At 43.6% G+C, this 60,948-nt stretch overlaps 2 protein-coding genes and 1 pseudogene across 2 annotated transcripts in view; 1 reads left to right on the top strand and 2 right to left on the bottom strand.

Moving 5' to 3' along the window:
* Positions 1–5,496: 5,496 nt before the first annotated feature.
* On the bottom strand, positions 5,497–37,219 carry AGO2 (argonaute RISC catalytic component 2). The gene is made up of 18 exons (XM_056854183.1): positions 37,026–37,219; positions 35,730–35,850; positions 34,049–34,230; positions 32,139–32,275; positions 31,882–32,016; positions 27,609–27,696; positions 25,203–25,350; positions 24,076–24,195; positions 23,487–23,609; positions 21,961–22,094; positions 20,946–21,130; positions 19,202–19,361; positions 17,799–17,889; positions 16,115–16,309; positions 11,795–11,929; positions 9,151–9,252; positions 7,286–7,485; positions 5,497–5,881 (listed from the first exon to the last, which is right to left on the bottom strand). The coding sequence occupies exons 1-18, from the start codon at positions 37,100–37,102 to the stop codon at positions 5,773–5,775; spliced, it is 2,442 nt and encodes an 813-aa protein (XP_056710161.1). The 5' UTR covers positions 37,103–37,219; the 3' UTR covers positions 5,497–5,772.
* LOC130482204 (U6 spliceosomal RNA) lies at positions 30,498–30,564 on the bottom strand (annotated as a pseudogene).
* A 20,401-nt stretch (positions 37,220–57,620) lies between the features above and the next one.
* The window catches only part of RPLP1 (ribosomal protein lateral stalk subunit P1), a 5,520-nt gene continuing 2,192 nt past the window's right edge, over positions 57,621–60,948 (top strand). The window contains exons 1-2 of the mRNA XM_056854185.1: positions 57,621–57,795; positions 60,913–60,948. The exon at positions 60,913–60,948 is cut by the window's right edge and continues 39 nt beyond it. Coding sequence (XP_056710163.1) covers positions 57,724–57,795; positions 60,913–60,948 — 108 coding nt within the window. The 5' untranslated portion in view covers positions 57,621–57,723. The remainder of the gene's footprint in view (positions 57,796–60,912) is intronic.

Below are 60,948 nucleotides of genomic sequence, written 5' to 3'. Positions count from 1 at the left end.
AAGGGGGGGATAAAATATAAACAAATGTAATAATCCAAATGTTTAAAAAGTCAAGTTATGAATTCACTTAATTGGCTGTGCAGGTCAAGAACGCACCCACAGCATATTGTGCACAATTCTTCAGATGTACTAAAATTAGTGTTTCAATGACTTTCAGCACCTTTAAAGGAGTTTTTCTTTAATTTTAACAATGAGTGCATGCTATGTTGTCATTAAATGTTGACAAGTATTATTCCAACAAAAAACAATTCCCACCCTAAAGTTTTGCAGTTGTTTGAATGTAACATCTGAACCACAATTTGTTTTTCCTAACATCTGAACCACAATTTGTTTTTCCTAATCAAATATTTCAGTTCAAGAATTGCTATTGGGACATAAAATTATCATGGAGTACAATTTACTACGTACAAGTCAGGAGAAATATGCTAAATCAGATCACACTCTACTTGGGGCATTGAAAATTTCTGATTCTTTCTCCCCCCTCCCCACTTATTTATTTGTATCCTGCCCCTCCCTGACCAAGGTCAGGAAAACCTACATCACTGAGAGCTACTCCCAGTCCAATCCTTCCTCCCTTCTATGGTTCCCTCCCCCAATTTTATTGTTTTCAACATGCTCTGTGAACAGAGACTGGCTTATATCCAGGAGTAGGAAGAGCCAAGACACACACAAAACCACACATATACGTCTCCCCCTAAAGACTTGGCACTATTAAGACACTTCAACAGCCTAGGCCTAGCTTGGTGCCTTTCACAGCATTGTATTAACAGAATTTAAGACACAGGCACAGGCGCAAGCTTGTAGGAACCTCCCTATACCATGGGAATCCTCCTCCTGCATAATATGGGATGGATGTGCAAAGCAGAACAGAAACACAGCATGCCGCTCGTCAGCATCTTAGTTTCTCCCCTGTTCAAACGCCCCACCCCCCTATTTGCACAATACATCCTTACAAGCCGAACAACACAGAGAAACGTATTGGCAAGTTTGCAGAAGTGCCCCCCTCCCAAAGAAACACCCTCCAGTGATCGGGGATCATCAGGACCATATTGCTCCCATCTCGGCCCACCTATGCTAGCTCCCAATTTGCTCCTGGGCACAATTCAAGGTGCTGGTGTTAACCTTAAAAGCCCTGCGATGTTTGGGATTAACATACCTGAAGGATCCTGCCCAACCCCTAGTTATATTTGCGGGTTCTGCTTGAGAAGCCCCCAACTTCTGAGATTAGGCAGAGGCTACCCAAGAGAGCCTTCTCCATAGTGGCACCTAAACTCCGGAACTCTCCTCAGGGAGACTTGCCGGTCCCTGTTGCCATCTTCCCCCAGCGGGTGAAGCCCACTGTATTTCGTTTGGTGTTCCAACAGTGATCTCTCCTTCCCACCCTATATTTTGTTTGTATGTTTTTCTATGGATTTTAGCCCTGGTTCTAACTGTTTTAATGGTGTTGTTTTTGGTGAGTTTTAAGATGCGATTACCTATGTTTTAATTTGTTATCTGCCTTGGTGGTCCTTACGAAGGCAGAAAGGCGGGGTATACATTTTGTAAAATCAATTTTTAAAAAATCCCAAGGTCTAGGATTTTATTATAAAAATATTCAGCGGGGAATAAAATGTGTGGGCAAATCCCAAACTGAGTCAGCATGGGAACAGCAATGAAATTAACCGGCCTGGTTGTGTCTGTGCTTACGAGAGGTGGCGTAAGGATGAGATCCGACTCGGACAACAGCCGCTGGGGAGCAAATTCAGTCATGGCTGCCTCCCCCCCACCCCAATTCCTAGCATCCCCTCTTGGGCCGGCTCTGAGGAAAGGATAGTCATTGCCTTCCCCTCTGTTCCAGAAGGCAACAGTCCCATCTGCATCAAGAACGTGTGTTTAAAAGGCACAAGAGACCAATTAATAGTACTTTCTGCTTCTTTAGAAAAATAAATGGCTTCAGTGGCATCAGAGTTACCATTGCTGGTTTATCAGTCTGCGCTTTGGAACAGCAACCCACCTATTGGCGGCTGCACTTTTCTTACATCTCAATATTAAAAAAAAAATTGGCCAAATTAACCAGGAAATTAAAATTTAAGCCTGGCATACTTGAATCTTGCACGTGTTCGTTTCTACAGCCAAACTTGCTACATTATGAGGCTCTCTCACTTGGCAATGTGTAACCAAAGGCAAAGCAATTGGGGTTTGTTTTTTTTACAGGGGTGGGATGTCAGCCCCTTTGGGGTTTTTTTTTTTTACACTATGAGACATTACACGGATTTAAGCACCAAGCAAAACTGCCTGAGCAATGGCATAAATAAGCATCCAGCAGTTTTACCCTTGAAGTGAAATATGAAAGAGAGGAGTGCAGCAATTACGGCCCTTGCAAATCCTGCAACACCTATTTGGCTACAACTGAACGTTGGCGCCCATTTTTCGCCAACTATGGCAAAGAGAAGAAGACCGTGATGGTGAAAAATCTATAGTGGTACTCCATAAGCTACACAAATGATCAGACCCAGAGACCTACAAATGACAGAGAAGCAGTTTAAGAAAGGGGGGAGCGCCAAATTACCAACAGAACCAATTTAATCATTTGACTTGCCAGATAAAAGGGGCCAGATTTCATAGTATCTCCAGGTATATAATGCCGGATGCTACCTCAGTTCTGTAAACTATTCCCCTTGGTTCTCAAGGAGGGTGTTTTGAATATGTGTATGGAATCATTCACCTGAGATATCGCTGTGCTTACAAGAGCCACTGTGGTAAACAGCTATTTAGAAAGGTCTGTTCTTTGTTTTAATTCAAAGTTTTGGTTTATGCATATGTTATAAAAAGCAGTTCCTGTGCATATTCAGAGTGCCCTACTTTTTTTCAAAGTGCATTGTCAGCTGTTGCAAAACAAAAAAATTACAACCCACCCCCTCCAAAAGATGCTGAAATATGCTAGACACTAGGTTTGCCATGAGTGTAACAAGGGGGGAAAGCAAAAGCCGTTCTAAGAGCACATGAGAGAGAAAACCATACTCGGTTTTCTTTCTGCCCCAAATAATCATGTCAAACCTGCAGAAAAACCCGTGGTCTTCCTTTCCGCAGAAAGATATGCGAACAAAATTGCCAGTGATAAGACATTAATTCTTTGGAGAAGGACCTTACAGGAGTCAGAAATACCAGATCTTAATAAAAAGGAAGAGGTACTCAGCTGCATATTGGTTATGGGGGGGGGGGGAATTAAGTGGCTAGCAACTGCCAACCAGCACCTAGAAGAGAGCAGCCACTATTTTAGCTCATTGCTAATTAACAGCAGCCACATAACAGGGTCTTGGCTGTGACCTGACAACCCGGTTCTAAATAGGAAGACAAGGCAGATTTCCATCCATCCCCTTCTGCCCGATTTAGGTTCAAAGTGATGCAAGCAGCTACGGAAGGAAAAAAAAAAAAAAGGCAACGTCACCTTAAGTGCCCAACACAGACAGAAAGCTAATCAGGGCATAACTTCAAAAGCAGGAGATTAGCTTTGGGGGAGGGGGATTACTTGTTTGTCAACTGAACAAGGAACAGAATCGAACATGACTTTGCATTTCAATATCTTGCCTTACGCTCTCTGGAAAGTGCAATGAATCCACACAGAAAGAACTACACCGCACCACACGGGAGACGCCGCACTCTACTTCCCACAGCAGAATGGCAGAGGCCGTGGCTGGATCTGTGTTTTCCTAAATTTATCAAGCTGTTGGGAGCCGCGAGGTACAGAATTTTTTTTTAAAAGGACAGACCCCCTCCACACACACACACAGTCTTGCCTCAAAAGCCACATGTATTTGGCAATATGAGGCACTGCTTGCTAAAGTACCACAGCAGGATAGATCCCTAAACCTCCGCAGGCAACAAACTTTGAGCATTTTCCTCCTCGGGCATCATTAAAGCTACCTAGCTCAGCCTGAACCCATTTTCCCATTTCTCGGAACAGAAAAAATGGGTTGCAGCTGTTGTTTTGTGTGTATGTGGGGGAGGGGGAAGAATCCTAATAAATTAAAAAGTTTTTTTTTAATAAAAAGTACTTTTTTAAAAGTCTGATAAGATCAGATTAGCAGGAAAACTCCCCGCCTTTTCTTCTCCAGTATCTTCGTAGCATTCCTGCTGGTATCATTAGTGCAATGGTGTATGTGAATCACCATTTATATGAACCCTGTGCAAATATACTGAAGTTCATCTAGTTGTTGTTGTTTTTAAAAAAATTGTCTCAGTTTGAATGAATGGCAACCCTCCCTTCCCCCCTTTCTAGTCACCTGATGCCTAAAGACAGACACTGCTTTCCTCAAGTAAACATCAGATCTTTCTCTCCTTCCATTCTTATGCCCCAGATGATTGAACTGATAAATTAATTTTGTGCTTGAACAAATCAAGAACTCTGCTTTTGTGTCCACATCTAAACTATAGAAATGTTAGCTCTACCGAGTTGAAAAAACTCTTTAAAGTCCTTCCAGATACAAGCTAAATGATATCTCTCTATATATATATATCATGTGAATCTCTTAGTTCTGTCACGTCAGTTGCATATTCCGGTTTCTGAAGGGTGCAACACACCAAGTACTGCTCTGGCGCATCCTTCGTCCATTTCAATGGCGTGTGGGGCAAAGCGCCCACTGCTCACACCCTGATGAAACAAACAGAGAACTTGCCAGTTGCGGTTGGTGAATTGGGCCCCCCAAATCACTAGTGTCTCCAAGAGAAGCTTCTCATTTCTAAAATCTAAAGCATTCTTGATATGTTAACAGAAATATGTCGAGCACTCCTTAGTAAATAAAAATAAATAGCATCTAGTCTATCATGTTAATACTGTGAAACACATATACATTTTACATTAATTCAAACATAACAGTGAAAAAGATTGTACTGTATCACCACAGACCCGTATTTTTTTTCTTTTCTTTTTTAAGGAAAAAAAAACTTTGGAAAATTAAGTGTCACAGTCCTGCAGGACAAATTCTGTGATTAATCATCAAATGGATTTTTTTTTAAAAAAACATGATTTTAATGGCACGCTTTGCTAATCTTTCAATGGACCTAAAAGACAGATAAGCTCCTCCTCCTTCCTGAAATAATTCCATAATTCAGCCTATGAAAAACAATGAACATAACAATGAAAGACATTCAAGAACAGACTTCAGAAAATACTTTTGCCCTTAGACCCACACACGGACTTGTTCACTGAAAAGACCGCTAAGGACAAACCAGGTTTTTCTCTTTTTTTGCATTTTGATAATAAAAAAATATTTGTGAATGCATCCAGGACAATGAAGGTTTTCAATGACACCCCACACTAGTGCTTTGTTCTCTTTTCAGCCATAAAAGTAAATTCATTAAACTTTTGCCAGCCCATTAATTAATCCTAATCTTGGCTGGGTATTCACAGATTAGAAACGAACAAGAATATAGTGAGAACAGTGTAACTAAATGAAAAGTTTTGTCTTTAGCCCTGAGATCATAGCTCTTAATTTAGTTAGAAAACATGGGTTTTGATTTTTGTTCTCCTGACAAGCAGCTTTAGATTTGGCAAATCCACACTTCTAATAGCTGTGGGATTTTGGACAGGTCTGCAATTCTCAATTGAGTCTGAAATTTCTGGACGGAAGGCTTTCTTGCAAATGGAAAAAAAAATACTTTAAAACCTAATAAAATAAAGATGCATCACTCATTGCTGGCTGTCGCTGTAGCTTGGGCAACTGTTGGTCTAAGTGCAGCTGGTCTCCTGTGAATCCAACTCTGAACCGAGTTAACTTAAATCACCGCAACATGTCAAGCAAAGTACATGGTGCGTAAAGTATCCTGATGAACCTGAACAGCTTTTGCAAGTGCTTGATGATCTCTGCCGTTGCTCTGACCAGAAGTGTGGCTCCCTTCGGCACTAGAAGATGCAGAGGAGAAACAGTACCTTGAAGCACATTTTGTATACTAGGCAATTCTGAAGTGTCATTATATTTCTAGTTAGCCCACACATTCAAAATCACCAGTTGGTTCCCCACCCCCAAATCTACACACACTTCAGATCTATTCACAAAACTATGGATGTTACGTTATGTATTCCCAGCGATGTATTAAGAGTTTGAAAATGTTATAAAAAACATTGCTTTAAAAGGGTTTTTGGATGCCATGGCTAAAAAATGGTTGGAAGACGTCTTCACAGCTAAAGGGGCCAAACAAAGTGTGAACAGTATTTTTTTATAACGTTTTCAAACTCTTAATACATCGGTGGGAATACATAGAAAGTGCGAACAGTATTTTTTATAACATTTTCAAACTCTTAATACATCGGTGGGAATACATAATGCGGTAAACCCCTATAAGGCAGGCGTCCCAACCTTTTTGATCACGTGGGCACCTTTAGAATTACAAGAGCAACGGTTCCCAAACTGTGCTCCAAAGAGCACTTTGCAGTGCCCCACAAAACATCTCCTAGTGCTCCGTGAAGAGACTGGAAAGAAAAATCAATAAAATAAATGTGAAAAGATCTCAAAAATTGTGAATTTTTGCAGCCATGAACTGTGTGTAGGTAAGTAAAAATGGTTTTAAATATCAGATCTATGTGGGTAAAATATTGTGGGTTTACAATACTTGCTTTGAATTTGTTCTCAAATGTGTTGCCTTACTTTATGTTTTTTGTTGGTTTTTGTGTATGTAGTGAAATTGGTGGAGAAAATAATTTTTTTGGATGAAATAAAACTTGATGATAACATGCCCAAATGCTTAAACTACCTTCCATCATCAATACTACTGTCATCCGGATTAGTATATAGGTGCTAGGTGAAAATTAGTGCTCCGTGACAAATTTCTCTCCTGGCAAGTGCTCCATGACTCAAAATGTTTGGGAACCGCTGTTCTAGAGCGTCGACTGAGATCATATCCAGATTTTCACCTAGATGTCATATCGCCATTTAGCACAATGTCATTTCAAACCCCACCCCCAATGCTCTCCTGCTGGCCCCAGAGAAGAAAGTGGGTGAAGGGGCTCAGATGCGGGAGAATGCCCGCCCAAAGAGGGCAGCTGGCATCCCCTTTTTTGTGCTGTCAAGCCACAGCTGACTTATGGCGACCCTGTAGGGTTTTCAAGGTAAGAGACGTTCTGAGTTGGTTTGCCATTGCCTGCCTCTGCAGCACACCCCTGGTAGTCATTGGTGGTCTCCCATCCAAATACTAACCAGGGCTGACCCTGCTTAGCTTCAGAGATCTGGCGAGATCAGGCTAGCCTGGGCTGTCCAGGTCAGGGCAGCGGGCATCCCTAAATACCAACAATTGAAAATATGCTACTCACCTATCGTGTTCTTTATCTACCAGATGATACCTGGCTCGGAAGGCAACCAGGTGCGCATAGTATGCTGGTGCAGGAATTGAAACAGAACGAGTACAGCGCACATAGGTATGACACAATTGGTAGGTGAGTATTTGAAGCTCATCTGAAGAGAAACGATTGTCATCCCAGAGAACGTGGTAATGAGAAGGTCTGCTTGTTCCCTGAAAACAGGCCACACAGCACCATTAATATATATTCACAAAAGCTTTGACTTCCTCGACAGCCTCTCCAAAGGAAACGGCAAGACTTGACTGAGCTATTTCTGAAAAATGGGAGAGATGCAGTCGTCTCAACCCCAAACTTGCAGGTAACCATAAAAAAAAATTATGGGGTAGATAACTATTTATTCGGCTAAGGGACTCAGGCTGGTTTTGTTATAGTTCCTTTCCCTAGATTTAAAAGCCACTGGCTATCCATCAACCACTTCACACTTTAAAAAGGGGAGATGAAATTTAATTTTTCCTTGACACTATAAAGAGAAAAGTTTCCATATCTCTCATGCAATTGACCGATCTATTTGACAGCGAATAACACAGTATCCGCTTTTCAGGAAGCGTCTTTAGCTGTTTTATCCAGGGAGTGATGTATTTATTTCATACAATATTATTTTGTGCACATGCTAGAACAACGTAGGCTAGGGAGTTCATTTGACCCGGACAAAATGGGCATTTTCGTTCTGCAATAATTTTATTGTATTGCCCTTGTGTCTCGGCTGAGTCCAGGGCACTAAAAAAAATCATGGGGGAGGTAACTATTTACTTTTCTAAGGGACTTGGGCTGGTTTTTTATACACTCTTGCTGACAAAACGAAACCGCCAAAAAACACCATTTAAAATGGCTGCATCTGAATCTGAAGCAGAAGATATTTTAACTATTCTGGCCCTATTTGGGGAAGAGTAAAAAGAAGCAAAACAACTTGGAGTAGCAGGACTCTAAGATCTGAGGTGGCCAATTTAAAATCCTACGCTAGGAAGTCTCAGACACAGCTGAGCTGCACAACTCAATCCTAGGCAGATCACGAGAGGGAGGGCAGGAAGGGTTGTCAGTGCTTGGCTCTCGTGGCCCTTTGTTACATGCCCAGGGAAATGCTGATCGCCACTTTGGGGTCAGGAAGCAATTTTCCTCCAGGCCAAATTGGCCCAAGAGTCCTGGAGAGTTTTTGTTGCCATCTTCTGGGCATGGAGTTGGGGAGGGAAGTAGTTGTGAATTTCCTGCATTGTGGAGGGAGTTCAACTAGATAACCTTGGTGGTCCCTTCCAACTCTGGGATTCTATGATTCAATCATGGAAGAGTGGCTGCTGAAACTAGCAAGACAGGTGAAAAACTCCAGCATCTAAGATGTCAAAATGCCATTGCAGTGGCAACATTTGTGTTTCCCCGCCCCCTTTTATCCTCCCCCAAACCCCTGCAAGATCGTTTTATAATGCTTATTTGTATGCCTCCCAAAGATTTCATAAATCTACCTATATAAGAGAAGGTATCAGTTCTTCAGGAATAATTTGAAGGATATTACATTATGATGCAAGATACAGACAAGATTAAACGATCAATGAACTTTATGTAATTGAGACGAGCCTCACAGGCACCCCACAAAAGGGAATTACACATAATGTAATCCTACCTAGAATTCCCAGTGGTGTGCAGGTGGGGAATTTATCTCTCCCCAAGAGACCTATCCCCCCAAGTATTCCTGGGAGTCCCCCATCTTCCAAGTAAAGTGAGGGGAGGGGGCTGAGGCTGCCAAAGGAGGGGGTAATTCTTTAAAAATCACCCCCCCTCCATTTGCCCATGGAAATTTTAGGTGGGATCCAAGCTTAAATGCTTACCTGAATACCAGCATGACTGCACAGGTAGAAGTCAAATTCTGAAGGATGGGTTATTTTTGTGTCCACTGTAGTACCTGCAGGAATGTTTCCACTTTTCCCAACCTGTTGGGAGTAAAATAAAGAGACTTAAATGTTTACATTGCATTCTCCTCCTTTTTCTGCCACCACCATACAGAAGACAGAGGGGAAAAACATGCAAAGCAGCAGAGGTTACAAGGCATTTATCTAATCACTTCTAGTTTCTCCAAAATATTACAGAATAATAGTAACATCGAAGATTACTATTTGATGTTACTATTATTTTGTAATACTTTGAAGTAGCTAGAAGTGACTAGATAAAAGCCTTGTAACCTCTGGTGCTTTGCATGTTTTTTTCTCTTTCTCCTATCAGAGGTTTCTCCCCCCTCTTTTTCACCACCATACAGAAGACCATACAAAAGCTAATGAACGTATCATTTGCTCAAACATCCTTTTTCAGGTAAGGGGATTCACCAGGTGGGCAGCAGAATAGCTGCAGGCATATATAGACAACAGATGTGCCCTTGACACATTTTGGGTGAACAAACAAGCAAAAACTCTTGTGCTGCAAATCAACTTAGGCAACAGAAATAAACAGCAACAATGACCAAATGAGTAATAAAGACCAGTAAAGACTAAATTGGTATGTGCATTATATAACTGTGTAGACTCAATTACTTAGTGCCAAACAGTAAGAAATTCTAAACAATCCTATAGGAAAATAGTAATACAACAGTAAATATACTACAGTATGTTTACTGCATGTCCATGGTACATGTAGAGTAACTAAGTTCATGTGCTCAGTTGGCAACCAAACATGAAAGTAACGAAATGGAAGCAGACCGTTGCCGCGAAGCTGGTCATAAACAGAAGCCAGATTTTTTAAACTATAAAATCAATTGTAGTGTCTGGCTGTTGTAGGGCTCCTGCCCTTTTAGTTATTGTTTTTTTTCCCCCTATTGCTGTAGGCTTAGTTTTCCATTGTTATTTGATTTTGTTGTTTACTGTTTTATAGTACTTTGAAATTAAGCCTGCTTGCCCTTTGTTCAACCATATATTGGTAAATAAACAGCTAATTAAAAAATAATAATAAACAGAAGCCAGACACCGCAAGATAAGGGTCCAGTAACACCTTATTTCATATAAACTTCCTCAATTGTTGATTTATGAGTTTGTAGGGTGTGTTCCAAGGACACAAATAGTTTACAAGCATTCCCGGAGACGCACTCTGGCAGACTTCCAGGAGACGGCACGTAAACTAGTATCATCATCATGATGAAACGCCAGCTCACCTAGAGTTCCGGGAGCTGTTGTGACCACCATGGGCTGGTATATTGAGACCGTGATCAGGTGACTGACAGTAAACATGCAGAAACTGAAACCAGAGGCGGTGCTGGTTTAGGAAGTCAGAGGTTTTTGACTAGGATTGATTTACTAGTGATAGTTGGCGTTAAAGTTTCATTATCAGATCAGGCCAACTGGTACGAATTTACATTGCTGGTGGTCATGTGGTATAATTAGGAATTTTTGGTCGGAAATATTTGGACATGTAGAAAAAATGATGAATTGTAAGATCCCAAATAACCAGCTTTTTTGGCAGAAAAAATAGGCGAGTGTTGCTAAAAACGCTTTCTTTCAATTGTACCTTGCTCATAAGTTAGCACCCTCTTTCTGACTCTGCTAACCTAGCCACGCTGAACTGTGCCGCCAGAACCCCCAAACGGGACTACTGTAACTTCGGGCTGTCCCTGAAGAGACTTCCTAAACTTCCAGTGACACAAAGTGCATCTGTTGTCTACACAGAACGTACAACTCATGTGCCTCAACATTGGCACCAGTTACTTACTTGCTTCCAGGCCCAATTCAAGGTGCAGGTTTTTAGCTTTAAAGGTCTTAACGGCCAGAGAACCCCTATAACCCATCACACCACATCTCCAAATATAATCCCACACACACCTCTTGGCAAACTTCTCATTGAACTCTCATATATCTATTCTATGTTCCAGCCTAGCCAAAGGCATTTTCAGTTATAGGACTGGTGCTGTGGAACAGTCGTGCCTGCACTGGTGTGAAATGTATGGTTCTTATATGCTGACTTTCTCTACCACTTAAGGGAGACTCAAACTGGCTTACAATCACCTTCCCTTCCCCTCCCCACAACAGACACCTTGTGAGGTAGGTGGGCTTAGAGAACTCTTAATAGAACTGTAACTTGCCCAAGGTCACTCAGCTGGCTTCATGTGTAGGAGTGGAGAATCAAACCCGGTTCTCCAGATCAGAGTCCACCGCTCTTAACCACACCACCACATGAAACTGCCTTATATGGAATCAGATCAGGGGTCCACCAAAATCAGTATTGTCTACTCAGATTGGCAGTGGCTCTGAGTTGTCAGGCAGAGGACTTTCCCATCACGTACTACCTTATCCTTTCAACTGGAGATGCCAGGGATTGAACCTGGGACTTTCTGCACGCCGAGCAGAGGCTCTGCCACTGAGCCATGGCCCCTCACATTCATGGTTAATGAACACAGTTCTCCTTTTTCTTTGACAGATCTCTGGCTAGAGCTTTCACCTTTTCCAGGCCTCTCCCTCATTGTCGACCTGCCTTCAGAAAATGTGGACGTACCCTTTCGTTTTTATCTGTACAAAAGAGTCTGGTGTGATGCCTTTTCTGCACAACGATGAATGTAATTCCAGGTTGGTAGTCCTTTTCTAGCTTAATGCATGCTTCTCTGATAGCCAGTAATTCATGATGGAGAACCTGGACCAAGAAGAGGGCGAGAACAACATCCTGAAATGCTTCAAACACACGCAACAATTAGAAGACAACATTTTTAAACATCAGAGGGCTTGCAGAGTTAAAGTTTTTTTCAGGTATTTCCCCAGCAGCAAAACAGGTGATCTTCAACATACAAGAATGCAGGACCTGCCCTACATTCTTTACTTAATGGGATTAAGACTACTGAGCACCTGGAAGAAGATCAAGATTATAACAAAAGCTTGTATGGGCCCAGGCATGTTGGCTGGGCTTGGTAGACCGTCTTTATCATTCCTGTACTATTAACATACTGTGTACAATGCCACTCTAAGGCCTGGCTCAGATTAATGCTGAAACCAAGATTTAGGGATAAGGAGTGGGGGGGGGGAGAGACATGATCATGTGTGCTTTTGCCGTGCCCCGCTTTTCCTTAGCACAAATTCTCACCACTGCCAGCTAGCCAATCTCAGTGCTGCAACCCCTTGAAAGCTTGGGTTAAAATGAAACTGGGTGCAGTCCAGAGCTCGCTTTGAGAACCCAGGTTTACATACAGACAGAAAACATTTACGCCCTTATATCCTGCCTTTCCATTCAACAAGGAAGCTCACAATTAAAACTCTAAAGTAAAATGTCTTTACCAGACAGCTAAAACACTAACAAATCCAGGAATCATCTGAACACAGTGAAAATCAGAATGCAAGCACAAAAAAACTAATCCTCCCAAGTTTTTTAATATACTTTTTATACTACACCTTTTTCCCCACTGGGGAAGGACCCTCCATGGGGCCCTCACAACAACCCTGTGAGGCAGGTTAGGCTAAGAGAGTGACTGGCCTACGGTTATACAGCTAACTTCCATGGCAGAGCGGGGATTCAAACCTGGGTCTACACCATGCTGAATAATCGTTTTGACCAAGGGTATGCCACAAATCTGGGTGTCATCACTAAGAAGGCTTTACCAATGGTCACCTATTTTCAAAAGGGGGAAGAATTATTTTCAGAGTAGTCCCGCAGAAAACATCACATTCATTCACAAGGCCAAGGGCGATCGTTACAATACCCTGGTCCCAATCCATTCAAGAGTTGTGAAGGCCAGCATTATAATTTATTCAGGGTTTTAAAAGACTATTTAAAACAGAGAACCCCATTCAAATTGTTTGGTAAAGAGCTGATTCTGCTATAATGTGCAGATTTCAACTGTGGGCAAAGTGAAAATACATGCATTTCTCCTTTTCAGAGACTTTAAACTCTGTCTGAGCTCAGGGCTTCACAAGAATTGCCTGTCTTAGTAACTGCTAGTTATTATTAATTGACCCTACCAATTTCCCTTCTGTTTCCTCCAAGTCTCTTGCTCTTGCCAGAGAATTCAGAAGGGGAGAATTTAAAAAGGGTAAAATATACTTCTGCTGCTTCAATTTCCTGCAAAAAGCCCCATGTAAAGTGAGATAAAAACTCTTCCTATCCAGAGATTCATCCAGCAATAACAGGAGAACACTCAACAGAAGGAGGGTGGGTCACTTATATTGCTTTGCACCAGCACTTAGAGAACAGCAAACAACAGAGGGGAGACTTCAGCCGTCTCCTTCCTTATTCAAAACACAGCCAAACACACACAAACAGAAGAGAACCCTACACCATGTCCCCCTAATCTTGTCAGAGGCCTCAGATGAGGGAAGGCATGTTACTTTACTATGCTGGAGCGGCACCCTGTTACGCCAGCACCCCCACAGTCATCTAGGGTCTAAGCCCATCCCAGAAAATAGAAAAAAGTGGGCAACTCAAAGCACCCCCACCCTGCTTTCATACCAGAGAAGAGGAAGAATCATAGAGTTGGAAGGGACCACCAGGGTCATCTAGTCCAACCCCCAGCACAATGCAGGGAATTCTGAACTACCTGCCCCCTACACCTCCAGGGACCCATACTCCATGCCCAGAAGATGGCCACGGTGCCCTCCCTCTCATGATCTGCCTAAGGTCATAGAATCAGCATTGCTGGCAGATGGCCATCTAGCCTCTTCTAAAAAACCCCAGGGAAGAAGAGCTTACCACCTCCCGAGGAAGCCTGTTCCACTGAGGAAAAGCTCTAACTTTAGAAAATTCTTCCTACCGTCTAGACGGAAACTCTTTTGATTTAATTTTAACCCGTTGGTTCTGGTCTGACCTTCTGGAGCAAAAGAAACAACTCAGCACCCTCCTCTATAGGACAGCCCTTCAAGTACTTGAAGTTGGTTATCATATCCCCTCTCAGTCTTCTCCTCTTCAGGCTAAACATACCCAGCTCCTTCAACCTTTCCTCATAGGACTTGGTCTCCAGACCCCTCACCATCTTTGTTGCCCTTCTCTGGACACGTTCCAGCTTGTCTACATCTTTCTTAAATCAGCTTGTTCTGACTCAGAGAAAATAATTGGCAAAAGTATTAAAATGCAAAATGGGGTTTCCGGGTACCCTTTGTAAGAAAGCTCACCCTAAAAGCAAACAATCCTCACTTGCTAAGATCATTTCAGATTCCAGCCACAAGCAGTGGTCAGTGTTTGTGACAAAGGACATATGTGGCAAAGGAATAAAAGGATTTTTCTTAAACACCTACTACATCCAAGAGAGCCACCTAATCTCCTTCCTGAGTTAATTATGAGGGCAGAAATTCAAGGGTAGAGGCCTAACACATCTGCAAGCAAATATCCAATCATTGCTTTTGAGTCAACACAATATCATTGCTTTTGATATCAACACAATCTCAAGTTGCTGTTAGCTTTGTCCCACACCAACTCAGGAAAAGGAAACTAGTTTCTCGAATCCCAAAATTAACAAGACAGTGTAATTTGACTCCACTATCAACAGACACACACACCCTCAAAAGGTAGCAGACAAAGTATATAAGGGCTGGGATTCAGCCAGGCCAGGTTTTTCCATCTCACCTACCTCCGCCACTAAGGAGGTATCACTCATTCTTCAAGATTGGTAGCTATGATCTAATTTCTCCCACTCTCTCACTACGGCCCATGGCCCTCTCAGTCTCTCTCAACATTGCTCCAACACTGCTGTTCTTGGCCCTGCCATGGAGTCTCCTTTTGTCTCTTCCAAAGCCCCTCTCTCCAAATCCCTGGATCTCTGGCTCCTCTCCACCCCCACCCCCCATTTGTCCTTGTCTCCATCATCTGTCCCTCTCAGATTCTTGCATTAGCTTTCATTCTTTCTTTATCTTATTTAACCTTCCTTCTCTTGCGTTCTTTAGAGACATGCATGCACACATACATACAACTCGCTCACAGATGAGCTATCAGTGAGACATAATTGTGTACCTCAATTATCAAAGATTTTTAGGAACTGTTGAACTGGGATTTACCAAAGTATATATTTCCCCTGACCTGGATAGCCCAATCTTGTCAGATCTTGGAAGCTAAGCAGGGTCAGCCCTGGTCAATATTTGGATGGGGGACCACCAAGGAATACGTGGGTCACAATGCAGAGGGAGACAAAAGGTAAATTACCTCTGAATGTCTCCTGCCTTGAAAACCATACGGGGTCGCCATAAGTCAGCTGAGACTTGATGGCAGAAAAAACAGTAGCTCTTTAAAGGGTTTTATTTTGACTTGCCAACTGTTTTGATTGCCAACAGCCTTATAAATTTCCTTTCTGCCTTGTCTTCTCAACCCTTTTAAAACCATGCTCTCATTATTTTATGGGGAAATACAACACCAATCTACAGTCTGTATATACAAAGGCTAAGAGGCCCAGAGTTGGGAGTGCCTGTGTGAATGTGCTCCCCCAGGGTCTCAGGGTAACCCCACCCCATAATGCAGAATGGGGATACTGCTGGAAAGAAAAACAGTCTCCATGTCTCAGTGCAGATGAAAACGCTTGGCACAGCCACACCAGCTTTTCTGGAACCAAACAATACTGTACAGCTCTCTCAACACTTCTCTTCATACTGAAGTACTTTCAATCTATGTATACTTTAAAAAAATACTAAAAGTTTAAAAAAGGAACATAAATTTGCAATATTTCAGCAAATTAAAAATATAAAATCGGAAGAATGCTCACAAGCTGAATAGCACTTGCTCTAAAAAATGTGGTTAACGTCCAAGGTCAACCAGACAAAATAACGTAGAGTCCTTCCCCAAAATAATATTGTACAAAAGAAGCAACACAGTGTATCAAGGTGGGGAGAGAAAGAGAAGTTGTGTAACCTGCTGGAACTGCCCCTCAGAAACACCATCTCTGTAGAAAATGATCCGCGTGGGTTTGAATCGGGTGGACTTGTAGAACTGAATCAGCAGCTCCCTGACCATGGCTGCCAAGTCTTGGATGATTTCTTGGCGGTGTTGCTGGACTCTCACAGTGGCGCAGTATCGATTGGGGTGGGCATCCATGCTGCCTACAACCTGTTGGGGGGAAAGTGTGCTTCAACCAACACATTTTTAAAAAACACGGGCTTAGGCTTTAACTGGCACGAGCCGTCGTTGTAGAGAAAGGCAACTTCCCTTCCTCCTCCTCCCCCCGCCTTCTGTGCTATCTGAAGTTGTGCTCATGCGAGTCAGTGGACTCCCAGGAACAACAGGTCAGATTCCACACAAAATCTTCACTGATGGAAGGGATTTCTGTCACTGAAGTGAGACGTCTCTGCCTCCGCTAGCCCTCAGCAGACCAAAATGCCCCCCAATGCCGTTTCTGGAGACCCCTGGGAACAGTATTAGCGGAGAGTCGGAGGTCTGGTTTGTTTTTGTTTGGTTTTTTTTTGGGGGGGGGGGAGTCCATGAAGTTCACATCCACTCCCTTCCATCAGCAACACTGTCCGATGTATCCAACCCAGTACTGGGACAAAGACGGTGTGTATAGCAAGAGGAGGAATCAGCGGAAGCCACCATTCTCTCCTCCAACAGAACAATGACTTAAGGTTCTCATATGTGGTGCCCCCTTCTCATCATCCCATCACCTGTCATAAGCCCACTAATCCGGTACTCCATGAGGTCTGACCAGAAAGAAATATTATCCCCTACTGATGCATTTTCTGCTTGTGCAACGTGGCGAGGTCCCGATCTCATCCAATATATGAAGCTGGCAAACACTGGTATCTATGCCAAGCTTTGTGTGTGTTAAGTGCCGTCAAGTTGCTTCCGACTCATGTCAACCCTATGAATCAATGTCCTCCAAAACGTCCTATCTTTGACAGCCTTGCTCAGGTCTTGCAAACTGAGGTCTGTGGCTTCCTTTATTGAGTTAATTCATCTCTTGTTGGGTCTTCCTCTTTTCCTGCTGCCCTCAACTTTTCCTAGCATGCCTGCTTTTCCAGGGACTCTTGTCTTCTCATAATGTGACCAAAATACGATAGCCTCAGTTTAGTCATTTTAGCTTCTAGGGTCAGTTCAGGCTTGATTTGATCTATGACCCACTGATTTGTTTTTGTTTTTTGGGCAGTCCACGGTATCCGTAACACTCTCCTCCAACGCCACTTTTCAAAGGAATATACTTTTTTCCTATCAGCATTCTCCAATGTCCAGCTTTCACACTCATACATAGTAATAGGGAATATGATGGCACTTCATAAGGCCCAAAAAGGTGACAGGAAACCATACATTCCACTAATAGCCTGTCAGAAATAACAATTCCATCACACAAAGAGCCAAACCTGTGCAAGGCATTTCCCCCCACACAGCAGCCTCACACTTTTCCCAAGGGTCCCCCGATCCTTAAAAATGGGTTCAGGGAGGCAAGGCGTGAGGCTGCAGTTGGAAGGAGGCGGTGGCAAGGATCTGTTCTGTAAGCAGGGGGTGATTGGTAGACCTTTGAATCTAACCCAATACAAATATTGCCGAGACACTCTATATCTGTCAGAAATATACTGTTAATGCAGGCAGTGCACCATTTACTCACAGCAGCAATCGAAGGCTTTTTTCCATCTCCAGCTGGTGGATGAGTGACATCCGCACCGAGGAAAATAACAGGCTGCTGAAATACTGGAGGCCTATTAAGAAAAATACAGTAAGACAATTTTTATATATATTTGTTTTTTAGTTTACGCAGTAGTATGTTCATTCAGCATATCTTCTATGAACTATACGGAATAAACAAAACTATTTTTTCCTTTCTTTTTCCCTTCAAGAAACTCAAGATCTGCAAATCCAAGCTGAAAGGGCCGGATAATATTCTCGCCAGGGGCAACCATAGCTTAAAGGCTGGCATAGGTTACAAACCTAGTCAAAATTTGCGGACTTCTGCCAAGCGCTATGGGTGAAAGCAATTCAGTTCTAAAAACATTACATTTACAGTTTCCATATAACACATCTTGAAACAGCGCACAATTGTATTTACTTCACTGATAACCCACTTCTCTTCCCAATGGAGAGACAAAGTAGCTTGCAGCATTTTCCCCTCCACCATTTTATCTTCGCAACCACCCCTCTGTAAGACAGGTTAAGCTGAGTCATAGAATCATAGAGTTGGAAGGGACTACCAGGGTTATCTAGTCCAACCCCCTGCACAACACAGGAAATTCACAACTACCTCCCCCACACACTCCCAGTGACCCCTAATCCATGCCCAGAAGATGGCCAAGTCACCCAGCAAACGTCTGCGGCAGAGCGAGGATTTGAACCTGGGTCTCCCAGATTGTAGCCTGATACTCTTCCCACTATGTCATGCTGGCTCCTGACTTCAACAGTTGAGTGTGTGTTAAGTGCCGTCAAGTCGCTTCCGACTCATGGCGACCCTATGAATTAAAGTCCTCCAAAATGTCCTAATTTGACAGCCTTTCTCAGATCTTGCAAATTGAAGGCTATGGCTTCCTTTATTGAGTCAATCCATCTCTTGTGGATCTTCCTCTTTTCCTGCTGCCCTCAACTTTCCCTAGCATGACTGTCTTTTCCAGTGACTCTTGTCGTCTCATGATGTGACCAAAATACGATAGCCTCAGTTTAGTCATTTTAGCTTCTAGTAACTTAAACAATTACTCCCTGCTAAACCGAAATTTTGTTTTTCTGCTTAGGAAACATCAGCTTTGTTTTGGAAGCAGAAGACCAAAATCTTGGCACTCTCAAGTGACAGACTACTATCACTGTAGTATTTATTAATAGCATTTATAATTCTGGAGGAGTCAAAAGACCAGCCACTGAGACTGCCCGCTGAACACAAGAACAGAAGTTCTCTCTCATTTGAAAGTAATAGTTTCTCAGGAACTTAGGAGAACCAGATCTTCCACTGCACATTTATTTCTTGTCATATTTATGAAGAGCCTGCTTTGATATCGAAGCACACTGAATAGTTTACACAAAACTTACCTTCCCTGGGGCAGCAAAATGTTATTTACTCCTCCCAGTTTGACGTTGATCTTCAAGCACAGATTGGAAAGCGTCTGCGGTGTCGTCCTCTGCACATTTTTCATCTGCACGCACTGCGTGGCCATGCCCAGCACAGTGTCACCAACACGCTTTACCTCCGCTGCCAGGTCGGAAAAGAAAATCAAGAGTCAACTCTATTACCCAATCACAGCTGTTTCTCCCTGCCTCAACACTGGATAAATGTATTGGTTTACCCTAGCATATAAAAAAAATTCAATGTTATACATTTCCTCTGGAAACGAGGGAATATGTTTAAATTCCAGTGTAGCATTTGACCTTTCTCCTCTTGGAATTCAAGCAATTCTCTGTTTTTATAGACAGTATTGGCACAACAGTGGTTCCCAACCTTTTTGGTGCAGTGACCCATCCAGGGCTGGCCCAAAGTCTTTTTCGGATGCTCTAGGCAAACTATGACCTTAGCACCCATCTATTCCAGCATTCCATTTTCCATAGTGCCCAACCAGATGTTACTGAGAAACCAACAAGCATCACACAAAGGTTGCCGCTGCCCCCGCCAAGAACATAAGAAAGGCCATACTGAATCAGAACAAGGTCCATCAAGTCCAGCAGTCTGTTCACACAGCGGCCAACCAGGTGCCTCTAGGAAGCCAACAAACAAGACAACTGCAGCAGCATTCTCCTGCCTGCGTTCCAAAGCACCTAATAGGTATGCTCCTCTGATACTGGCAGACCTCTGAGCATGGAGTAGGGGTCACTGGGGGTGTGGGGGGAGGTAGATGTGAATTTCCTGCATTGTGCAGGGAGTTGGACTAGATGACCCTGGTGGGCCCTTCCAACTCTATGAATCTATGATGTAAAGGGCAGCAGCCGCCATTAGGGACGGCTGGCCCCAGGACCCACTTTCAAAGGCTTCGCGACCCACTTTTGGATCCCGATCCACAGGTTGAGAAACACGGCTGGTCTAAGACTCTTGGCCATTTTGGTGGTGTTGTTGTTGTTTTAAAAAAATTATTTAGGCCATTTATATGCTGCTTTTCCATTTTAAGAAAACAAGCTTTGGACTATTCACTGTGAAAGCTCCGCCTGCTCTGAGGTATGGAAGGCAAATTCAGAGTGGGTGATTTCCTTCACTTGCTCAAGGAGGCAGGAACAAGATCTGTCACTTCCTGTCTCCTGGGGGAATCAACCCCTTCCTCCTCAGTTCATTTCCTGCCTTGCAAAGGGAGACCAGCTCTCTGCTGTCTAAGGGCCTTTTAAAAGGAAATTTACCCTTTATTTCTTCCTATTTCTAGTTCTATGCCTCTTTTCCATTTTAAGAAAAGTGCTGAATTCCACGCCTGTATTCTGAATTAACTTATGATGTTTTTTGTGAGCAGCATCTTACTACAGGCTCAGAACCAACATATGCACAGAAGGGTAGATGCACAAAGTTTACCTTCCCAGCTACAAGCATAAGTTAGCTAGGCAAGCAGTCAAAACTGCCACAGCTGACCCACATCAGACCTGTGTTTGCCACTTTTGCTAAAGAACAGTGTGCTGACGCTTTAAAGAAATTCTATACACAAACATCAAGACCAGATACCATGCAATGTAAAAGGGAGATGAACTGAGGAAAAAACAAAAACACAAGGCCCAGATTTATTTCAAGAGCTCAAAGGTAATTGACAGGGGGGTTATTTTTGTTTTTTAAACAAACATTCAAACATAGACAGCAGAGACTGACCATAAACTGGAGTTTTTCCTGGCAGAATGACCACCACAAGCTGCAACCCAGCATAGGTGTTTTTTAGATGTCGGAACATTGGCTCCACACTATCTGCTCCTTGGGCATATTTACAGAAACATGGCTGACCCTGGATGGGCATTCCTGCATCCCTTGATATCTTCCTCAATTGCTCTGTGAAGGACCTAACAAAGAAAAATGGGGGGAAACCATGTTTAAGAGAATAAAACCTCTATTTAACATTCAAATTAAACCAACACAGAATTTCAGATTCCAGGGCTAACCTGTTTCAATTCTAAGGGCTCCTCCCAAAGCACATTAAAGTCTATTCAGCGAATAACTACTTTCAACCTAAATTTTCTTCACTTAAAAAAAGCTAAGGTATTACATTCCTACGTCAGCCTCTTCAAAGGAAAGAAGAATTCACGAAGTCCACATTTTGAGCTAGTCAAAGACAAGATATAAAGGCACGTCACAAAGACTGTATACTATGCTCAAAACACGTATGTTTCAGTTTGCAAGGCAATATGCATCAATTTTAAAGTGCTTAAAAAAAATCTTTAGTTAGCTGCCATCCTCAATTTTTTTGAGTAGTATGTAATTTTGCGATTTGAAAACACATGGCAAGATTGTAAGGTCCTTCATGCACACTAATGTTGTCAACAGTGACATGGATGGAAAATGTTCCAATGCTATATTTTTCTGTGGAAAACGTTCTGCCCCACATATGTAAATAACAGCCTTTTTATCTATAGCTGTCAGAGCTGCAAATCAGTAAAGTTAGACGGACAAAATGTGGGATACGAAGCCTGGACCAGCCCCTGTTTTGTACACGCTTCAGGCTTGTGCACAGTGTATCTGCTTTATTTTGCTAACGTTATTTAAAGATTTTCTGGAAATATTTTTTTCCAATTTTCCTATAAAATCCACAGCACTGTTTATAAACAAGAACACATTCAAAATCATGCGAGTGAACAAAATGTTGGGTTTTTTTTTAAAAAAAGAACAAGCTTACTTAAGATGGACTTCAGTGCACTGGCGTTGTGGAGCAAAGCAAGCAATTGCCCAGACCTTTATTTCAATTCCAGTGTGAAACTGTTTGTTCCTCATGTCCCACACCCCTTGAACCGGTGTAGCAATTGCTTTGTTCTAGAAACAGGGGGGAAAGTAACAAATGATTTATTACATACAGCAAGGGAACTCTGCACTGTGCTCTTATATGAAAGTACTTTTTCTCTTAAAAACCAATTAACTTGCAGAATTCACTGCCACAACATGTGGTGTTGGCCACTAGTTTAATTGGCCTTGAAGGGGAAACAGGTCCATCAATAGCTGTCAGACACAACGGCTGACAGAAACTTCAATGTTCAGAGGCGGACTCTCTGAATAACAGTGCTGGCCAGGAGCAAAAGAGGAAGGTTTGGGCCTCACGTTGTGCTCGGGGCATCTGGTTGGACACTATACCAAACAGACTGCTGAGACTAGATGAACCATCAGCCTGATCCAGGGTGGTTGCTTTTATGTTCTCGCTACAGATTACCTAAGAATGTCTCAGTAGGCTAATACGAAATGTCTACACACTAGGGAGACAGTTTAAAAAATAAAGTCATCTTGCTTATGTGAGATCAACACAAGCTATGAGGAGACTGATATGGATAAGATTAAAAATATGTTATTAATATGTATTTTTGTTTAAGCTTTACAGAAACACAGAAATATAGAAATAAAGAACAAATATATTATACTCTAGAACCGTGTTGGTGAACCTATGGCACGAGTGCCGGACTTGGCACGCCGAGCCCTCTCTGTGGGCATGCGCGGGTAAGTTGAGCAGCCGTCGCGTCTGCCTTCCCTGGACTCCCCGCCGCCCAGCTTAGGGGCTTTGAACAAACATTAATTGTTCAAAAGCATGCCAAATGCAAACTTTTACCTTTCAATAAAAAGTTGTTTGTATAATTGAAAGCTCTGTTATTGTGTTTTTCTTTTAAGGCAAAAAGATGTTAATGTATGTGTTGTTTTTTCTAAACTAAATCCTCAGTATTCAAGTTAAATTGCCGTGTTGGCACTTTGCGATAAATAAGTGGGTTTTGGGTTGCAATTTGGGCACTCAGTCTCTAAAAGGTTTGCCATCACTGCTCTAGAATGTTAGAGATTGAACTGGGACATAAGGTATATTCATACCCAGGGTACATGTATAATTTTTAATTGTTTTTTATATATAATTGAACAGTAGATATAAGATTTGATGCATTATTGTAATCCCCCATCCCCCTACCCCCCTTTTTATGTTTAATTCTTTATTCTTCTGGAAAAATAAGTTATTTCTAAAATAAAAAATAAAGTCATCCATGTATTACAAGTCTGCAGAAAAATCTACATTCTCTCACTGGGCCCCAACTGTGGATTTAGGTATCCACAGATCTGCCCACCCATGAGAAATAGATTCTGACAGATTATCTGCAACTTTATTTATTTAAGACAATCAAGATGGGAAAAAAAAGAGAAATCTCTACAGCTCCTACAGGATCTCTGCTCACATACCCTGCCTCCGTAGAGGATTGAAGGAGGCTGCAAGACCCGGCCAGTCACGTCAGTCATTTCATCTTTGACCATTATTCCAAATTCACGAACAAAAGGATCAGTATTGAAACTTGCACTTCGCATCTAGAAGCAGAAACAAACAAAAAAATCAATGAGGACCAAAGCTTTCATGGCCGTTTGACTCAAAAACTCAATCCACAGTACTTGTTAGTTTAGAATGAATTGGGGGGGTGGGGTGAAAAAAAACTTTGGAACACTTGAGCAGCATTTGGTTAAGACTCTGAAACCAGTATGAAACTGAGAAAAAGTTTTAAGAACTGAGGAAGTGAGATTCCCAGCATAAATACAGGCTGTTTCCTTCTATTCTTTCTTCCTACTCTTTGGCCCCTCCCACCTCTACCTTTCTTTTCACAATCTCTGTCCTTGCCAAAACATATACCAGTTATCTGAAGGGCCAAATCTTGGAAGCAGAATTGTGCAAAGTAAACCCATGCAGGTGTTCATTACTTATTCTGAAAGATGAAATGGGAGTTTCCTTCACACACACAGAAAAAATTCTAGCCATACCTCCCCATGATAAAGGACTCACCAGTTTGCTGATCTCCTCTTGACGGTCAGGTGCCGATCGGGCAGTCGCCCTTATCATAGTAGAAGTTTGATTGTCTGTCAGCTTCTTTATACACCTCTGTCCTGCCACTATGTTGCATACCTAAAGCAACACAATATGCAAATTATAATTTTCAGGATACCCAAACAGAGCATGCAAGGCTCATTTCAGTCCACCACTGGTGCAGCACTGACGTGTCAAGTGCTGCACACATGAAGCTGCCTTATACTGAATCAGGCCACTGGTCCATCAAGATCAGTAGTGTCTGCTAAGACTGGAAGTGGCACCCTACAGCTCCAGCAGAAGTCACCAGTTGCCTTGTCCTTTTAACTGGTGGTGCTGGGGATTGAACCTGGGACCTTCTGCATGCCGAGCAGATGCTCTGCCACTGAGCCACAGCCCCTCCCCTGTTCCCTACAGGGCATAACTGAGCCCTGCTTTCGCTTCTCCTCCCACAGTGGGCAAACACAGTGACCACAGAAGCCCATCATGGTGAACGGGAGGCTGAGGCACACCTCCCATTTGCCATCCAGCCCTTTTAACACTGTCCATTGGTTTGGATAAACAAGGTTCAGAAGCACACTGAACATAAGAACATAAGAAAAGCCATGCTAGATCAGACCAAGACCCATCAAGTCCAGCAGTCCTAGGAAGCCCACAAACAAGACAACTGCAGCAGTATTCTCCTGGTGTGTTCCGCAGCACCTGATATAATTGGCATGCTCCTCTGATCCTGGAGAGAATAGGTATGCATCATGACCAGTATTCATTTTGACTAGTAGCCATGAATAGCCCTCTCCTCCATGAACATGTCCACTCCTCTCTTCAAGCCTTCCAAGTTGGCAGCCATCACCACATCCTGGGGCAGAGAGTTCCAGTATTTAACTGTGCGTTGTATAAAAAAATACTTCCGTTTATCACTGGTGACTTTTCAATCGAGAATTTCTTCACAGCGCCTTGGATACAAGCGCCAGTTTTCCCCTATAATGGAGGGGGGGGAGGAACCAGGGTCTCTTTGCAGGCCAATGGGAAGCATTATACAATTTTGGCAAGCACATCAGAGAGAGAAGGATATTTACTGAAGGACATTTGCCGAAGAGATTTCTTACCTCTAGAGGAAGGTATGTGTGTTTCTGCTCCTGTCCAACTTGTAAACATGGAAGATGAGGGTAGCGTAAAACCAACTTGTGCCTATCCTTAAAATATTGAGCTACAGTGCATTCAACTGTCTGTCCACTCTCCTGCTGAAGTGGGAATCTACAAAGAATCAACAGTGGGGGGGGGGAGAAGAAACAATTCAACTATATAGTACAATCACAAATTCAACATTACTCATTTTAAAAAATATTCAAAGGAACTATGAAAGTTGTAAGTATGTTCACGTGGTCCTGAAAACAACCATCGAAATGATCATGCCACGGATCATCACTACAATGAACTTATTTTGTGGTAATTGAAGGGTCTTTTTTTTCCCCTTAAGGGGATATTAGCTATTTGCCCAGGCAGTCATAGCTCAAGCTCCACCCTGTACCATGTAGCACACAATGCAACAGGCCTTTGCCAAGAAAGTGAATCATGCCAGACCTGCTGCCATTACGTGGACCATCACCAGAGCCATCTCCTCATGCTACATATGCTGGAATTCCATAACAGGCTGCACAAGAAACAGAGGTCTGCCTATCCTCTCAGAGGCAGAGAGTGATTCAAAATGGTCTGGTTTGAATCAAGCTCTCATCTGTCAGGATGGCTGAATGGAGGCACCTGGGGAAACTGGAGCCTGGCTCCCTCCCTCAAACTGGGATTCTAAACCCCTATTTAACCCCAGTTTTGAGTCCCAAATTTGTGGACAGAGCGGAGTAAGCTCCAATTTATCCAGGTGCTTGCATTCAGACATCACAGCAAATCAGAGCTTGATGTAAAGCTTTCCCAACATGAAACCTTTTAATCATGCTCTATATGTGGTGGAAAGAGGGTGCATAAGCCCTGTTTTCTCGATATACTTTTTGCTTCCTTATTGCCATTGCTTCAATAGATCCCATACAAACCTACCTGCTCATTCTGCTCATCCTCGGAGGCCCTGCTTTGGTGGCACTCACCATCTGAGGCTAGACAGGTGGCAACCCGAGAAAGGGCCTTCTCCGTCGTGGCACCAAAACTTGGGAACTCCCTCCCCAGGGAGATTTGTCTGCCTTCCCCTATCAGTGTCTTTTGCCAGCAGATGAAGACCTTTTTGTTTCACCTAGCATACCCCAGTAACAGTATGAGCCCTCCTTCTGGTGTTGTGGCTGTACATTCTCATAATTGTTGAAACATTTTAAGGTTTGCTGCCTTGTGGACCCCGACTCGGTGGAAAGGCAGCATAAAAATGTTTTCAATAAAATAAATAGATACACAAGCTTACCACAGGCCAGCTTGTCCTTGTTCACTCTCCTCTTCTTTGATTCACTAGCTCCCATACTTAGAACATGGGAACACCCCCCAGCCAATTCTGCCAATGAAGCTCAAACCTATTTCCTATCTTAGAAAGACCCGCCACAACACTACTGCCTGATTCTAACAGGTGCCACAAAAAGTCAATTTCTCAGACTTAATGTAAAATTCTGCCAAAATTTTTTTATCCAAGCCATTTTCAACCTCTTACCAATAATCATTTTAGATGTTTAGAAGCTAGGTGCTTTTGTCGGTCCCCAGAAACAGGCAGACAGACACTTCATAGCCATATAAATGCTCAGCACCACATTGTCTAAGGCACTTCCAGCTCCCCAAAAGCTAGGAGTTAAGAGCAAGCCCAAGAAGCTAGGTTTTTACAAGCTGCATCAACAACAACTCTTGGGAGCAGTTCACAGGCCAGAGGTAAATCATGAATCCTACAGTAGAAAAGGGCAAGATTCCAGTAGCACCTTAAAAATTAATAAAATTTCTGGCAAGGTATGAGCTTTCAAGAGTCACAACTCACTTCTTAAGATATCTGAAGAAGATACCTGCCAGAAATTTTGTTAGTCTTTAAGGTGCTTTAAGGGAATCTTGCTCCTTTCTACTGCTACAGACAAACATGGCTACCCATCGTGATCTATTTCCACAAACCCCTCAGACTTTCTATTCCTCTTCCCAAAAAAAACAAACTGAAACATTTCCAGTGCCAGCTTCCTGAGATAATGAGTTTCAACTATGTAAAATAAGGAGAGATCTGAACCTCCACCAATTATTGACTAGCCATTTGAATAAAGAGATTACATAGGTTTTCATCAACCAGAGGAAGCAAAATTAATTCAGCGTGGTGGGCTCCAAGACAAAGGGGCATGTGAAATTTTTAAAAAAAAAAAAAAAGCACCACCCCAAATCTCCCGACACCAGAAGGCACTTTAACTGGGAGCTGTGACCTACCTAAACTGCCTTCTGTAATGTTAAGTTCTTTATCTGGTTATATTTAAGAACACGAGAAACAAAGTGACAACTTAGGAGGAAGAGAGAAAATACAAGGTAACTGTGAGAAAAGAAAAAAAAACAAATATTACGTTTGGTGGCTTGCTGGTCGTCGTGTAACATTGCATACTCTGTATTTTCTCTTCATTTGCCCACAATGAGTGATCTCCACCTTCAAACCTAATAATTTACAAACATAAGCAATCAATGCCCTTTCCATCTCAGTTAAATCAGATTCTCGAAATTCAGCTGCTGCAGCAGTTCTCTCTGTAGTGTTCATGTCTATTTCAAATTGTGAACAGAAGAGACTGGATGGGTGAGCAGACGGAGGAGGAGGAAGAGGAGGAAGAAGAAGAGTTGGTTTTTATATGCCGACTTTCTCTACCACTTAAGGGAGACTCAAACCAGTTTACAAACACCTTCCCTTCCCCTCCCCACAACAGACGCCCTGTGAGGTAGGTGGGCGTGAGAGAGCTCTAAGAGAGCTGTAACTTGCCCAAGGTCACCCAGCTGGCTTCATGTGTAGGAGTGGGGAAACAAATCCAGATTAGCCTCCACCGTTCATGTGGAGGAGATGGGAATCAAACCCGGTTTTCCAGATCTGAGTCCACTGCTCCAAATCACCGCTCTTAACCACTACACCATGCTGGCTCAAGTGGCTCTTCTCCCCGCGTAAGAAAATAAGAACAGCCATGCTGGATCATACCAAGGCCCAGTAAGCCCCGCAGTCTGTTCACAAAGTGGCCAACCAGGTGCTTCTATGAAGCTGGACAAGCATCGCACCTTCCCAAAAGTTAACCACTGGGAACGGAGAATTGGGGGGGCTGTCCTTCGTGGACAAAGTTTCAAACGGGCGCAGGGGGGCTGCCACAAGAAAGGAGAATCAGGCCACTCCCCCTCCTCCACGCACACTCCCACTCCTCCACGCACACATAATTGGTGAAATATTTTTACAAGTAACTTAAAGGAGGATCATAGAATCACAGAGTTGGAAGGGACCACCAGGGACATCCATGTCAGGGAATCAAGGGAAATGAGGCTGGAGGAACAACAATCTACGGGCATCCCTTGGTTTTATTACAATAAGGAGCATTATATAACATCACGTGCCTATAAAACAGGATCTTGCTCTCTAGAATCGGTATCCTATCTATTAGTTATCAGGCACAGGCTGCATTCAGGCATCACAATGTTCATAAACCACAGTTTAATCATGTCATGGTTTGCCATGACCTCCAACAAACTGGGTGCTCAGCCAGGATTGTTGGCTGGGTGCTCAGCCAGGATTCTAAGCCATGTTCTTCACCTGGTTTGTTAACAGCTGCTGGCACTCACTTTGGTTTCTCATTATGTCCACATAAAGAGCCATTAATTTGTTCAGTAGCACCACCCCTGCCAGCCTCCTGGATACAGGTTTGACTGCACAGGGTGCAGAACAATTGACAGCCCATTCCTGAAAATCCGTCCGAAACTCCATAGGAGGCGGCGCAACCTCGCCACCGGCGTAAATGCGTGTAATCACGCGATTACATGCATTCACGCCGGCGGCAAGGCCAGTCCCGCCGGCAGCCAAGCGCCGAGGGACTGCGCCTCCCCGCTCCGCCGGCAAGGCCACTCTGTTGCGCCGGCAAGGGCGTGGAGAAGCCACGCCAGCGCAGGGGGGCGGGCCGAGGGCAGGCCAGGGGAAGGAGCTGGCAGCTAGACAGCTTTCAATCCCCTTTCGGCCACTTGTGCCGGCGGCTGGAACAGCGTTGCTGCGCCTGTTATTTAGCAGGCGCAGCCTCGCTTTTTTCAATGGGGCAAGAAGCCCCAGTTAAACAAAAAAAAAAGCCCCTAAAGGCTTTTTTTTGGTCTAACAGCGTAGGCGAAACAGCTTAGGAAGAGGCGCTGCTGCACCTCTTCCCCGCCATTCCCCTACGCCGTCATTTCAGGAATGGGCTCTTAGCCACCTAAGCAGCATTCTGCTATCCATGAGACCTTCTCAGGACATGCTCTTCCTCCTCTCCATGCCCCTTACCCCACTAGTGATGACTTGTCAAGCAGGACTGTGCTTTGGTTCTCGTAGGTTATCCGGGCTGTGTAACCGTGGTCTTGGTATTTTCTTTCCTGACGTTTCGCCAGCAGCTGTGGCCAGCATCTTCAGAGGAATAACACTGAAGGACAGTGTCTCTCAGTGTCAAGTGTGTAGGAAGAGTAATATATAGTCAGAAAGGGGTTGGGTTTGAGCTGAATCATTGTCCTGCAAAAAGTAACAAAGGTAATGTGCTAACCATTGTCCTGTAAGTATCAAGATAATGTGCTAATGAGGGTGTGGTATGTTAATATGGAAGTATTGTATCCTGAAGTGATCTTGATACTTACAGGACAATGGTTAGCACATTACCTTTGTTACTTTTTGCAGGACAATGATTCAGCTCAAACCCAACCCCTTTCTGACTATATATTACTCTTCCTACACACTTGACACTGAGAGACACTGTCCTTCAGTGTTATTCCTCTGAAGATGCCGGCCACAGCTGCTGGCGAAACGTCAGGAAAGAAAATACCAAGACCACGGTTACACAGCCCGGATAACCTACGAGAACCAATGAACTCTGACCGTGAAAGCCTTCGACAATATTCAGGACTGTGCTGTTTCAGTTCGTCCCACAGCTTAATCACATTGCCTTTATGCAACTTTTCACCATAAACAACAGAAAGTGCTCCACACAAAACACTGCTATAGTCAAAATCACTTTACGGGCCATCTGCTCCCATACCTTCATCCCCATAATGTCCATGGGCTCCAAAGTACATTATAGCTCAGGCCAGAACGAGTGACCCAGCCATGAGCAATTATTTCTTCTCAATTTTTAAAATTTAATTTCTGACTGAAAACAAGTTTAGGGAAATGTGACAAAATTACAAGGAAAAAGTGGGAGATGTAAAGAACGAGTTTAGGAAATGTAGTGAAACGGCTGGACAGAAAGGGGAAGGCTTGTCTTGCCCAGGGACCATGCCAATCTTCTCTGTATTGTTCTAATTTTAGTAGATGTGCTTCCAAAGCGATGCAAATTAGTTTTTGAAAATTAACAAGGAAACTGGATTAAGAGGTGTGCTTTGAGACATTTTTTATGAATTGGATAAGTATTAACAATATGATTACCCTATTAACCAGGAACTGAACTGGCTTAATGAAAATTTAACAAGAGTTAATCACTAAATTACAATGCTATTCAAAAACAACAAAAACCTGCAATTGTGCTTAGCAGGGGTGAGGATTGCATTTATATAAGTATGACTGGGATAAAATAGCACTTAGAAAAGCTCAGTGGTATTAGAAGCCTCCAAAAAATTGAAATCCATTTTTAAATGCATCATTCAAAAACAGTTTAACTGTCAGAAAATGTTTTGATCTTATTATAGGTCTGGTTTTAATTCCTTCAAGTGTGAATTAGAGGTAAGATGCTATGGGGGGTGATGGCCAACCTTGGAACGAATTCCACAGTGCTCATTCCCTTACTGAAAATCCCAGATGTCAATGGGAAAGGTGTGTCCGATCCTTTTGTCTTGGCTGCAGTGGGGGCAGATATGAGATTTTCTGGAACCGCAGGGATACCTTAGCAGATCAGAGCTGGATAAAGTGGCCAACAAAAGCACGCTGAACAAGAACTAAGGCCAATTTTCCTACCTTTGAGTAAATGCAGAAGCTGAGCTGGCTGGTTGCTGCAGCTTCCTCTTGTCCACTACACATAGCATAGAGCCGCGGCAACATGAAGATGGAGATGACTGCCAGTTGTGGAAGGCCACCACATGGTTTTGGGTAAACCACACACCACTCAGCAGTGTGCATAACTTTAATTTTAATTTGGATTTTAAAATTTAAATTAGATTTGTTAAGTTTCAACTACATTAAGTATCTTTTTGTAAAAAATAAAATAAAAAAAATAGGCTGCTTTAAAGTAGACCTGAAATAATGCAAGTATATCATAACTTAAAGTGTAGTCATTAGATAGTCAAACCAGAATCTGGGAGAACCAGGTTTGAACTGTCCTCTGCCAGACAGACAGAAAACAGAACCTTTATTGGCATTAACATTAACAAAGCAACTGTCCTCTGCCATGGAAGCCTGCTTGGTGACTTGGATTAGTCATTCTCTCTCAGTCTAACCTACCTCACAGGATGGTTGTTGTGAAGATTAATAGGAGGGAGGGGGCAGAATGATGCTGTGAGCTGGGTGATAGCCCCCATTAGACAGAAAAGCGGGGAATGATAAAGAAAGAAAGAAATCCAGCTGATCAAAAGCCAGTTTGCCACAAGTCAGTCTTTTACAGCTCCCCAATTCTGTTTCACACAGAAGCCTTGTTAGACTTTTTTTCGACTTACCTTTAATTTCTTTGGTAAACTTAACCCTTTGGGAATCTGTCAGAGGTTTCTGTTGTTCTTCAATACTTTTGAAATCCAAAACTTCACATACAAACTCAATTACTGGCTGTGCCTTATAAAATGCTGTTGCAGATACTAGAACCAAACCAGGAAAAATCAATTAGATTTTAAGGATCAAAGAACCTTCTCAGAAATTTTACTTATCAGCATTTTGTCAATCAATTTAAACACAACATAAAAGAAAATGCAAAACATACCATCGATGTTAAGCATCATTTTCCACAGTGAAGGCCTAACTGACTGGTGGAATCCAAACCATACTTCTCTACCCCCACCCAAGGGATTTGAGCACCCTTCTGATGCAGTAAAAAAGGACCGGCCCACAGGAGTATACCTGTAATAGAAACGAGACAATTTATCACACCTCAGTAGAAAAAGGAACAAAAAAAATTACATCTACGCTATTCTAGAGATACTCCTTAATCAACTCTCTTATAACATAGCAGGAAACATATTGCTCAATATCCAGCATATACCATCTCATTGTCCCAATATTTTGAGTAACTAGCAGAGACAACAGAAAAAAGAAGTTGCAGAAAGAAAAACGAGGCAAATTGTATGCTGTAGGGAGTGCTTCGGAAGCATGGTGTGGAAGGGAACGGAGATGACAATAGGTCATACAGGGCAAGCATTGGCCTGCCCCTGAATCATGAACTTTTTATTTTTTATTTTTTTAAAGTAACAAGGAGGGAGGGGAAAACAGAAAAAAAGTAATGTAAAATCACATACATTTCTTCCTTGGCACCCAGATTATGTTGCAGCAAACTCACTAATACATTACAAACTAGCCACACACAAAAATATCCAATGTTTTTTCACATTTCTTATCCTTCTTTTTTTCTTTCTCTTCTTGAACTTTTATTCCAGTCCCTGTCTATCAGTGCTTCACTTCATTTCAATATACATGCATGCAAAGCTATCCACCCTATTCAAGTGAACCCACACTAGTTCTATATGTTCACATAGGAACGTTTGGAAGTAATCACTTGTTAATTTTGAATTAGAATGTTCACTGATTTCTGAGAACGCTTACATACTTTTAAACTGTCTCCTGGAGTCTACTTGATGGTAAATAAAAACGGACCCTCCGTGCCCTTACTGCTGCTGAAACACCACTGAAAAAAATAAATGCCCACCTACAATAATCTAATGGATTGAGGATCTGACAACTTTATCAACATTTCAGTGTGTCACATATAGATGTGCACATGCACATGTTTTTTAGGTATTTGGAGACCTTTTGTAGAGGCTTACATGTAGACTTGCCAGCAACGTTGTTATATTTTGTTTTTTTGTTTATTTCTGATGGGAGGATTTGATTATTATTTTTTAAATTAAAAACAAGAATTTTGATCAAGTTGGCCATCTGCATATGACATGCAGAAAAGTTTTATTTTAAAATAAAACCTGAAGTTTTTTAAGAATCTATATCACCTATGCAATTCTTCAGAGATTTCAGAAACTTGGGGCTTCAGCTAGAGTAAGTCTCCACTGGACAGCTCTGCAAACAAACATGTCTATGTATGGGCAAAAATGTTCTATGCAGGCAAACTGCAGAATTTGTTGAAGTAGATTATGTTTAGCCTGAAAATGAGAAGACTGAGAGGTAATATAATAACCATCTTCAAGTAATTGAAGGGCTGTAATACAGAGGAGAGTGCCGAGTTGTTTTCTGTTGCCCCAGAAGGTCGGACCAGAACCAACAGGTTAAAATTAAATCAAACAAGTTTCCGTCTAGACATTAGGAAGAATTTTCTAACAGTTAGAACGGTTCCTCAGTGGAACAGGCTTCCTCGGGAGGTGATAAGCTCTCCTTCACTGGAGGTTTTTAAAAAGAGGTATGATGGCTATCTGTCAGCAATGCTGATTCTATGACCTTAGGCAGATAATGAGAGGGAGGGTATCTTGGCCATCTTCTGGGCATGGAGTAGGGGTCACTGGGGGTGGGGTGGGGAGGCAGTTGTGAATTTCCTGCATTGTGCAGGGGGTTGGACTAAATGACCCTGGTGGTCCCTTCCAAATCTATGATTCTAACACCAGGCAACAGAAGTCTCTTTTTAGGGCAGCAGAATGCCCTAAAGGCATAGATATGGGCATTTTCCCTTACCTCATGGAAGGCAGGTGCCTCATTACTACATCCAGTGCCTGAATTGTTTCAAAAGGAACACTTGGAAGACGACCAGAAAGAGCATCATGTAAAGCCTGCAGGCTCACGCAGGACATCCACTTTATTGCCACTTTAAATATTCTGTCCTTCCCTTCCCCTGGCAATGTGACCTCCAACTCCACCTGCAACATTATGAAAGCAAAACAAGATGATTCTTTCCATTTAAACACGCACGCTGCCAACAGGAGCAACGGGGCTCCCCTTGGAGAGGGGCCGTGGCTCAGTGGTAGACCCTCTGCTTGGCATGCAGAAGGTCCCAGGTTCAATCCCCGGCATCTCCAGTTAAAGGGACTAGGCAAGTAGGTGATGTGAAAGACCTCTGCCTGAGGCCCTTGAGAGCCATGAAGTGGGGCCGTGGCTCAGTGATACAGCATCTGCTTGGCATGCAGAAGGTCCCAGATTCAATCCCTGGCATCTTCAGTTAAAAAGACTAGGCAAGTAGGTGATGCGAAAGACCCCTGCCTGAGACCCTGGAGAGCCGTTGCTGGTCTGAGTAGACAATACTGACTTTGATGGACCAAGGGTCTGTCTGATTCAGTATAAAGCAGCTTCATGTGTTCAACACAGCAAACCAGCACCGAAAATGAGCACAAAAGTAATACAGTGCAACTCTAAAGAGAATTACTCCAGTCTAAGCCCATTCATTTCAGTAGGTTTAGACTGGAGTAACTCTGCATAGGAGTGTGCTAATAAAGAGGATCACAGGACTTTCCAACAGAATAATCAGAGTCATCATTCTAACTACCTTTTTCTTCTTCTTCATAATTGACTAGATCCTGCCTGCTACACGTTCAAAGCAGCGTAAGGTTTTGGCAAATTCTTTTTAACTAGCAGATGAGATTTGCCAGAGCTACAATACACTGACTTCAGATAAACAAGGTAATGCATCTTATCACCAAGTGTGCTACTGCATAAGAATTTCATAGCTTTACCAGGAGTCTCCTCGGGAATCCCGGTGACGGGCTCAGCCACCACTTCCACATCTAATTACAGCTATATAGCACTTGTTTTAATTTTAAATCGCAACAAACAATTCACACTGTTTTCTCGAAAGCAATATTATAAACAGGAAAAAGGGGGGGGGAGATAAACCTGAACGCCTTTGAGAGAATGCAGTGATGTTCAGGATTTTCCTAACACAGCCGAATTAGAACTGAAGAAGCTGTAAAGGACTATTTAAAGAACGTTAGCTGCAAATGCAAACCATTCTAACATTCCATAGAAGACTGAGATCCACTATGACACTTAAATATTTCTCTCCCCACCCCCACCCCCAAGGCAATTCTATAGTTCCAAGTCCCAACTGAACTTTCCTGCTGTGGGGCTAGTCAGATATAGCTGCAAATCTATCAGGCACCAGTCATACTCCATTCTCAAACAATACCACTTTTTTTGTTGTGATGAGCAAAACATTGTTTCCATTGATACGGTTCTAGATACCGGAACATTTTTTATTTCCAGAATTTAGCTTCCACAGAAAACACTTTGCAAATAACCACTAAAGAATAAGTGATCTATTCCGACATTAACCAGAGAAAATCTCATATAAGCAAAGAGCAAATTACAAGTGATTTCGTAGTACAATTTGGCATTGAACTACCTCCTCCATTTTAATACTTACTTTGTCCCTCCCTATTGGAAGCGGCATAGCTGTGTAGAGGTTTTTTCTTCCATCAAATACTGGTTTGCGATCCCCAAATATTTGCGCTTTAAAGTGCTGGACCATATGTTCAACTATTTCTCTGGTGGGGGGGGAGACAATTAAGTTAACAAAATAGCTCACATCAACCAAACGAAGTGTTGAGAACAATCCATTAATGTTAATGGATGGCTATAAACAAAAAGCAAAACATTCAGTGGTCAACAAGGACCTCCTCCACTCCCTCAAGAGGATAGGTTGCATGCAATTGTTCTGTTCCACTAACAGAGTTTTCCACCCGCATCAGGAGCTCTGCAAGAGCCAGCGTGGTGTAGTGGTTAAGAGCAGTGGACTCTAATCTGGAGAACCAGGTTCGATTCCCCACTCCTCCACAGAAAGCCTGCTGGGTGACCTTGGGCCAGTCACGGTTCGCTCCGAACTCTCTCTCGTCACATGGAGGCAGGCAATGGCAAACCACCTCCAAACGTCTGTTGCCTTGAAAACCCTATGAGGTCGCCACAAATCGGCTGTGACTTGACACCACACAAACAGGAACTCTGTGTGGGCTCTGTCACCATATAAACCAAATGGTTCCACATAATAAGTTATAATACACATTTACAGCACTTCTGAGTGTTCAAATTATCCTACAAAATTAGCTCAGCAATCCTTTCAATAGCCTTATATTATTATCCCCCTATTTCAGATTGGGGGATTCACAGTGATCTGCCGAAAGCCACCCATAGAATACATGACAGATGCAACATATGAACCAGTGACCTACTTCTGCATCATTTCAAGCATGTTTCAACTGGGGGGAAAACCCCTCTTTCACCCAGTCATGGCTGAGAAGCTCAGTTTCATCCAGTCAGCACAAAACTACTTTTTGACTGGTATTTATTATCCAAAACAAAGCAAGCCCACTTTCAAATTCTACATTACCCTCATGTTGCCAAAATGCTCAAATTGTTCCATTACTTGCAATCTAAGTCCAAGTCAATCTACCACCATTAATTTTCATTATTAGTTGTTGTTGTTTTTTGCAACTATCTTTGCAATACATTGATACACTATACAACAGGGTGGGGTTTACATCAAAAACATCAATGAAATGATAAGCAAAAACATAAAAAGGCATTATTGCTTCTGGTTTGCTATTTCAATGCCGCATCACTAACTATTCAGCGAGAAATGGTTCACATCAAAGCTACTGGAAGCTCCTTCATATTTGTTTTAAAAGTGCACAGGAAGAAGAGGAGAAAATGAAGTGTGACATACCTGTTAACTCTTCTAGGGCACTTCTCTGGCTTTATATCCAATTCATAATGGTAGATGTCAATTTTAGGAATGTCCATTTCAAAAAAGTTGGCTTGTAGTTTGATTGTTCTCCCTGAAGTTCCAAAATCAGGTCGAGGGGGAGGCTTAAATGCATATGCCTGTATCGGAGGCGGCAGCGGTGGGGGTGTTGAAAGTACTGGGTGGGGAGGGAAGGAAAATAAACGATACAAGATCAGTAAATATAATTGTTTGCAGCATGGACCTTTTCCTCTCTACAAATGTAACCAGTATATTTATATTTAGTACAATATTTTTACCCTAAAACTAGTAATCTCTTTTGTTGTAACAGCAAGGTAACTGGTACCTATACACTATAGACGAGAAGGCAAAAGGGAGGACACATGCAAGCAAAGTTATTGTGAGCTTTCTTCTTGTTAATTGTGAAAATAATTAAGAGCAGCAAGTACAAGAGATGGATTGACTCAATAAAGGAAGCCACAGCCTTCAATTTGCAAGATCTGAGCAAGGCTGTCAAAGATAGGACATTTTGGAGGACTTTCATTCATAGGGTCGCCATGAGTCGGAAGCGACTTGACGGCACTTAATACTCACACACACAGCAAGTACAACTGTCATTTAAACCAGAGGAACTGCCATTAAAACCAGCTAATAAACAAGAATTAACTTAATGCCTACTATGAAAACCTGTATAACAAATTCACAAGATGAAGAACAGTACCACTGAAATTTCAGTACCACTGAAATGGGTACCATTTCTACTTTAGCCAGAATGTAAGCAACTGGGACTACCACTGATTAACTGTAAGAACTCAAACATGGTTTGTGGATCACTCACAGTTATTACTTTGTCAAACTGCTACTCTTCAAATAAATAAAGTGTATACCATATCTGTAATAACAAGCTTACTGCTGAAAACCAAAGCAAACCTTATCAATTTATAGAATCAAACAACAAGATTGGAGTCTGGCGCTTACTAGTTTTATTATATTTTTTACTACAGAGTGCACATACTTTGAACCAAGTGAGACTGCTTAAAAGCAAACCATGTTTTGCCTTTATATGAACAATTCTGGGGAATCCATAGCCTCAATTTTTTTCCCTTCCTTCGTGAGCAACCGGCTAATTAGAGGTATCTGTTTTCATGAGATGAAAAGGAAAGGTCCCTGTTTACTCTCTAAATAAATATTCATAATTTGTTAATGGGAGGAACTGCAGAGCCCAAGTAACCAAAGGCCATCAAAACAGTAGTAATGCAAGTTAATCTACAAAGGCCCCGCAGATGGATCTCTTTAGAGATCAAAGGATTAGAGTCAATGATTGGACACCAGCACCTAGATCTATACAACAGTACTTAGTCCACAACGACAACAAAATATCATGCTTAGCTTAATTTTTTTAAATGCCATTGTCCCCATATTTCTTTATTTGCACAGAAAAACTTAACCGTTTTATGTATGGCCAACGATTCAAGTTTAAGAGGCTGCAAAGTGTAGGTTGTATATATTTGTACTCAAAATTTTAACTAGGCTGTTTAACAGAACTGTAACAGCTTTGATCAATCAATGACAATAATTGTTACAAGTATGCATACTGCTCATCTTCCTTCTCTTGACCACTGTCTTTCCAGTGCTAAGTTCAGTTCTCGTATCTCAATGGAAGAACCTTTTCCCCTGGACATTTAACCTGAATTCGTTTTATGATGTATGAAAGCCCTCGCTATTTAATAAACAGGCTTCTCCTGAAAGCTAGCCTTGGAAGAGGGGAAGACCAAGGAATATCTGTAGTTCATGTGAGTCGAGGAGCCTAACTAGCACTCTGCAGGAACTGAGAAACATACCACAGAAACATACCCTATACTTCTGTTTATCTACAAGTTCCAAGAAAGACCATTTACTGTTGGCTGCTAAAGGTCCTGTTGCAGAACTCCCAATCATTGCAGAACTCCAAATTTCACAGAATAGGGAACTACAGCAATAGGGCAACTGAGAAGCTTTTCAATATTTATTAGGAGTAACTGGCTTCAAACATCAGAAAGTCAGCCCTGAAGTGATTAGCGTTCAGCTGAGACAGATTTTATGACCTCTGATTATTACTCTTAATATGGTCTTCAGCACAATTTCTTAATAACATGCCTACCTAAAATGGCTTTCTGTTCATCAGACATAGTATAGTAGCTTAGAGACTGAGTTACTGATCAGGAAGTCCCTGGCTGAGCCACATCTCTGCCACAAATTCAATAATACAAGTCATTCCAACTCGGCCTCTGCTGCCCCCCAATAGAGTAATGATCACAAGACAAGATATGCGAAGCACGCTGAGCACTTGAAAGAACTATACAAATTATACAAAAATAAGAAGGTAAGAACAAGCCCTAGAGGATCAGACCAATGATCCACCTAGTCCAAAATCCCATTTCAAGCACTGGCCCAGGGAAGCCCACAAGTAGGGCCCAGCGACTGGCCCCCAGCATGATAATAGTTTAAAAAAATGCTGGGCATGTGAAAGCGATCCTTGTAGCTGCCTTATCTTTTCTCAGAGTGAGGAAGTTGAGGAGCACCGACACCTGGGCCTCTACTGTTGGAGACCAACAAGTATTCAAGACACACACACCCAGTTTTCTTTTTGTGCATGGGGGCACTTATCTGGCATGGTGGTAACAGTCAAATTCTGCTGGCATTGCAACGGCAGCCAGGCCTGTTAATTCCTGCTCTACAGCATCTGCCTCCTACGGTAAGAGAAAAAGGAGGGGAGATAGTTGTGGCTGTAACACCCTAATCCAGTGGTTCTCAACCTTTTTTTGCTCCATTCCCCCCTTTCACCATTGTTCAGAATATAATTCCCCCTTCCCAAGATAGTAATAAACTTTACTGAATGTCAGATTAAATTAAAAACAAACTACAATTTTACAGATGGTACATAGTCTACAGGACATCATACTTTGCTGAATAGTGGTCCCAATTCCCTCCCTCCCTGGAACCCTAAAATTCCCCCGGGGGGAACTGCCCCCTTGTGAGAACCCATATAATCTGTTTCAGAATGTTGTGCATTTAGCTGTGCATTTAGAGAGCCAGCATGGTGTAGTGGTTAAAAGCAGTGGTTTGGAGGGTGGACTCTGATCTGGAGAACCAGGTTTGATTCCCCTCTCCTCCACATGAGCGGCGGAGGCTAATCTGGTGAACTGGGTTGGTTTCCCCACTCCTTCACATGAAGCCAGTTGGGTGACCTTGGGCTAGTCACACTCTCTCAGCCCCACCTACTTCACAGGGTGTCTGTTGTGGGGAAGGGAAGGTGATTGTAAGCCAGTTTGATTCTTCCTTAAGTGGTAGAGAAAGTCGGCATATAAAAAACCAACTCTTCCCCTCTTCTCTAGTTATTTGTATGCCTGTTATCACCCAGAGACCAGCCATAAATGCTACTTCTGCACAGATTTCCATTGCCCAACGTAAACACAATGAATTTAAATACATATTTTTTAGATAGCATTCTACTTCTTTTAGATAGCTTTAAGAAGAACCTCCTTGTTGCCGGGACACTGGAAATCCTTATCTTGGACTGAACATTTCAAGTCCTTTCCCTATCATCACCTATCAGCTCCACACAGAAGAGCAGCAAGGAGCTGCAGCCATGTGATATTCTAAAGAATATTTTGAAAACCAAAACTTCTGGACCCTTTGCTTTTCAATTACAGTATGTCCAAATTCACACTGCTTAAGTACACACTGCAATTGCCATGATCTAGAACAATTAAAGTTGGATAAATCCAGAGGGACATTTCATATGCTTTAGTTTGGTAAACCTCTTTTAACTTTCCCATCTCAGCAGGAAAACTTCATTCGATGGAGTTTTCCATCGAAAAGCATATGCATGTTAAGCAAGGAAGAGAAAGTTCCAAAGATCTAAATCAGGATCAACAAAAAAATAAAAATGCCCTCCTAGCTAAACGTTTTTAGTAAGGGTCAGTCTTGAAGGCTAAAATGAATTCTGGAAATAAAACGTACCCCTACTTTCTAACATCTACATCAGCATACTTTCTTCAGTATGCTAGTCGAACCCTACAGGCCACTAAATGTAAACTGTCAGGGGGGGAAACAGAACACTAAATCATTTGTTGATGCGCTAAGGCGGGAGTCCTCAACCTTTTTCAGCCTGTGGGCACCTTTGGAATTCCAACAGTGTTGGGAGCAACTATAATAAGGCTGCTTCAGGAGGTGGAGCCAACCACAAAATAGCTGCTGCGGGAACACATGAAGCTGCCTTATACTGAATCAGACCCTTGGTCCATCAAAGTCAGTATTGCCCACTCAGCTCGGCAGCGGTTCTCCAGGATCTCAGGCAGGAGTCTTTCGCATCACCTACCTGCCTAGCCCCTTTAACTGGAGATGCCGGGGATTGAACCTGGGACCTTCTGCATGCCAAGCAGATGCTCTACCACTGAGCCACAGCCCCTCCCTCCACAGGAGTTGGAGACGAACACCTGAGGAAGCCCAAGGACACAGGAGAAGAGTAATTTTGAAAATACACTGCGGGAAAGGATTGATAAAGAATAAAACCAGCACTGTGATGGCAGCTGCAACTGAAACAGTGTTATTTTAATCTGCACAGCCAGTCCGATCTCCAGTGACCAATCAAATGTCCCACTGGCCCAACAGCCCCTGCTTGCCCTGCCCACTTTCTAAAAGTAGTTGGTGGGCACCAGGAAAGGTGTCAACAGGTGCAAGGGCGCCCACAGGCACCATGCTGGGGATCCCTGCAATAAGGTATGGCAATATGATGTTGGGAACAGTGTTTTAAATAAAACTTTTCAGATTAGTTTTAATTACGCTATATATTAAGTAAAAATCCTCTTTCGAAACATGCCTCTCTCAAAGTATAATTCAGATAGTAAGTAGAAGACACACAGAGCACTAACTTCTTTTATTTAGGAATTAAATTCACAGCATGCAAGCTATATAAGAAACCATTTCTGAACAGATTTCTTTTTAATCTTCCTGAAGGGAAATATGCACAACTACTCTCAGCATCTGCAGCAAGTGCATAAATTAAACTTGCTTCCACATTATATTTGTAATTACACAAAAGCAAGATTACACAAGTAAACATATGTTTTTCTGGATTTCAATTCAGCCATTACTTCAGAAATATATCACTGGGTTAGCAAAAGACAGATGGCTTATTACAGTGATTTCATAGAAGTGAAACAAGTAGCAATGTTCCTAAAGAAAGACAGGTAGTGCAAAAAAAAAAAGCCTACAGATTATACATTTTTTTGCTGGAAAACCTGTCTAATTTCTGCTGTAGAATTATAGGTAACTCAAATGTTAGTTCTCACAAGCTAGCTACAACTCATGCAACACAAATTATCATGTGGCATATTCTGAATCCTGTCTACGGTAATGCATGTCAGGCAGAAAAGTGATTGAATTCCTCATCTAGGAATTTTATTTGGGCTTCCAGTAAGACTCCTTACCATATTTAACTGGGGCTTAATGATACTGCCACATTAGTGAAAATGAGCAACCGTAATACATTAGGTCAGAAAGAATTTAGAACAGCAAACCCTGTACCAAATTCATGGTGTCGATGCTGGCCTTCCTACTTTAGGACCCAATCACCTGAACATCAAAATGCAGCTCAAATGGGCATCAGCAGCTATACCAGAAGAAGGCAGTAAGGAAGTGTTTGGTCAACCAGTAAATCCATTTGACTAAGTTTCAACAGTATTGTAGAAGAAGTTTTTAATGCCACAAGACAGTTTCCCACTGCATGCTGCATCTTTTCAGGACAACAGTTCTGGTCAAGTATATGAATTTTGGGATGGGCATGATGTCACAGAACAACTGTTTTGGCTTACAACAATTTAAGTACAGGTAGCAACCCTCACAGCAACTGTATTCATATCACAGCAAGTCTGGCAGACCACTGTTGGACAATTTAAAATGGAGGCCACCAGACACAACATATGAGCATACAATGCTTCTTTATACCACAGCCAGACCACTGGTTCAGCTAACTCAGTAATGCCTGCCCTCACAGGTAGTAGCTCACCAAGTTCTCTGCCAAACCTGATATCCGAGATACTTTAACCAGTGATACCAAGGATTGAACCTGAGACATCAGGCATGCAATACATGTGTTCTACCAAGTTGTGGGCTCCAACAATTTGCCATGACTTGGATGGGGGCAAAAGAATATATGGCAGCATATGCAAGTGCTTGCCTCTTTGTTTTGGAAACCAGGGAGAATGGCATAAACTTGAAGGCCAACATAATTTACAAAGTACATATTCAGATATGCTACTGTAACTACCCCACCTCTTAACTGTTCAATCCCAAGCCAAGTTAACACATGTAATATCTAAGCAGCAGAGTAATGATGCCGACTGACAAAGTTATCTTCCACAACACTCATACTCTCGGGCTTCCCTCACTAAACACAAAGTTTGTGATCTGGAGCCAAAAAAGTAAGTGGCGGGCTTTCAAACTACATTCTTCCCTCACACCGAGAGCTTTTACTTTTACATTTCCTGTTTTGTGCAAAGAACAGTGCACATGAGCTTACAGTGTATTTCCAATAGTCATCTGAACCAAGCCAATCTGACCTGGGCCAAGTGTACAATGCTTGGAAGCATCTATTCCAATAAGAATGAAGGAACAAATGAAAGCAACAGAGCGGCTTTATAGTTAGCAAGCAGGTGACTAACTTGGGATGTAATGCCTGAAAATCATGCTATTACTGTTCACCTGTTACTTTTTTGAGGGGGTACTGTCAAGGCACAGCTGATTTATGGCAAACCCATAGGACTTTCAAGGCAAGAGACGTTGGGAGGTGGTTTGCCATTGCCAGCCTCCGGGTCACAACCCTGGTGTTCCTTGGAGGTTGCCCATCTAAATATTAACCAGGGCCATCCCTGCTTAGCTTCTGAGATCTGGGGCTATCCAGGTCAGGGCTTTTTCCTTTATAGTTAATTTTCGTGCCAACAGTTTGCAAAGTGCTATTTGGTAGAGTATAAAAAATGCAATTCCTGCCTTGTGAGCTTGCAGTCTTTACTAGGCAGACAAGATGAGGCAAAAGAAGGGTCAGGATTGATGGGGTAGGGAAATGTCAACTGGCTGTGCAGATGCTGATAAGATCCTACAGTATACAGAACACTCTTAAATATAGCAATGTGTTGTTGTTGTTGTTTTAAAGGAGTGTGTTCGCGTCAGTTGTTTGTCTATTTTCCCTCAAAACTCTATAGGAGAGGCTGACACGACATTACAAAAAAGGATATTATCGTTAACCCTAGCCACAAACACAATACCAGTAACACAATATCCCAGTAGCAATTATTCCAAATGACAGCAACTGAAGGAAAAGAAGTGTTTTCCTAGTATCAAGGTTTGAGAGATGAGAAAAAATGCAATTTCCCTACAATGCATGAAGTACTTGAGGATAAACTTCAGATCTCCTCCAATAACTGACAACAGTATTTATTGTGCTTTCAACAGATTGTCTAGAAAAGCTAAAGGTACCAATACTATTCCACAGTGCTCACTTGCAGAAATGCAACATCAGAACATAAGAAAGGCCATGTTGGATCAGACCAAGGTCCATCAAATCCAGCAGTCTGTTAGCACAGTGGCCAGCCTCTAAGAAGCCCACGAACAAGACAACTGCAGCAGCATTCTCCTTCCTGTGTTCCACGGCACCTAATATAATGGACATGCTCCTCTGAAACTGGAGAGAATAGGTATGCATCATGACCAGTATCCATTTTGACTAGTAGCCATGAATAGCCCTCTCCTCCATGAACATGTCCACTCCTCTCTTCAAGCCTTCCAAGTTGGCAGCCATCACCACATCCTGGGGCAGGGAGTTCCACAATTTAACTATGCATTCTCTGAAGAAATACTTCCTTTTATCCGTTTTGAATCTCACCCTCTGGCTTCAGATGAACCCCCGTTCTAGTATTATGAGAGGGAGAAAAGCTTCTCCCTGTCCACCCTCTCCATACCATGTATAATTTTATAGACCTCTATCATGTCTCCCCTTATCTACCTTCTTTCCAAGCTAAACAGCCCTAAGCGCTTTAACCACTCTTCATAGGGCAGTTGCTCTAGCCTCCTGATCATTTTGGTTGCTCTTTTGTGCACCTTCTCAAGCTCTGCAATACCCTTTTTTAGGTGAATTGACCAGAACTGTACACAATATTCCAAGTGTAGTCTCGCCATAGATTTGTACAAGGGAAGTATGATAGCAGCAGTTTTATTCTCTATTCCTTGTCTAATTATGGCCAGCATGGAATTTACAAACCCTCCACGGTTCTTCCCTCTCTCACTCATTTTAAGACCTGAGAACAGAGAGAACTGGCACAGACCCTAGGATCTAGAGCACTGTAGTCTGGAGCAACAGTGACAACACACTGATGCCAACACAGAGCGCTGTGCACTTCACTACTCCAATTAGTTCACCAAGAGGCAAAACAGATTACTAAATACAGTAGCCAACTTGTGGTACAGGCAGCTGTTTGTGGGGACACTTGGACAGGAAAAGTTCAAGTGTGACTTGGACTGGCTGTAATATGAAGTCAGCCTGCCCCTTCCCTGCCTGCTCTCCAGCTCAGCAAACTCAATGCAAAACCACACCAGCAGCTCAGATGCTGCCTGTATACAGCAGTGAACATTAGACTTGCATTACCTTTTGGACCAAACTTGAAGCACGCTTGCCAAACAGGTTGGCCACCGTTCTTTTGCATCCTTTACTGTTACTATTAGATACTTGGCACAGAAGGAATTACTGAAATGACTAGCTTCTACTGCCCAGCTGTATCTCTGGGCAGAAAGCGTGCATGCAATGGATTAGAAGGGGTGCTCTGTATAGTGACTGCAAGGCATCCCTCACAATGGAAGGGGTATCCAAGATGAAGGAGGGCAGCTCTAGAGTAGCAGCCCAAGGGCTACAAAAACAGTTGGCAGCAAAAAATGGGATTCATAAGAGGTAGTGACAGACTAAATGATAACGCTGACCGTAAGAATGCTAGCAGAGCTGTCTAGGACAGAGGGGCCCCCACATAAAGGGGTCTAGAAGGACCAGCAATGCTACCATTGGCAAAAAAAAATGCTTAACAAAATGGGTTTCTGGGCAACATATGAAGGACAGTGGTTTACATTTCAACAAGCCAGTTCTCCCCCTTTCCACTCAGCCCCACTCAAGGGGCGGCAGTTTCTGCCCATCCATAACTTTAAAGCAAAGGACAACAGTAGCAGACATTATGAATGTTGTGCTCTAGGGCTACACTGCACAGCTAAAGTCAGCAGGGCAAGACTTCAGGGTAGAGAAGGCCAGCAGAGATGCAAAACGTCCGCGGGGTGCAGAAAAGTAAAAGAGGGAGAGAAGGGGAGGAAATTTATCTATATAATGAGTAGAGGGGCCTACAATGGAACCGCACAAGGGGCTCCAGGACTCTTTGGCAGTGGGCAGCATGGCTAAGAACTCTATTTTTGTTATCAGCAACAATGGCAAGACACTCATTAGCATTACTGATGTCATTAATACTAAGCTGTTCACCGTTAATGCCATTATTATGTTTGTTGCTATTCTTATTGCTACTAGGAGGCACTCCATAATATCCTTATTGTTACTATTTTTATTATTCCTATTACTAATGGCAGGCACTCAATATCGTTATTGATGTCGTTAATACTAAGCAGTTCACCATTAATCACATTATTATGTTTGTTGCTATTCTTGCTATTAGTAGGCACTCCATAATATCCTCTTTGTTACTATTTTTGTGATTATTCCTATTACAAATGGCAGGCGCTCAATATCGCTACTGATGTCGTTAATACTAAGCTGGTAACCATTTAATGCCCTATGTTTGTTGCTATTCTTATTGCTATTGGTAGGCACTCCACAATACCCTTATTACTATCAGTGGGCACTCAATAGCATTGTTGATGTCGTTAATAAGGAGCTATCAATCTTTAATGCCACGTTTATTTTCTGTTGCTCTTCTTATTGCTATTAGTAGGCACTCCATAATATCCTTACTGTTACTATTTTTGTGATTATTCCTATTACAAATGGCAGGGACTCAATATCATTACTGATGTTGTTAATACTAAGCTAGTAACCATTAATGCCATGACTATGTTTGTTGCTATTCCTATTGCTATTAGTAGGCACTCCATAATATCCTTATCGTTACTATTTTTGTGATTATTCCTATTACAAACGGCAGGCACTCAATATCGCTATTGATGTCGTTAATACTAAGCTGGTAACCATTTAATGCCCTGACTATGTTTGTTGCTATTCTTATTGCTACTGGTAGGCACTCCACAATACCCTTATTACTATCGGTGGGCACTCAATGGCATTGTTGACGTCGTTAATAAGGAGCTATCAATCGTTAATGCCATGTTCATTTTCTGTCGCTATTATAACTACTAACAGTAAGTGCTCAACAACAACAAAAAACCTTGTGGAAAGCCATCATGAATGCCATTTTTTGTTGTTGTTACTGCTAATAGCAGGCGCTCCCCTAACGCCCTTACTGAAAGCTATAATTGATGTCATTATTATTATTATTATTATTATTGATAAGTTAATAAGCAGCAGCAAGCTGTGGCGATCAGTGCTGAGGCGAACAGCTCTAAAGGAGGCAGAGAGGTGAACTATTTATTCCCCACCCCCAACTCCTCAGGCGCGACTGGAGTCCAGGCAAAGCGCGCGTGGTGGACTTTGCGGGGCGGGCTGAGCGCGTGGCGGTGGTTATCGGGGGGGGGGCTGGAAGAAGCCCCCCCTTTCCTTCGCCTCACGCCTGCCTTCTACCCCCAGACCCATTTCACTCCTGTGCCCCCGCCATAGAAACACTTTGCCCCCCCCCCTCCCGTAAAGAGGCCTCTGGGAACGCAGAGCGCCTCCCTCAGCCCCTGAGGAGACTCCGGGCAGCAGGGGGGGAGGGGTAGAAAGCGCGCGCGGAGGGTCCCACCGACACCACCAACGGCTCGCGAGAGGCCGTTGGCGGCGCCTCGTGCTCCGGCTTTTCTTCTCTCCCGCCACCCCCGCGCTTTCCGCCTCAGCCGGCGGAGGCCGCGCTCTTCTTTTCCTCCCCCCCCCCCGCCTCACGGGGGAAACTCACCGGGCCCCGCGGGGGCGGCGGCGGGGGCCGCTCCCCCGGCCGTGTACATGGCTGTGGTCGCGCGGGCGGCGTGGCGCCTCTTCTTCTGGAGGCCGGCCCGGGGAGAGGGAGGGGAGGGAGAGGAATTGGGGAGGGGGAGATGGAAAACCCGGCGGCGGCGGCGGCGGCTCCTCCTCCTTCGCCTCTTGTCTCGTCCTCCCCCCCTCCTGGGAGTTTCTCGCCCGGCCTCCCGCCTGCCCGCCCGCCCTTCTCCCTCCTCCCGCGGCGGCAGGCACGATGGTGGTGATGAGGGCGGAGGGAGCCGAGGCGGCCAAGGCCGGGCAAGGAGAGGAGGGGCCGGGGCTGGTCACGGGCGGCTAAGGGCAGCGGGAGAGGAGGAGGAGAGGCCGCGCCGCCCCGCCCTTCCCCGCCCCGCCGACCGGCCGCGGCTCCTCTCCCGGCCTGGCGGCGCTTCCCCCCACTCTCTCCCCCCCACTACCACACGAGAGGCCGCCATCGCCTGAGGGGAGCGCGGCCTGCCCTCCCCCTCGTCGCCTCAGGGGCGCCCCCCCCACACACGTCGCGCCGACGGGGTTTATTAATATATATATATTTTGAAAACTTTTATTATTTTTAAAAGCAATAAAAAAATTATAAGGAGATATATATATATATATATATATATATATATATATATATATATATATATATATATATATATATATATATATATATATATATTGCTTTTAATTTATATATATATTTATAATTTTATATATATATCTATAAATTTATATATATATATATAATTTTCTTCATTTAACATATCAACAGAAACGATATAATAGTAATAATATTAAAAAAAAAAACAAGTAATATCACTAATTTAACAATAAAATGACTTCCCCCTCTCCCTCTTCCATCTAAAAAGGAATTGCCTAAACTTTTGCTAACGGAGCCAATCCCAATATTATTTTAACTAACCTGTTCTTATCCTATCCAACGTTATTAAATCAATACCTAATATAACGTTAATACAAAGTGTAAATAAGGGATTAGATCAAAGAGTATCCTTTAAATCAGTGGTTCCCGACCTTTTTTTGACCAGGGACCACTAGGACTTCTTTGTTTGGTGCAGGGACCCCGAGGTCCAAAATAAAAATTCAGAGAATTTGAAAATAAACTTTAATCATAACTGTTAGTTAAACATTAAACTTAGAATAATATTTGAATATGTTTTTTATAATAGAGAACTTTTAATTGAAAATATTAATTTATTATGGGTTTATAACTTTGTTTTGCAGACCTTAATTTAGATCTTGCGGACCCCTGGGGGTCCATGGACCCCCGGTTGGGAACCAGTGCTTTAAATGGTCCCATTGAAAAATGATTTTCACAGTAAGTTCTCCAAGCCTCCCATTCCCCCCAAAATTGTACATTATCATTCTGGTTTATCAAAGCTGTAAGCTTCGCCATCTCAGTCAATTCCAGCATCTTTTTTATCCAGTCTTTTTTGTCTGGTATCTCGACTGTCTTCCATTTAGCTGCTGGACCAGCGGCAGCTTTATCACAGGGGAGGAGGGCAGGCTGGACGTGCGTTCAGCCCTCCTCTGTCCAAGGCTCAAGTATTTGTGAGGGGGAAGGCGGGCTATAAATAGGGGACTGCGGGCTAGGAAACACCTGGAGGTTTTGGTGGGTGGAGCCTGGGGAAGGCGGGGTTTGGGGAGGGGCTTCAAGGGGTATAACGCCCTAGAGTCCGCCTCCCAAAGCCGCCATTTTCCCCAGGTGAACTAGGGTTGCCAACCTCCAGGCAGTAGCTGGAGGTCTCCTGCTATTACAACTGATCTCCAGCCCCTAGAGATCAGTTCCCCTGGAGAAAATGGCCGCTTTGGCCATTGGACTCTATGGCATTGAAGTCCCTCCCCAAACCCGGCCCTCACACGTGAAGCTGCCTCATACTGAACCAGACCCTTGGTCCATCAAAGTCAGTATTGTCTGCTCAGACCGGCAGCGGCTCTCCAGGGTTTCAGGCATAGGTCTTTCACATCACCTCCTTGCCTGGTTCTTTTAACTCACTGGTTCCCAACCGGGGGTCCGTGGACCCCCAGGGGTCCGCGAGAACTAAATTAAGGTCCGCGAAACAAAGTTATAAACCCATAATAAATTAATATTTTCAACTAAAAGTTCTCTATTATAAAAATATATATTCAAATATTATTCTAAGTTTAATGTTTAACTAACAGTTATGATTAACGTTTATTTTCAAATTCTCGGAATTTTTATTTTGAACCTTGGGGTCCCTGCACCGAACAAAAAAGTCCTAGTGGTCCCTGGTCAAAAAAAGGTTGGGAACCACTGTTTTAACTGGAGATGCGGGGGACTGGACCTGGGACCTGCATGCCAAGCAGGTGCTCCACCACTGAGCCACAGCCCCTCCCCTTAAGAGAGGGTTGTTGCTTCCCTTCCTCCTCACTTCTGATCTCACTCTAAGAGGTTATGAGTGATATTAAGGTTGCCATAAACACATGAAGCTGCCCTATACTGAATCAGACCCTTGGTCCATCAAAGTCAGCGCTGTCCACTCAGACTGGCAGCGGCTCTCCAGGGTCTCAGGCAGGGGTCCTTCACATCACCCGCCCACCCAGCCCTCCTCAGGCTCCATCCCTAAAACCTCCCGCCGATGACAAAGGGGGACCTGGCAACCCTAAAGTGAACTGATCTCTGTCACCTGGAGATCAGTTGTAATAGTAGGATGTCACCAGCCTCCACTTTAGGGTTGCCAGCTCCAGATTGGAAATACCTGGATATTTTGGGGCGGGAGGGTGGGGTTTGGAGAGAGGAGGGACTTCAATGCCATAAACGCGGCCATTTTCTCCAGGTGAACTGATCTCTGTTGGCTGGAGGTCAGTTGTAATAGCAGGAGATCTCCAGCCACCACCTAGAAGTTGGCAACTCTAGCTATAAATAAATAAAATAATAAGGATGATGAGAGGCAAGCGTCATGCAGCATTTCTCTACCATGTGGTCACTTAACACGTCAATATCATTTAAACTCAATGGCACTAGATGCCCAAACTTAATCCCAAAATGCATAAATGCTGGGCTTTATTTATTTATTTTATTGCATTTTTATCCCGATCTCATTCCCGGCAAGCTGGGCTCAGAGCAGGTCACCACATAACCATAAAACGTTAATTAAAACATACTTTAAAACATACTTTAAAACTCATGCTTCATATTACAATAAAACAAGATGGCCATTTCATTCCAATCGCAGCTGCTAGACTGGCCAGGTCAACACTGGACCCCCAGACCAGATTGGGGGAGGATGGGGAGGCCAGCAAATGATAGTGGAAAGACTTACAGCTTCCCTCAGGTGTAGGCATGGTGGAACAGTTCAGATTTGACCCAAAGTATGGGGGCACAGGATTGCAGCTTTACTCAGAAATAAATTTCAGTGAATATGTTGTGGCTATTTATTTGTTTATTGGGATTCAAAGAGCAAGTGTAGTGTAGCGTAGTGGCTAGAATGTTGGACTAGGACCAGAGAGACCCAGGTTCGAGTCACCACTCTGTCATGGAGGTTCACTAGCAATAGAAAAGAGCAAAAGTCCAGTAGCACCTTAAAGACTAACATAATTTCTGGCAGGGTATACTTCTTCAGATACCGTTTCTGAAATAGTGACCCATGGCTCACGAAAGCTCATACCCTGCCAGAAATTGTGTTGTCTTTAAGGTGCTACTGGACTCTTGCTCTTTTCTACTGCTAGTGACAGACGAACATGGCTACCCATTGTGAAGAATGCATGAAGCTGCCTTGTACTGAATCAGACCCTTGATCCGTCAAAGTTGGTATTGTCTACTCAAACTGGCAGCAATTCTCTTTCACATCACCCACCTGCCTAGTCCCTTCAACTGGAGATGCCGGGGATTGAACCTGGGACCTTCTGCATGCCAAGCAGATGCTCTACCACTGAGCCACAGCCCCTCCCCATGATCTATCTCCATGGAAGTTCACTAGATGGCCTTGGCCGGCCACACACTTCCAGCCAAGCCTACCTGATAGAGTTGCTGTGAGGATAAAGCAGGGAGCAATGTAAGTCATTTTGGGTCTCCATGGGGGAAAAGGTGGTGTATAAATGAAGTAAATAAAATAAATAAACCTCTCTGCTTCACATGACTCTCAAAGAGATGAACTCAATCATCCCTAAACTTTTTTTTTTTTAAATACTTCATCACTAAAATACTAGCTTCAGGGCAAACAAGATTAAAAAAAAAGATGGAACAATGCAAGGGACAGTAAGTACATTATGCACTGAGAAAGGCAAAATAATCAGATTAACTAAAGACCCGAGTGAACACAAACCTTCTAAATGGATGCCTAAAAAGATTAAATCGGACACCAGGTGGATGGCTCTGTGGAAAAATCTCCACAATTGAGGTTCTACCCCTCAGGAGGCCCTATTTATCGTAAAAATTGACACGTTCCCAGGGGGAAGCCATAGTTGAAGTTCAACAAAACCTTTTCTAAATGATATCCATTTTCTGTCCTATCCCGTGTATGCAAATAATTTTCCCCAACGTATATTGATGAACATGAAATGTGAAACAAACTAAAACGTTTGTGTTAAAAAGCTAACAGTTTAAATTCTATAAGAGGCATAAAGATCAGGTACAACATTCAACACAGTAATTTAATGTTACCAGTATAAACTAATAAATTTATTTTCTTTGATATAAATAAAAAGAATTTGCCTGTCTGGATTAAGGGTCACACATAACTCCTCGGAAATTGAAGCTAGGAGTCTCCAAACTGACCCCCTCTTTCAGGACGAACATGGGAGTTGCACTGCTAAACATGAAGAGATGTTGACATTTGTTATATGCTGTACTTTGGCTACAATTATCCAAAAAAGGATGACCCCTATGTTGCTTCATCTAGTGCTATGCAGCTATTTCAGCAGGAGGCAGAACCATTCATTCAGTATTCAAAGTGCAGTTATATACAGCAAGGGAGTTATGAAAATGGCCAGCAGAGCAAGCAGTGGCAGAGCTCCTACTATTAAATAATGAATACCGATAGATTATGCTCAATAGTTAGCATAAAGGCTTCAAAATATGTGATGTGTGTTAAACAATTATAATAATTAGCAAAAAAAGTCCATGAAGGCGTTGTTAACAGCCATCTCACAGCTGTCTTCGTCCCGCTGCCTCTTTCTCCCACACAGATGCCAAACAGCGTTCAGGTCTTCATATTGGGGAGTGTGTTCGGAGCCCTTTCCTCTCTCAGCTTCCTCTCTCCCACACAGACAGCAGTTCACTGTTAACTTTTCTTTTGAAAGCCCCCAGGCTGCTGCCAAAGCAACACAACCACATGTGATGTGTGGGACAAAAAAAATGCTGGTGGTTTGTGGCATACAGGGCAGAATCAGAAGACTCCGTGCCAGCCGTGTGCAGAGTTAGACTTGGCAAGGAAGTGTGGGACCCAGCGCAAGGAGGAAATGGTGGAGAGAGCAAAGACCTCAGATGGAGGGAATTTATCGAAAAGTGGAAGAGAAGAAGAGGGGAAGGGAAGGGGGATTGGGGAGGGGAGAGGAAGTAAAGATATGGAGAAGCAAGAAAGATGGAAGTTAGGTGTCTGGCGGCAAACTGTGGGCCAAACAAGATGAGACGTTGAACAGCCGTCACCTGATCTCCCATCTTTTTGTGCTGGTGGAAAGTGCCATCAAGTCACATCTGATTTATAGCAATCCCATACGGTTTTCAAGGCAAGAGACATTCAGAGGTGGTTTGTCATTCCCTGCCTCTGCAAAGCAACCCTGGACTTCTTTGGTGGTCTTCCATTCAAGTACTAACCAGGGCCAACCCTGCTTAGCTATCAAGATCTGATGAGATCAGGTTAGCTTGAGCCCCATTTTAGGGTTCTACCCTCCAGGGGCCACCTCAGTTGTGTTGTCTGCCCTTCTCAACTAACCCTTAGTCTCTTTTCAGTTGACTCATTACCAGTATTTCCACACATTGGCACCCAACTCTCTAGAAGTGAGGCAGTGCTGGAAGTGGCAGGGCATGAACATGTCAAAAGGCTTCTCATAGAGATATAATCATACTATATGTAAACCCAGTTTCCATTCTCAAACCATAGAAATGTTCCTGGCTGCAGATCAAAATGCTGCCTCTTAGATTTGAAGACTGCTAACACATGAAGCAAAAATCTCCGGTTTTCTGTTTCTGGAACCTGCAGATTGTCCGATTTCATACTTGCATTTCTGGCAGCTGCTGCAAATTCCCATTCCTTTAGTCAGAGGCTGATTTAAGTGTGTGAGCCCTAACAGACAGGCAAGTATCCTATCCCATACGCATTTCGGTTTTCTTCATGGTGGAGTGTTGATCTTTATAAGTATCTGAAGGACCATCTTCACCCATTTGTTCCTGCCCCGGGTAATTAAGATCACAGGGAGAGACCCTCCTGACTGTCCCATTAATCAAAGAAGCCCATTTGGGGGCAGGGATATGAGAGAGGGCCTTTTCAGTGGCAGCCCCACAGTTATGGGATAACCTTCCCAGGGACGTGTGCTTGGCCCCCTCACTTTGGATCTTTAGGAGGCAGCTGAAGACAGTTTTATTTAGGACTGCATTTCATTAAAGCAGTCCTAAATTGTGATTTTAAAGTTCAGTTTATGTTTGTATGTATTCTATTTTATTTATTTTATTAATATAGTGAGCCACCTTCTGTATGGAAGAAAGGCAAGTAATAAATATTTTAAATAATAAAATAATAAATAATACATATAAATAAATATAAACATGCAGTCCGATTCTTTGCATTATACTAAGAAAAAGGTGCCCTGACCTGGATGGCCCAGGCTAGCCTGATCTCATCAGATCTCAGAAGCTAAGCAGGGTCAGCCCTAGTTAGTATTTGGATGGGAGACCACCAAGGAATACCAGGGTTGCTGTGCAGAGGAAGGCACTGGCAAACCACCTCTCTGTTAGTCTCTTGCCATGAAAACCCCAAAAGGGGTCACCATAAGTCGGCTGCGATTTGATGGCACTTTACATACACTCAAGAAAAAATTCCCACTGTGCTCAATGCAGCTGGCTCACCAGTAAGTGTACAAAAGACCATGGCCTTAATGCTCCAAGTTTTGACCATTTGCTTAAGATACACCATGTTTGTTTGACTATTGGGGCAACAACTGTCTCCCAGCAGGGTCCACATCACTCAAGAAAAAGCACCTCCTGCTAGCTAACCGAAAGAGACAAATCATGCAAGAGGAGAGCGGAAAAGTAATGGAGGAAGATAAGCATGATATCCAGTGGGGGCCAACCCAATTTTCTTCCTGGGAGGGAGTGGGTGCAGAGTCCCAATAGCCCTTCACCTCTGACTGTTGGCAGAGGTCAGACTGCCCATGTTTTTTTGTGGTAGATGTTTTTGTGGACTGAAGCCAAGTAAACACACAAAATATAATCCCACTGGGCACATTCCCCCCCATCTAGGTCAGCAATCCTCAACGTGGTGCCCGAGGGTACCATGGGCCTCTGCCAGTGTATTTTCCAGTGTATTTGCCCATTCCCCAAAGCATTACGCAGGTCTTGGCTTTCCTTCACCTCCTTTGAGCAAGAGGTGCTTAAGGAAAAAGCCGGCATGCCTGCAGGAGAAAGCACTTGTTCAGAAACAGCTGCCTCCATCATAGGGGGACACCTCTCAATATTTTGAATTTGGCCCCAGCAGTCATTTTATGGTGGTGTTGATTATGGATATGTTTCATGTATTGCGCTGAAGTAGTACCATTGCAAGACAATTGTCAGTGATGGCAGAGCAGAAAAATTGTACATAAAGAAAGTTGGAAGGGGGGATTCTTCATGTTGGTCTCATATCTGCTATAACTGCAAAGATATTCACAGTGGCACCGGAGCCTCGGTACTTTCCCCTGATGGCTGCCATCCTCTTCTCCTGCCCGAACCTTGAAGCCTATTTGTAAAGAAAAAAAGGAGGGAGGGGAAGTAAGGATATTGCTATAGCAGTAGGACCCTACAAAAGGCGGAGAAAATAATGTCTGATGCTATTGAGGAGGTGGTGAAATTTGCATCTTCCCATCCACACTGGATCTTTAATGGAAAAACAGAAAAACAGTTTCCCAAAACAGATTTGGGAAACTGCAGAGCGGAGCTCGGGAAAACCCATAAGGTGGGCAACAGAAGCCTCCAACCCCGCTCGCCCCCCTCAACACTGCAGTTTTGGGGGAATGCGGAGCAAAAGCTCCGCCTCAAAGCAACCCAAGTGTGCATAGGATCACTTAGCATCCCCACTGGACTCAGTGGGGTTTCAGAATGTTTTGAGCTGATCATGTTGTTCATTATTTAATCGCGAGAGGTGTGCCCACTCACTACGCCTGCCAACCCTGTAGCTCACTGTGCTTATATAATCTAATGGTAGCGGTCAGATTATTGCTGGAGAACCTTGTATGCTCTTCAGAGGAAATAGTGTGTTTAGCTTGCCAGACTAGGTCTGGGGAGAGCAGGGCAACAATCCCTTCTTGCCACGAAGCTCCCTGGGTAACTATGGGGAAGTCACTTGTAGCAGAAGAAAGCGTGATGTACTGGTTAAGAGCGGTGGACTCTAAACTGGAGAATCGGGCTCGATTCCCCACTCCTCCACGTACATCCTGCTGGGTGACCTTGGGCTAGTCACAGCCCTCTCCGAACTCTCTCGGCCCCACCTACCTCACAGGGGCGTCCGTTGTGAGGAGGGGAAGGAGATTGTAAGCCGGTCTGAGGCTCCTTAAAAAGTAGAGAACATAGGGGTATAAAAGGTAAAGGGGTAAAAAGGCTCTTCTCTGTCAGTGAGAGCCTGCCTCACAGGGTTGTTGTTTGTGAAAGGAATTATTATGCTGGAAAAGCAGCATATTGTATTGGTCTGCCTTATAACTGAAAGTCACATAGAAGGGCGGGACATAACACAAAATAATGACCTCTTGAAGTATTTATTTAATTAACTCCGAGGGAGCATCCTCAACGCTTCGGCCGCTGAACAGAGCCTGAGCGGCGCCCCCGCAGGAGGGAGCACGTCCGGCTCTTCTCGGAGACTTCCGACCCAGCCCATCAATCATGCTTTATCCCCGCCTCTCCCATCACTTGCGGCCGTTCATTGGCTACTGACGCTCTCGCGGCGTGGCCTGAGGTGTTCCAGTTTGAACTCGACCGTGGAACACTGCTCTCTCTGATTGGTCCATCCGACTCGCTTCGCGAGCGTCATTCTCCCGAGCCGCCTTTGGAATGAATGAGACTTTCTCTAAAGTCTCGCGGGTTTTCACCCCTCCAAAAGGACAGCCCCGCCTCCACCTTCTCCGGAATGGCTCTCGTTCCCCCGATCGCTTCACGCATTGGTGGAATCTCGGACGAGACGGCGCGTGATTGGTCGAAGCGGCTATATAAATGCCCGTCACGAGCGCGCGGCCCTTCTTTCTCTTCCGGCGGCGCGAGAGGTGCTGTGTCCTTCAGCTGAAGCTAAGGCCGAGTCCCAGCCGGCGACTAGCACCGCGCACCACCGCCTCCTCCTCCTCCTCCTCGCCATGGCCTCCGTTTCCGAGCTCGCCTGCATTTACTCCGCGCTGATCCTGCACGATGACGAAGTCACCGTCACGGTGAGGCCTTGTGGTAGGGGTGAGAAGGCGGGTGCGCGAGGAGGCCGGGGGCAGGCAGAGCGCATGCGCTGGTCGTGGGGGCCTCGCGCTGAGAGGAGGCAGCCGCCGCTGCTGCTGCCGCCGCCGCCCTGGTGGGGGCGCTCTCGGCTCCACGTGGCCCAAGCCCTTGCGGGGAGACCGTCGCAAGGGGCCGGGAGCATCTTCGGGGTGCGCTACGCAACGAGTGGAGTGTACCTCGTGCCATAAGAACATAAGAAAGGCCCTGCTGGATCAGACCAAGTCCATCAGTCTGTTCACACAGCGGCCAACCAGGTGCCTCTAGGAAGCCCCCAAACAAGACGACTGCAGCAGCACCGTCCTGCCTGTGCTCCACAGCACCTAATCTAATTATAATAAGAACAGAGAATCATAGAGTTGGAAGGGGCCACCGGGGTCATCTAGTCCCACCCCCTGTACAATGCAGGAAATTCACAGCTGCCTCCCCCCAACACACACACCCTAGAGACCCTAACTCCGTGCCCAGAAGATGGCCAAGGTGCCCTCTCACGATCTGCCTAATGTCATAGAGTCAGCATTGCTGACAGATGGCCATCTAACCTCTTAAAAACGGGAAGGTGAAAGGCCCTTCTGGATCATACCAAGGCCCATCAAGTCCAGCAGTCTGTTCACACAGTGGCCAACCAGGTGCCTCTAGGAAGCCCCGAAACACGATGACAGCAGCAGCATTATCCTGCCCATGTTCCGAAGCATCTAATAGAACAGGCATGCTCCTCCACCATGTCTCCCCTTAACCGCCTTCTATCCAAGCTAAACACCCCTGAGTGTTTCAACCGTTCTTCATAGGGCAGTTGCTCTAGTCCCCTGGTCATTTTGGTTGCTCTTTTTTGTACCTTCTCAAGCTCCACAATATCAAGTTTTTGGTGTGGTGACCAGAACTGTACATTCAAAAAGAGCCATGCAGGAGGGATCAGGTCAGTTGCCGAAGTGGTCTGCCTCGAGGCTAAAGAGAGTGGCTTTCTCACGTGGCACCTTCTCAGCAGAGGCAAGCTACTTGTCCACCCACTCCTCTCCCTGTTTGTGTTAAAACATCAATGTCTTAAATTCACGCCAGCATAGCTGAGGTTGCCATCTCTGAGTTGGGGAATTCCTGGAGAATTGGGAGGGGGAGCCTGGGGAGGGACCTCAGGAATAAGATGCCCTAAACTTTATCTGCCAGGGCAGTCATTTGCTTCAGGGAGTCTGCACTCTCACCCTGGAGACCAGTTGTGATTCCTAGAGATCTCCAGCCACAACCTACTGGTTAGTACCCTAAGTGTGGCATAATGGTTAAGAGTGTCCCACTAGGAGTAGGCAAGAGTTGAAACTCACTGCGTAGAATTGCCTCAGAATCTGCCAGAATTAGAACTGATCTCCAAATGGTAGGGATCAGTTCCCCTGTCCAGAAATGCCTGGTTCGGCGGGTGGACTCTATGGCAATATACCCTGCTGAGGTCCCTTTTCAAACCCCAAGCTACACCCCCCCCATGCTGATATTTCCCCACCCAGAGCTGGCATCCATATCCCTGTGGAACCTCGAGCCTCTCCCTCACCTGTCTCAGAATCAGTAGAAGGAAGGAAAGGTGCCTTGAGCAGGGATTTTAAAAGATAGTGTCAAATTGCGTTAACGCAGGCTGTATTTTACTTGCCCCCTCCCTCCTGGAGGAAACAAGGGGGTGCACTTGGTGACACCACTGGGTTTGCCTTGCTCCTTGTCAGGCTTGTTAGATGAGAACGCCCATCTTCATTTATGTCCTCCGTTTTATCCTCACAACAACCCTGTGAGGTAGGCTGAGAAGGTGTGACTGACCTTAGGTGACTTAGCAAGCTTGCATGGCTGAGTGGGGATTTGAACCAGGGTCTCCCAGATATAGCCCAATGCTCTGAACCAACAACACCACACAGACTCTCCACAAATTGGCTTAACAGAGCTGAAGAAGTGAGCTGTGACACATGAAAGCTCATACCCTGCCAGAAATTTTGTTAGCCTTTAAGGTGCTACTGGACTCTTGCTCTTTTTCACTAACTCTCCACAGAAAGTGTATGCGTGTAAGCAGAAAGAGTTTGCGAAGGACCCACAAATAAGGAAGTGCTTAAACATGCAGCTTCTGCTGAATGGAGGAGTGTGCCCCTTCAGGAAGAAAATGCTGTCTCAAAAGCAGACTGGAACCTCATGGCCCTGTTCTCACTGGTTTATCTTAAGCTGAAAGCTTCCGTTCTTCTGGAAAACCTTTCTCCAGTGAACACATTAGCCTGTGGCAGGAAACAGAAAGGAGTTTTTCAGCACCTGGAAATAATTCAGGTGTGTGTGTTACGCTGGAACAGGTGCTGGGAGAGGCAAGAGTGGAAAGACAGATGTGCTTCTGGCACCTATCAAGAAGAAGGGCCTCCTTTGGGAACTGCACTCAATGCTGCTGCTGATTCTGATAGCGTTTTGTGCTGCTACTTCAACTCTGTTAAGCCAGTTTCATTTTGCCACCCAGTAAAACTTCAAGCCTTTTTAAAGCTGCCACAGTTAGCTTATCTAGGAAATTTGCACCTGTGTTTTGCCTCAGTATCACCAGTTGTTGTTCTGTCCATTTTTGGTATGGGTGTTTAACCTCCAGGACTTCACACAGGAAAAGGATTTCCATTCTGTTCGCTGTATTGCCACAAGACTCTGATCTCCCCAGTAATGCCAAGAACAAGCTTGTTGTGTGTGGAGGGGTGTTAATCAGGAAGTATTTTTTTTTTATGGCGTGCATAAAGAGGTTTTGTATCTCAATGGTACACATGAAGAAATGGTTGTAAAATCACCCACTCTTATGGGTTTCTAAACACTAGGGAAGTCCTCCTTGTCCCCCGCAAAGGTGTTTCCCAGAGTGACCTGAGCTCTACATTTGACCATTATTAGGGCAGTTGAATAATTTCATTAATAGATCAGGTCAGCCTAAGGCTAATAGAATATTGATTTGACCTATTTTAGATTAACCTGTTGGGATTGGGGTAGTACAATCCTGTGTATTCCTTGGGTATGTGTCTTTAAGTTTGTGTTGTGAGGGAGAGGTGAGTAATCTTAAATGCTCTTGTGTTCTTGTTTAGGAGGATAAGATCAATGCACTTATCAAAGCGGCTGGA

The sequence above is a fragment of the Euleptes europaea genome, chromosome 8, assembly GCF_029931775.1.
Source record: "Euleptes europaea isolate rEulEur1 chromosome 8, rEulEur1.hap1, whole genome shotgun sequence".
In the NCBI taxonomy this organism is placed as follows: domain Eukaryota; kingdom Metazoa; phylum Chordata; class Lepidosauria; order Squamata; family Sphaerodactylidae; genus Euleptes; species Euleptes europaea.
Note: the sequence above shows the minus strand (reverse complement) of the source record. Positions and strands in the feature narration are given on the sequence as shown.

Bases quoted from the DNA above. Each gene is read 5' to 3' on its own strand.
- AGO2 (XM_056854183.1), bottom strand. From the start codon at position 37,102: ATGGACATTCCTAAAATTGACATCTACCATTATGAATTGGATATAAAG. The intron at 35,851-37,025 runs GTATGTCACACT...CCCCCCCACCAG, and splicing joins TGCCCTAGAAGAGTTAACAG to AGAAATAGTTGAACATATGG. The intron at 25,351-27,608 runs GTAATATTTGTT...GATTCTTTGTAG, and splicing joins CGACCAGCAAGCCACCAAAC to ATTCCCACTTCAGCAGGAGA.